Genomic DNA, 72,089 nt, shown 5'->3' with positions numbered 1-72,089 from the left:
ATACCAAAATATAGGCTCCGGATAAAAGAGCGCTCCAAAATAGCAGAACAAAGTCCTAAGCGGGCGGATCAGCAAACCTGTCGTCTGTACCTGCGCGGCATGAAAACGCAGCCCCCGAAGAAACGGGGTCAGTACGGAATATGTACTGAGTTTGTAAAGCATGAAGTACAGTAGACGAAATCATAACCGGAACAGAAAATACAGAAAATGAGTGCAAACTCCAGGATATCAAAATGTATACCTACAAAACGTAAATAATGCATGCAGAAACATATGCCAAATCCGGCCCCAATACGGGAGTCGGTGAACAGAACGTGGCGCCACCCCGTCACTGGCGCCACAACACATCATACTTCAGAGTAGGGAATAGCTCTGTAACATATCATAACATATCAGATGGCCACATCATATCATATCATATCATATCATATCAGAACATAGGTGTACATGGCACATCATACTCCGGACCCATGTACATGTCATACCTGCCCCCTCACATCGAGGCACGGCGAACAATGCAGTGGAATACGCTTGATAACAAATCCTGGCCCGGGCTCAGTGAAGGAAGCATTGAGGCATCCACGAGTGGAGTAGTGAGAAACTTATGCATCATAAAATATTTACAAAGACTCGACAGAATAATCCGAATGACAGGTCATTTAAGAAAGAAATCAGACGATAGTCATAGCACGTACCTTTCGGATGTCGCGGGGGATTATATCGAATTAAAACTTTTGGGATTGTTTGAACATATCAAAATATAACATTTACAGAATCTCGATAGCATAACTCAGATGGAAAATCCTATAAAAGAGATTGAACGGTAATCATAGCGTATGCCTTTCGGATGTCACGATGGTTTATATCAAAATAAGCTTTCTGAGATCGTTTTCATGTTTCAAAATGCATTATGGAACTCAATGAAATAATTCAAACAAACGTCATATGGTAGTTAGGAGAGTAGCCAAGAGTTTCGTTTGAATTCTACTTCAGAACAAGTCAAACGGAACAAATCAGAAAAATCCGGGAGTAGTGGGCCCACCTCGGGTCAAACGAGGTGGCGGACACAAAGTATGTGTAATAAACTTTATGGAGTCTCTTATGAGGGTTTTAAGGTAATCGGATTTTATTTACACAAGTTCTAGGTATTTAAACAACTTTCCTAACCATTTGCAACATAATTAGTTCAATTCCACCGAATGGAAAAGGTGCAAATTTAGACACGGATTCCGAAGAGTAGAGTAGTCCCCGAGGTCCAACTTCAAACCTAATACATCTAGGACATGCCAAGAGAAGGAAAGGGTGAGCTTTACATACCTTTCTTGCCTTTTACGCTCGCCAAACCTCAACTCCCGTTTCGTCTGAAACCTATAAATGGTCACATTTACCAAATGTTACTATAAGGCTTTTGGCACCCAATCCTGAATTAGTACTTATCTACCGAAATTTCGGCAGCACCTCCCCTATAAATACGACACCCAGAGAATTCAACTCGGCCAAAATAATTCAGCAACAACCACAATCACTACAAATCACAATATGTCACAACTAGTCTTCTTTCCAACATAATGCAATAGCTTTCATTCCGACTTCACATTTTCAAATCAATACCAACATGCTCATATTCATTACTAATCAGGATCATTACAATATGATTCAGAAGCATTTCATATCATTTCTACAATATATTCACAAGATATACAAAATATACAAACTTTCCACCAAAGGCATAATTCATCCAAAACTTCTAATCTTTAACATACTAATTCATAACATGTTTCCATCTTCTAATTTCATCAACAATCGTCACAATTGCACCTTAACAACCTCATTTCCTCAATTACATAATTTATAATAGAATCACATACTTTCCGACAACAACTCAACAACAAATGTTTCATGCTACTTGAACTAGAACTCTTCCATTTGCATCACAAGGTCACAACAACACAACTAACATACCAAATAAAATCAACTCATCTCCCCTTCACCATATAGCACCCCACGGCCTCAACACACACACACACACACACACACACGGCTTGCACACCACACACAACACTTCTATAATTTTCATTAAATTCTAATCATCATAACAATATAAGTTTTCCATAAAAAGAATGCAATTCTTACCTTCCTCCAATTTCTTCACTTGGCTAAAACTTCCAACTTGCAAGAATATGAATTTTTCTTGTTCCAATGAGCACTCCAACTTTCTAAGGACCATTAAATTGGTAGAAAATGATTTTTGAAGGGATTTGTATTTCCTTGGTCTTGAGCTTGGCCGAAAATGGCCTAGACCTTTCTCCTTTTTTTTTTCAAGTCTTGAAATGTCTAGACTTGGTCTTCTTTTAATATTGTTCATTAACCTTTTATGTGGGCTTAAGCCCACACCAATTTGGATGGCCAACTTTTCCTAAACTCAAGTCCACCCATTTTTTTTTCTACAATTCATGAACAAAATTATTTTTCCAATTTCCAAATTTGCCCTTCATCTTCCCCCATATTTTTGCGTCCATGATTCTTACAAACATCTTGTGTACTAATCAAGGTTGAATTGTATGCTTGCACTTAACCTCCCGCAATTTGTCTTGAATTATCTGAATGCACAAAAATGCGGGATATAACAGTAACTCCACTCAAAACTTGTTCAACCACTATCTAAGGTAATGTTTCTACTCCCTAATCATTTATAGTTGTGAATTGATGAATTCTTGGGAGAATAGTAAATGGGTTTGATAAAGAGAATTATATGAACTATGCTAGGGTTGTTGGATTGTTGACTCGGGATTGTTGTATTCATACGGGTGATGAAGAATGATGTTAAATACATCTATTTGAGATTGTAGAATCAGCTAGAAGTAATAGAATAGGTATTTGGTGAAGAAAACACCATTAATGAAGGTTGTGGAGCTTCATGCCCACCAAGTGTTTGATAAAATGCTTAGATGATCAAAGCATGGATATTGTTGCTAATATAGAATCCCTATGACCTGTATTGTTATAGATTAAAGTTGAAGGGATTGAAGGACATTGTATTACGCTCAAAGGCTAGAATTAAGGTTTGTGAGGCTAACTATCTACGTTAGGGAACATTCATGATTCTCCCTACGCCTCATTCTTCATACTTGTTAGTAATTTGATTCAGAATATAGTTTAGCCCTGGTTTCATGATATGATATAGAACTGTTATCTTCTAGTGTTGCAGTTACAGAAGTCATTAATGGTTGTCACTTTGAACATCATGAACTCAACACGTAATCTTCAGATACTTATGCATTATTATCACATGAGTCTTAGTCACTGTATAACCAGTTATTTGCATGAGTCCCATAAACAGAAACAGTTATCATGCTATCAGCTATAGCCAGTCTCAGTCTTATAAATTGTTAATGTTGAACACCTGTATCTGTATTTTTGGGCCCTAGGCCACAGTTTATGCATACATATTGCTTGGGCCTGAGGCCACAGTTTTTGTGCACATTATTTGGGCCCTAGGCCATAGTTATATTTACAGTCTTACAGGTGATTCTTCATCCAGAACAGGGAGTACTTCAGCTTCTTGCTTTCCTATTTAGTACAGTTTCAGTTTCAGTTCCAGTATTTTATTACTTCAGTTGTTGTACATACCAGTACAATTCAAATGTACTGATGTCCCTTTTTATTGCTTGGGGTCCTGCATCTCGCGATGCAGGTAACAACATACAGGTTGACGATCCAGCTACTTAGGAGTGTTCATATCAGCTACTGTGGTGAGCCCCAGTTTCCTTTGGGGCGATATCAGTCATGCAGTTTTCATAGCTTTCTAGACAATTATCTTCTTGTATTCATTAGAGGCTTCATAGACACAGTTCAGACAGTCAGATATTTGTTATGTTGGCCTTGTAGACAGTTATACTCAGTCGTTCAGTTGTTTGGTTTAGCCATGTTGGCTACTGTCAGATATGTTCAGATTGTCTAAGTATTTCCGCATTATGATATTTCAGTCAGACGTTTAGTTAATCAGCATGTGTTAGTGTTATTTTATAAATTAGTTATGTTTTGGTATCACATGTTGAGTCAGCCAGCCAGTTTGTTCGCTCGGTCACATGCAGTCAGGAACCGGTTGCCGTGTTACGTCCAGGCCTAGGTTCGGGGCGTGACAAAGCTTTGTATCAGAGCCAGGTTCAAGTGTCTTATAGATTCTATGAAGCCGTGTCCAGTGGGTCTCTTTTATATGTGTGAGGGCCTCACACATATAAATAGTTGACCACCAAGGCATTCAGGATTTGTTTCACTTCTTTCATACTCTAGATCGTGCAAGATAGAGTAATGCTTTTAGGAATTCTTCTAACTCGTGCGAATTACGTATTTCAGACATGGCTCCAAAAAGGAAGTACAACAAGAAAAATACGGACACTAGCCAGAGGGCTACCGTTGACGCAACAACAGAAGGGGGCACTCAGGCCCAGGAAGCCGCCACAGCTAATGCCGCTGCTACGCCTCCCAATACTTCGGATGCGGATGTTAGAGGAGCTATTCAGCTGCTCACTCAACTTTTGGCAAATCAGGCCCAGCGACAGGAAACGGCCCCTAGCTCAAGTGCTAGTAGTGGGTCAAAGAGTTCTAGGACTCAGGAGTTTATGCGGATGAGGCCGCCAGTGTTCACAGGGTCAAAGAAGGAGGAAGACCCCCAAAAATTTCATTGAATGACTCCAGAAAATATTTCGTGTGATGCATGCTACGGATACAGAGGCAGCAGAACTCGGAGCTTTCTAGCTGCAAGATGTGGCCCATATTTGGTATGAGACATGGGAACGGTCCCGAGGGGAGGACGCACCTTCCGCTACTTGGGATGAATTTGCAGACGCATTCCTTGAGCACTTCATGCCAATTGAGGTCAGGGAAGCCAAGGCTACAGAGTTTGAAAACCTAAGGCAGAAGGACATGACTGTTCAGGATTATTACCTCAAGTTTGTGTCATTGTCCATGTTATATCCCGCATTTTGTGCATTCGGATAATTTAAGATAATTGCGGCAAGTTAAGGACAAGGCTATATTTTGATCTTGTTTAATATATAAGTTGTTCATGAAAATATTGATGTGGAAATATTGAGGAAGGCTAAGGGAAAATTTGGAAATTAGGAAAATAGTTTTTCATGAATTACAAAAAAATTGGTCATGAAATAAAATGGGCTTGAAACAAAAAGAAAAAAAAAGGATGGGCTTAAGTAAATGGCCAAAGTGGCCGGCCAAGTGGTATGGGCCAAGCCCACAAGGGAGCCCAACATTAATTCATAAAAGATGACAATTAGAGCTCACTTTCATTCTTCATTCTAAGACCCTTCAAGAAACTTGGAGAGGAAAGAACATAAAGGGCCATTCGGCCATGCCCCAACCAAACAAGAACCTTGAAAAATTTGATCAAAAATTATTTTCTTCAAGCATTCCTACTAATTTGAAGGTCCTCTTTAACATGGTATAATTGTTGGAGCAAGAAGACTTCTCTTTGTTGCAAGTTCATAATCATAATTAAGTGAGAAGTTAAGGGAAAAAGGTAAGAATTAATCTTTTTTTATATGTTATGGATGGTTGTGTATGTTGTAGTATGTAAAAATGGGTGAAATTCATGAAAATATGGATGCATGTTGTGGCCGTGCATATGTGTGTGTGTGTAGGAATGATGAACCAATTTTGACTTAGTATCTTGGTTGTTGTTGTCATGAATTCTATGATGAAAATTAAAGTTTAATGATTCTAGTGAAGTTGTAATGGTTGGAAAGTTGTTTTAGAAATTAATGTGATTTGAACATAGTCTTCTTGTATTTATGGAAAATAATGTTGTTAGTGTGTGAATTGTTGGTGTAATTCATGAATTTTGAAGAAGGAAATGTGTTGTTATTGTCTTGCTAAATTTGGAAGGTTTCGGGTAGTATGTTGGTTTGGCCGTTTGGAATGTAGAGCGAATTGTTGAAGTGTTCTTGAACGTTGTTTGAATGGTTTCGAATTAATACTTGAATGTGTGAGCAATTGCGAATTGAACATAAGTGAAACGCTGTCGAAGTTGTAGAAAGAAATTGCTAACGTCGGAATGCGTTTTGAATTGATTGTTGATGTTGTTAGAATGACTGTTGGTATTGTTGTTGGTAAATTGGCCGAGTTGAATTCTCGGATTTGTTGTTGTATGTTTGGCCGAGTTGAATTCTCGGGGTTGTTGTATTTACAGAGGAGATGCTGCCGAAATTTCTGTAGATTAAGTATTGGTTTAGAATTGGACTCTTAAGTGTTTATGGCTAATGCTTGGTATGTACGAATATTGTTGTAGATTTCGCAAAGCCAAAGACTTAAGTCCGGATTAGCGTAGGAAGCGGGCAAGGTATGTAAGGCTTACCCTTTATTTCTTTTGGCATGATCTTTGTGAAACGAACAGACGATATGTATATGATTCCAAGAAACTCCTATTCTTAGAGCCACTAGGATGGCTAATATTCTTGACTTCCATAAGCTGTTTCATATGGTTTTGATGCGTATCTATGATGTCCGGAGTTCTGTTTGATATGTTTCCGAATGGTATTCGAAAGATAATTGATATGACTAAAGTTTTGATTTTCAAATGATAGTACGTTTAATTAGTCCATTAAGTCATTGATATATTTGATACGTACATATGGTTCCAAAAGCTCTATTTGATTTGATCCGTAACGGTATCCGAAAGGTACTTGATGTGATTGTTGCGTTGATTTTCCAAAAATGGCTTCTAAAACGTTCGTAGAAGGTTCTGTGCTTCAAACGCTCATAACTTTCTTATACTAAATCGGATTGACCCGAAACTTGTTTTTAAGCCTTTAGATGTCGGTAAGTGTACGTATCTATCGATTTATCTATCGAGTTTCGCACTACTCTGTTCGAGCAAGCCTCAGTATGTCCTTCACTACGCCCCGGGCCAGGTTCTGTTATCGTGCGTCTTCCTCTGCATTGTTCACCGCGTCCCTCTCCCTTGCGGGACGGGTTCTGTTACATGTACATATGTATATGATGATGTGATGATATGGGGGTGGCGGCCAGGATGGCATATGATGATTCTGTTCACCGCGTCCCGCAATAGAGGGCCGGGATCTGTTATATGCACATATGATATATGATTTTGACATGCATTGATGATTCTGTTCACCGTGTCCCTTATTAGAGGGCCGGGATCTGTTATATATGTATATGATATATGATGTCAGCATACATGATGACTCCGTCCACCGCGTCCCTCACTAGAGGGTCGAGATCTGCTATATGTATATGTATATGATGACCTATGATGTCGGTACGCATGATCTGTGTCCGGAAAGTAAGTAATTTGGTACTCTGGAGGATTTATTCATTTTCTGTACATCTTCTGACATATGACATCGGTATGCATGATTTATGTTTGGAAAATAGGCACCTTGGTATTCTGGCTAATGTACATACTTTTTGTACCGTTGTTCCGGCTATGTTTCTGTTTTCTGTATTTCATGCCTTACATACTCAGTACATATTCCGTACTGACCCCCTTTCTTCGGGGGCTGTGTTTCATGCCCGCAGGTACATATGTTCGTTACGGTGATCAGTCAGCCTAGGATATCCGTTCTGCTATTTTGAAGTGCTCCCTTGACCCGGAGCCATACTTTTGGTACAGTTCCATCTGTTGTATATATTTATGTATGTGTGACTATTCAGGGGTACGGCGGGGCCCTGTCCCGTCATATGATTCTGTTGTCTTTGTTAGAGGCCTGTAGACATGTATGTGGGTCGTGGGTCGTATTTGTTCAGTACTATCTATATGGTTTATGTTCGGCGTCCCCCTTTACACTACAATAACCTGATCGGTTTATGTGTTATGTCATAAGTGACGACTTAAACGATATATTCTCTGGTATGCACGAAGTCCTTAATATGTTAAACACACGTAGACCTTGACTAATAGGTATGTACGAGTTTCCATCTCGGGCACTAGTCACGGCCTACGGGGCTGGGTCGTGACAGTCCAGACATGCTCCTCACATGGTTCCTGATATAAGAGCCGTGGTTAGGAGATTTGTACTTGGGCTTAAACCCGAGTTGCACAGGGATGCCAACACAGCTGCTCAAAACGACAAGATGACTATTTCCAAGATACCGGCATTCGTGCAAGGTAACGAGACAAGAATGAAGGAAGAAGAAGCCCTGCAGAAGCAAAAAGATAGAGAGTTCAGCAAGAGGACTAAGTCTGCTGGTAATTTCAGTCATGGAGGATCTCAAGGTGATGGCAACCGTCAGTTTTTTAAGAATAGGTCATCAAGACCTGCTCTCTCAACAGCTAGTGCTCCATTTCAGAGGTCCAAGTTTAACCAGAAAGACCGGAACTTCGGAACGGCAGGCTCACATTCACAGGCCATTGTGACCAACCGTGGTTTTCAACACCCTACTTGCAACACTTGTGGTAAGTGACATTCAGGAGTATGCCGTTTGGGTATGGATGGTTGTTTTGGGTGTGGTCAGCCGGGTCATGTTCTGCGGGATTGTCCGTCCGCAAGATAGAATACCGGAGGTAACAGTAATGTAGCTCAGTCCACAAATTCAGAATCGTCTGTATGCACTGTCAGGTCGCCAGGATATAGAGGCTCGTGGAGATGTTGTCATAGGTATGCTAACAGTCTTCACCTTCGATGTATTCGCTCTTATGGACCCAGGATCCACTCTATCTTATGTAACCCGGTATATTGCTAAGAAATTCGGGATAGAACCTGAAAAGTTGCAAGAACCTTTCGAAGTATCCATACCGGTTGGGGAATCAGTTATAGCTTTGCGTATCTATTGAGGTTGTCTAGTGTTAATCTACCATCGCAGCACCATAGCAGACTTAATAGAATTGGAGATGGTAGATTTTGACGTAATTATGGGTATGGATTGGTTAGAGTCCTGTTATGCCTCTATGGGTTGTAGAACCAAAACTGTGACATTTGATTTTCCCGATGAACTTATAGAATGGAAAGGAAATTCAGTAGCACCTAGGGGTAGATTTATTTCCTACCTTAGAGCCAGAAAGATGATATCCAAGGGGTATATTTATCACTTAGTTCGAGTCAGGGATGTAGATGCCCAAACTCCAGCTCTTCAGTCTGTACCAGTTGTCAGTGAATTTCTAGAAGTCTTTCCAGATGACCTACCTGGAGTCCCTCCCGATAGGGAAATTGACTTTGGAATTGACCTACTTCCCGGCACTAAGCCGATATCTATTCCGCCGTATAGGATGCCCCAGCAGAATTAAAAGAGTTAAAAGTTCAGTTGAAGGATCTTCTTGATAAGGGATTTATAAGGCCAAGTGTCTCACCTTGGGTCGCACCGGTCTTGTTTTTCCGAAAGGAGGGTGGATCCTTGCGTATGTGTATAGACTACCGCCAGTTGAACAAGGTCACCATTAAAAATAAGTATCCTCTTCCCAGAATAGACGACCTATTTGATCAACTTCAGGGTGCTCAGTGTTATTCCAAGATTGACCTCAGATCAGGATACCATCAGTTAAAAGTTAAGGAAGTTGACATTTCGAAGACCGCTTTCAAAACCCGTTATGGTCATTTCGAATTTCTTGTCATGTCGTTTGGGTTGACGAATGCACCAGCAGCTTTCATGGATCTTATGAACAGATTATTCAAGCCCTATCTTGATTTATTCGTCATTGTGTTTATTGATGACATATTGGTGTATTCCCGTAGTGAGACAGATCATGCAGAGCATCTTAGAATAGTGTTGCAGACTCTCAAGGATCGTGAGCTTTATGCAAAATTATCAAAGTGCGAGTTTTGGCTCAAGTCAGTGGCCTTCCTAGGCCATGTAATTTCAGGTGAAGGTGTTAAGGTGGACCTTCAGAAAATTGACGCTGTGAAGAACTGGCCCAGACCCACCTCAGCATCAGACATCAGAAGTTTCATGGGCCTGGCAGGTTATTATAGGCATTTTGTTGAGGGCTTTTCCTCTATCTCAGCTCCGCTGACTAAGCTGACTCAGAAGAAAGTCAAATTCCAATGGTCAGATGCTTGTGAGAGAAGCTTTGAAGAGTTGAAGAAGAGATTGACTTCTGCTCCAGTTTTGACGCTGCCAGAGGGAACTGAAGGGTTCGTGGTTTATTGTAATGCTTCGGGAGTTGGTCTCGGATGTGTCTTAATACAGCATGGTAAGTTTATAGCTTATGCATCTCGTCAGCTCAAGGTTCACGAAAAGAATTATCCGACCCATGACCTAGAGTTGGCAACTGTAGTTTTTGCACTTAAGATATGGCGTCATTATTTGTATGGAGTGCATGTTGATATTTTCACAGATCATAAAATCCTGCAGTACATATTCAAGCAAAGGGAGTTAAATCTTAGGCAAAGGAGATGGCTCGAATTGCTTAAGGATTATGATGTGGATATTCTTTATCATCCGAGGAAAGCGAATGTTATAGCTGATGCTCTTAGTCGGCGTTCCATGGGAATTATAGCCCACGTGGACGTAGATAAGAGAGTTATGACAAAGGAAGTTCACCATTTGGCCAATCTTGGAGTTCGACTTATGGACTCCGAGGATGGTGGTGTGGTTGTTCAGAATAGGTGTCTTTCCTCTTTAGTCGTGGAAGTCAAGGAGAAACAGTTTAATGATCCCTACTTGTTGCAGCTAAAAGAGGGGATTCACAAGCATAAGACGATGGCTTTCGAACAAGGGGGAGATGATGGTACCTTGAGGTATCGAGGCAGATTATGTGTTCCAGATGTAGATGGACTCAGAGAGCGAATCATGTCAGAACTCACAATTCCAGGTATTCCATTCACCCAGGTTCCACTAAGATGTATCATGATCTTAAGGAGATTTACTGGTGGAACGATATGAAGAGGAATGTGGCAGATGTTGTAGCTAAGTGTTCGAATTGTCAGCAGGTGAAAGCCGAACACCAGAGGCCTGGTGGCTTGGCTCAGAATATTGATATTCCTGTCTTGAAATGGGTAATGATCAATATGTATTTTGTATCAGGTCTACCTCGTTCAGCTAGGAGACATGACTCTATTTGGGTGATCGTTGACCGATTTACTAAGTCGGCGCACTTTTTGCCAGTCAAGACCACATATTCAGCAGAAGATTATGCCAAGATGTATGTTAATGACATTGTCAGATTGCATGGGACACCTGTGTCCATTATTTCAGATCGCGGTGCTCAGTTCAAAGTGAACTTCTGGAAATCCTTTCAGAAAGGATTGGGTACCAAGGTGAACCTCAGCACAACTTTTCATCCACAAACAGATGGCCAGGCAGAGCGCACTATTCAGACCCTTGAGGACATGTTGAGAGCATGTGTCCTAAATTTCAAGGGTAATTGGGATGACCATTTACCTCTCATCAAGTTTTCCTATAATAACAGTTATCATACTAGCATTGGAATGGCACCGTTTGAAGTTCTGTATGGGCGAAGGTGCAGATCACCAATTGGTTGGTTCGAAGTAGGTGAAGCAGAGTTGTTAGGACCAGACTTGGTTTATCAAGCTATGGAGAAAGTCAAGTTAATACATGAGCGTTTGAAAACTGCTCAGAGTCGCTAGAAGTCTTACACAGATGTGAGGCGAAGGGACTTAGAATTTTCCGTTGATGATTGGGAGTTCCTTAAAGTCTCACCCATGAAGGGTTTTATGAGATTTGGCAAGAAAGGGAAGCTCAGTCCCAGATATATTGGACCTTACAGAATTCTACGAAAGGTTGGTCTAGTAGCTTATGAACTTGAGTTGCCACAAGATTTGGCTGCTGTACACCCAGTGTTTCATGTATCCATGTTGAGGAAGTGTGTAGGAGACCCATCGTTGGTTGTTCCTACTAATACTATAACTGTTAAGGATGGCCTCACCTATGAGGAGATCCCCGTAGCCATTCTTGATCGTCAAGTTCGCAAGTTGAGAACTAAGGAAGTAGCCTCAGTGAAAGTCCTGTGGAGGAGTCAGAAAGTTGAGGAAGCTACATGGGAAGCCGAGGAGGATATGAAATCCATGTACCCGCACATGTTTCAGCCCGCAGAAGAGATTTATGATGAAGCACCAAGATTTTGAGGTATGTAAGCTTTCTTTTCATGCTTTTGGTCGTGTGTGGCCAATTTATAATGCTACTGTGATGTAGCCCTGTGAGGCAATGATATTATGGGTTGTTGTGACAGGTTGGTAGTGCCTTATTACAGGGGAAACTCTGGCGAAATTTTTGTAGAATCCCGAATGTTTATCATTCGAGGACGAATGATCCCAAGGAGGAGATATTGTAACACCTCGTAGCTTCGGGCGAATGTTTGACTCATAAGATGATAATATAATGGAACCAATATGAGGGTTATAGGAAGTGTTTTGAAAACCAATTAAGTCATAAGAAATGTCTTTGGGCAAAGAAAAGTTGGAAGCCACTCTACGGGGCATGTTTGCAAGTGAGTTTATAGAAGGTCTTACTTCCAACGACCATAACCCCTCTATTAATTTGGAATTTGGGAAAACTTCCTTGATGAAAGTTGTATCCCTTTGAAATAGCTTTCCAACAATATATTATGGGTCTTGAACGGAGCTAGGTAAAAAACGTTATGGCCATTCTACGACAAACTGTTCAGCAGAATATTACATTCTGTCGCACTTTGCGGCGCAACATGCGGCCCGCAAACACGACATGCGGCGACGCAGCTCCGCCGCAAAGTGTGCCAGTGACATTTTTGGTGGTTCTGCATGGGTTGCGACACAACATGCGTTTAGCAAAGCATGCTTTGCGTCCAGCAAAGTGTGCCGCATGTTGTGTCGGTCCAGCATTTTCTGGACCACTATATATATATCAAATTCGACCCTAACTCATTATTTTCACCATTTTAGACAAAGAAAACCTCTAGAATACTCTCTAACCTTCATCCACACAAAAATATAAGGGAAATCCATGATCAATAACACCAAATCCATGAACTCAAGTGTACGAAACCTAGCCAAAGTTCAGCTAATTCAAGAAAACCCAAGGGAAGTGAAGTAGGGTTTTGGTGCTAGAGGAGTAACTCCACTCAAAACTTGTTCAACCACTATCTAAGGTAATGTTTCTACTCCCTAATCATTTATAGTTGTGAATTGATGAATTCTTGGGAGAATAATAAATGGGTTTGATAAAGAGAATTATATGAACTATGCTAGGGTTGTTGGATTGTTGACTTGGGATTGTTGTATTCATATGGGTGATGAAGAATGATGTTAATTACATCTAATTGAGATTGTAGAATCAGCTAGAAGTAATAGAATGGGGATTTGGTGAAGAAAACACCATTAATGAAGGTTGTGGAGCTTCATGCCCACCAAGTGTTTGATAAAATGCTTAGCTGATCAAAGCATGGATATTGTTGCTAATATAGAATCCCTATGACCTGTATTGTTATAGATTAAAGTTGAAGGGATTGAAGGACATTGTATTACGCTCAAAGGCTGGAATTAAGGTATGTGAGGCTAACTATCTACGTTAGGGAGCATTTATGATTCTCCCTATGCCTCGTTATTCATACTTATTAGTAATTTGATTCAAAATATAGTTTAGCCCTAGTTTCATGATATGATATAGAACTGTTATCTTCTAGGGTTGCAGTTACAGAATTCGTTCATGGTTGTCACTTTGAACATCATGAACTCAACACGTAATCTTCATAGACTTATGCATTATTATCACATGAGTCTTAGTGAGTGTATAACCAGTTATTTGCATGAGTCCCATAATCAGAAACAGTTATCATGCTATCAGCTATAGCCAATCTTAGTCTTATAAATTGTTAATGTTGAACACCTGTATCTGTATTTTTGGGCCCTAGGCCACAGTTTATGCATATGTATTGCTTGGGCCTGAGGCCACAGGTTTTGTGCACATTATTTGGGCCCTAGGCCATAGTTATATTTACAGTCTTACAGGTGATTCTTCATCCAGAATAGGGAGTACTTCAGCTTCTTGCTTTCCTATTTAGTACAGTTTCAGTTTCAGTTCCAGTATTTTATTGCTTCAGTTGCTTTACGTACCAGTACAATTCAAATGTACTGATGTCTCTTTTTATTGCTTGGGGGCCTGCATCTCGCGATGCAGGTAACGACATACAGGTTGACGATCCAGCTACTTAGGAGTGTTCGTATCAGCTACTGTGGTGAGCCCCATTTTCCTTCGGGGCGATATCAGTCATGTAGTTTTCACAGCTTTCTAGACAATTACCTTTTTGTATTCATTAGAGGCTTCATAGACACAGTTCAGACAGTCAAACATTTGTTATGTTGACCTTGTAGACAGTTATACTCAGTCGTTCAGTTGTTTGGTTTAGCCATGTTGGCTACTGTCAGATATGTTCAGATTGTCTAAGTATTTCCGCATTATGATATTTCAGTCAGACGTTTAGTTAATCAGCATGTGTTAGTTTTATTTTATAAATTAGTTATGTTTTGGTATCACATGTTGATTCAGCCAGCCAGTTGGTTCGCTCGGTCACATGCAGTCAGGCATTGGGTGCCTTGTTATGTCCAGGCCCAGGTTCGGGGCGTGACATAACAGTTCCATGTTCCATTCCCCATTCTGCACAAACTGTCTAACCTCTATTTCTTCTTCTCTAGCAGCATCAGGAATGATATAATATAGTGCCCCCAGCCTTGTCCAATTCTCTTACCAGAAACTTGAAGTTCCATTTCTCAGATACCAAAATATTTGTGGCTCAACTGCATCTCTTATATTTACCATTTTCTTCCATGTGTGAGATCCTCCTCTCTCCAATGCCATAATAGGATGCCATTTCTTGAAGTATTTATTCAGCATGTAGCTACCCCATAAGCTTCTTCCACATCTGAAATTCCACCACAACTTAGCAAATAAAGCATTAGATATATCAGTTAGTGATCTAAGACCAATTCCTCCTTCATCTTTTGGTAGACATAATTGGTCGCATGCCACCCAATTTTTGCTTTTCACCCCTACTGTATTGCTCCAAAAGAATTTGGCAAAAATCTTGTGCAGTTGCTTTATCACCCCAGAAGGAGGATTCATAGCTGATAGTAAATATACTGGCATGGTTTGCAACACATGATTGACCAGCACATATCTACCTCCAAAAGATAACAGTCTGTTTTTCCAAGACAGAATCCTTTTCATTATTTTTTTGATCAAATCCTCATAATATATCAATCTCCTTCTTCCATAAAACACTGGACAACCTAAATATATGAAAGGAAAGGATCTATGTCTCATCTTAGTATGTCTTTTAATCCTGCTATTAACTCTGGCTGAGACATTGTGATGAACATAGTAACAACTTTTATCAGTATTGACCAGCTGTCCTGAAGCCTTCTCATAATTCCTCAATCTCCTCATCATTTTCTTTAAAGAATATCCATCCCCAGAACAGAATAATATTGTTATATCCCGCATTTTGTACATTCGGATAATTCAAGATAATCGCGGGAAGTTCAGGACGAGGTTATATTTTGATTTTTGTTTAGCACACAAGTTGCTTAAGAAAGATTTTGATGTGGAAATGTTAAGAATGGCTAGGGGTAAAAAGGGAAATTCGCAAGATGACTCATAGAAATACAGAGGAAGGCTAAGGGCAAATTTGGAATTTCGAAAAATAAATTTTCATGAATGACAAAAAAAAAAACAAAAAGTGGGCTTAAGTTATGGGCGAAAGTGGCCGGCCAAAGATGAAGTGGGCCAAGGCCCACATGGAATTAAAATAAATAACACAAGAGAGGACCAATTCATCTCATTATTCATCTTATCCTTACAACTCTCAAGAAACTAGAAGAAGAAAGAGAGGAGCAAGGCCATTCGGCCATGTATGGTTGAGCAAGAACCTTGAGAAAAAATTGTTCAAAAATTATTTTCCTACTAATTGGAAGGTCCCCAGCAAAGTGAAGTAATTATTGGAGCAAGAAAAACATCTATTCTTGCAAAAGGCAACTTTAGCCAAGAGAGAAGTTGAAGGAAAAAGATCTTGCGAAGCGAAAGACTTAAGTTCGGATTAGCGTAAAAAGCGGGCAAGGTATGTAAGGCTTACCTTTCTTTCTTTTGGCATGACCTCTATGAAATGAGCAAATGACGTATATGTATGAGTTCAAAGAATTTCTTATTCTTAGAGCCACTAGGATGGCTAATATTCTTGACTTCCATAAGCTGTTTCATATGATTTTGATGTGTATCCATAATGTCCGAAGTTTTTTTGATATGTTTCCGAATTGGCATTCGAAAGATAAGTGATATGGCTTATGTCTTGATTTCCCAAATGATAGTACGTTTGATTATTCCGCTAAGTCCTTGATACACTTTGATATGTACACATGATTCTAAAAGCTACATTTGATTTGATCCATATGATATCCGAAAGATACTTGATGTGATTGTTGCTTCGATTCTCCAAAAATGGCTTCTGAAATGTTCGTAGAAGCTTCTGTACTTCAAACGCTCATAACTTTCTCATACTAAGTCGGATTGACCCGAAACTTGTTTCTGAGCCCTCCGATGTCGGTAAGTATATTCATTTGTCGAGTCTTGATTTATATTCATATAGTTTCTTACTACTCTGCTCGTGCACGCCTTAATATGTCTAATCACCGAGTCCCGGGCCGGGTATGTTATCGTGCGCACTCCTCTGCATTATTCACCGAGTCCCTTAATGGGCCGGGTACGGTATATGTTTATGATGATATGATGATGATGATGATGTGTTATGGTGGCCAGGAGGGCATATGATGATTTGATTCACCGAGTCCCTTAATGGGCCGGGTACGGTATGATTCATTCACCGAGTCCCTCACTAGAGGGCCAGGTACGATATGTATATATGTATATGCATGATGACATACTGATATGATGATATGACTTCACTTACCGAGTCCCTCACTAGAGGGCCGGGTAGGGTATATATGTGATATATGATGTTGATATGCATGACTCTATTCACTGAGTCCCTTACTATAGGGCCGGTTACGGTTTATATATACATGTATTCATGATGACATAATGACATGATTTCAGTCACCGAGTCCCATGATGGGCCTGGTACGGTATGTGATATGAAAATGTTGATTCTATTCCGTACTACACAGGTACAGTGGTTTCTTGACTATGATACTTGACTCTCGGAATCTCTATTTCAGTTATGATCCTTCCAGTTATATTTCATGCCTTACATACTCAGTACATATTCCGTACTGACCCCCTTTCTTCGGGGGCTGCGTTTCATGCCCGCAGGTACAGACGTTCGTGTGAGTGACCCGACAGCTTAGGCTATCCGTTCTGCTGCCTTGGAGTGCTCCCTTGTTCTGGAGCCCATATTTTGGTACATTCTCTTCCGTAATGTATATGTAAGTGTATATTCAGGGGTACGGCGGGGCCCTGTCCCGTCATATGTTTCTATTGTGTTTGTTAGAGGCCTGTAGATATATATGTGGGTCATGGGTCGTTATTGTTCGGTTATGTCTGTGATTTGCGTCTAAGCGGTCCTATTTGCTATGACAGCCTTAACGGCTTGCATGTATATGTATACTTATGCACATGCTTTGGACGATCTGTTCTACGACAGCCTTGGTGGCTCCTGTATGACGTGTTTGATATATGTGACTGCTTAAGATAACATCTGCCCTTAATATTCGTAATGATTAATATGCTGGATAGGAATAAGTTATGAATATGTCGATTTGGTAAGTAGGAGCGTATGGGTGTCCAGCACGGGCACTAGTCATGGCCCACGGGGTTGGGTCGTGACAAAAGTGGTATCAGAGCGGTTTGTCCTCGGAATGTCTACAGGCCGTGTCTAGTAGAGTCTTGCTTATCGGTGTGTTGTGCACCACATCTATAAACAGGAGGCTACAGGACATTCAGGATGTTACTTTTTCTTCGCTCTTAGATCGTGCGATAGAGCTATATTTATTAGGATGGTCCCCTTCCAACGAATTGTTGTGTCTACAGCGAGGCTCCAAAAAGAGTGATAGCGTCAGTATCTTGGGAAATTATTTCTGATCCTCTTCCTGCAGGTGATTATGGATTGACAAAAGATGAAGAGGACAACTTCTGATAGTGGGGGTGCTATGAAGGCCCCTAGGAATTGTTGCTGGGTCCTCCGATGGGCAGTTATGATACAGATCCCTCGGAGGATCCCGCGACGATTCCTCCAGAGTTTCTTACCCCTAGGGAGGAGAATAGTTACGATACAGATCCATCCGAGCATTTCTCTGGTACACCGGAGGAGGAGATTTTTGGGGCCATGCCAGTTGCTCCTGTGGTGGATCACTATGTTAGACAGGCCTCCCCGGTGAGTGTTACGGACTACTCCAGTCCCTTATCCTGACCGTCAGTAAACCAGGAATTGCCTGGTTATCTATACTCCTCCGATTCAGATACGAACAATGATGGAAGTCAGACCAGCGGATGGCAAACAGACGGTGATGAGGGGCACACCTCACGCGGCAGCTCCCCAGATCAGCCCCGAGACCGATCGGCTACCGGTATATGAGTTTTCTTTGTGTTATGTCCCGTATTTTCGTATAACGGGAAATCAAGAAATAAAGAAGACTTGTGTGTTGAGGAAATATTTTGATTTTGGTGAATATGAATATGTTGGTTATGGAGTTATTAATGTTAAGACGTCGGGGAAGGCCGAGGGTAAATTTGGAACTTCGGAAATTAGTTTCGGGAATTACAAAACGGGACATTTTATGAATTGGGCTAAGAAAATGGAATACAAAAATTGAGGCCCAAAGGAAGTGAATTGGCAGGCCCAAGGGAGCAAGTCCAAGTCCTTTTATTAAGGTCATGTGCTATGCACATGACCTAGGAGTGGATATATATGATATATGTTAGCTTTATCAAGATCAACCAAAAAAAAAAATCTCAAGAATACCATTGAAGGTGCTCTCGGCCGAAAAAGAAAGAGAAAGAAAAAAAAAATTCGTGGCTTGTTTCTAATCCAATCACCTAGTCTCTTTTGGAATGATTGATGAGTTCGAGGTGCTCTTCGTGGTGGTACAATTAGTTTGACGAAAGGGCGACGTTTGCGGCGAATCGGAATCTTAAGAACAAGGTAAGATTTTTATGTTTTAATGATATGAAATGGATGTATATGTGTTGGTGATTGAATTAGTGTGAAGATTGTGGGATGAGGTTGTGTTTGTGCATGGTGTGTGTGTGTAAAAGGGGAGTGTTTGGCCGTGAGTTCCATGGGGTGCAAGCCATAAGAATTTTATCTTGTTTAGTTTGAATAATGTGTTGTGGTGATCTTTATGTTGTGAAGGATTGATTAAAGAATTGAGTTGGTGTTAGAAAATAATTTCGGACGTTATCGGAAAGCGTATACATTTGGTATATTTGTGTATATCATAGTATATTTATGACACTAAAGACCTTAAATAAGATTTATGGTTGATGATAACGAATTTGGAATGAAACGACGCAAGTTAGAACGTTCGTCGTAACTTTAGGTGTTTTGAATGAAAATTGGAAAGTAGTGAACTTTGGGGATGTTTGTATGTGATTTGGAGCTTGTATGTAGTGTGTTTGAATAATTGGGAATGAGTGAATGAATGGACTAATGTGGAAATAGATTTGGAATTTTGAAGTTGAATCAAGAATTTGCCAACTTATGTATTAAAGTGAAATTTTGAAGTTAATGTAATATGATTGTGGTTTGTATGGTTTAATGATGTTTGGGCTGTTGTTGTTGTTGTGTTTTGAGCCGAGCTAAGTCTCGGGGGTGTTAGATTTATAGGGGAAGTGCTGCCGAAATTTCGGTAGCTAAATATAACCCAAAGACTAAAATGTTAATTCTCATGAATAGTAACTGGTAAAAGTGACCATTTGCAGTTTCTGGACGAAACGGGGATTGCGATTTGAGGAGCGTAAGGCGCCAACCAGGTATGTAAAGCCTACCTATCATTCTTTTGGCATGTCCTAGACATACTAGGTTAAGATCGGCCCCTCGGGAATAGCCCTGCTCTTGGAAATCGAGGTTCAAGTTCGTGCACTATTCATTGAGCGCAAATTGAACCCTTTTTGTCGCATTTGGTTAAAGGAATGTTCGTACCTCCAAAACTTGTGCCGTTGTGTCCGAAACTCCTCGAAACTTTCGTAGATGGCCCTATGGAGCCAAAAGTCTGTGATTTGTGTCCGCCGCCTCAATTTGACCCGAGGTGGGCCCGCGAGCCCCGAGGCTCCCCTTATTCGGTTTGTTTGGTCCGTTTGTGTCCGTTATAATCTGCGACTGTCCGTTTATGACCCAAGGATGTGTTTGAAACTTCCTATGCCATTAATGTACGTTTTCCACTCCGAATGATGTGAGATTTTCGGTAAATGACTTATGAACGCATTTCTTGAGAATTTGGCAGTTTGGAACTTCGTAACTTTTACACATAAACTTTGATCAATCTGATTCCTGCTCCGAGCCTTCTGGCGTCAGTATATACCTATACGTAAACTATATGTTGAGTCCGACAAATTATTTTTGATATGCATATGGTTCCTGCACTACTCTGTTCGTGCTGTCTGCTATGACTCCGTTCGTCGGTACCCGGGCCGACTTTGTGATCGTGCGTGCTATAATATATTCGGGAGTTATGATGTGCTACGGTTTCCGAGGCCTCGCCATAGGGCCGGTTACCGTTTATGGAGTTATGATGTGATATGGCATTTGATATGTTCTGATGATATGATGTGTGTGTGATATGATGTGTCTGGAGACTGTACGGAGATTTGAAAACTTCTGGAGTTATGATGTGTTGTGGCACCAGCGTCGGGGGGTGACCACGTTCCTAAACCCTATACATGATTTGATTTGCATTTGTACGTTCGCCTCCCGCACAGGTTTGCTTTGTTGCGATGTCGGTGTGTTTGTTCTTTCTGACTCCAGCTGTGTTTGTGATTTATGTACCTTCTGCTTTACATACTCAGTACTTCTCCCGTACTGACCCCCGTTTCTTCGGGGGCTGTGTTTCATGCCCGCAGGTACAAAAGCTCGTTTGGGTGCTCCTCCAGTTTAGGCTACTCATTCTGCTGTGTTGGAGAGCTCCCCTTTGATCCGGAGCCTACTTTTGGTACATATCTTTTGTTGTGTCTGTATTCTGTATATTTGGATGAGTGGGTACGGCGGGGCCCTGTCCCGTCCTATGTTCTTAGGTTCTGTTTTGTCTAGAGGCCTGTAGTCAAATTTGTGGGTCGTGGGTCCGGTGTGTTTGCATGTGAGTCTGTTTTACGATCTTAAGCGGCCCGTACGCTACTATGGCCAAGTCGGCCTCTGAGTTTGTATGTATGTGTATGCATTTGGGGGCGATGTGCATTCCGCCACCCTTCTGATGTGTGTGTGTGAAATTTGGCGATGTACATTCCGCTTCCTTTCTGATTTGTGATTTGTCTGATCTGTACGGGCGACTGCTTAGGATAAGTGTTCGGTAGATGTATGATTACGATGTTGAGTTCGAATAACGTACGTTGAGTTTGGACGAGTCTGATTACGATGGTCTGGGTGTGAGTTCGTTTGGGGTGTCCCAGAAGGACACCAGTCGCGGCCCACGGGGCTGGGTCGTGACAAAAGTGGTATCAGAGCGGTTTGTCCTCGGAATGTCTACAGGCCGTGTCTAGTAGAGTCGTGTTTATCGATGTGTTGTGCACCACATCTATAAACAGGGAGCTACAGGACATCTAGGATGTTGTGTTGCCTTTTCTTTGGAATCTTAGATCGTGCGATAGAGCTGTGTTATTAGGGTCATTCTGATCTGACCCGTTGTTGTGTTTGCAGTGATGCCTCCGAAGAAGGCAACGGCGGCCCAAAAGGGCAAGGCGAAGGTGGGAGAGACCAGTCAGGCACAACGGGCTACTCGGGCTCGTGTTTATGATTTGCCTGAGGTTACACCTCATTCTGAGGGGTCTGCTACACCCCCATTAGTACAGCCTGGAGCGGGACCTTCAGCAGCTCCAGAGGTCCGTGTACCCGCTCCTGAGATTCCTCAGCCAAGGGCGGAGGATAGGACCCTGCGGGAGGCTGTACAGTTGTTGACCACGATTGTAGCCGGACAGGCTCACAGGCGCGGGCGGAGGGACGATGATGATGAGGACAGGCGGGACAGCCTGAGAGTTCGGGAGTTCTTGTTATGCGGCCCTCCAGAGTTTTTCGGGTCTAAGCCTGACGAGGACCCCCATGACTTCATTCGGGGGATGCGGCGTGCATTAGATTTGGTCAGGGCGTCCGAGACCGAGTCGGTTGAGCTAGCTTCGCATAGACTTCGGGATGTTGCCGCGCATTGGTATGAGACTTGGGAGCTATCCCGGGGTGGGGGTGCTCCTCCAGCTATGTGGGATCAGTTTGTGACTGCTTTCACCCGCCACTTTCTGCCCCCAGAGTTACGACGGGAGCGAGCTGATCGGTTTTTGCATCTGCAGCAGAGGGGTCGGAGCGTCCGTGAATATAATTTGGAGTTTGATTCCCTGGCCCGGTATGCCCCTGCCGTGGTGGCAGATATGACAGATCGGATGCATAGATATGTTATGGGGTTGGATCGTTACTTGATTGACGGGTGTATGGCGGTGTCATTGCAGACAGATATGGACATTGCCCGTCTACAGGCCTACGCCCAGGGGATGGAGAACCGGCACCGAGCAGATCGGCCCAGCCGAGAGTATGATGGGAGACGGCCTAAGAGGGCCAGATCAGCGGGGTATTCTGGAGATTCCCGGGGCGGGCAGCCTCAGTATCAGTCCAGCGGGTACTTTCCTCCGTCAGGCCGGGACGCACAGTCTGTTGGTAAGAGGTTTGATGGAGCAGGACCGTCCAGGGCAGACCAGAGTTCCAGAGCCCCAGGTCCTCAGTCGAGCAGGGGTCCCAGTCAGTCTAGGCCACCCATACCCCAGTGTTCATATTGCGGAAGATCGCACCCAGGTGAGTGCTTCAGGGCCACGGGGGCCTGTTTTGCTTGCGGCCGCCAGGGCCATATCATGCGGGATTGTCCGTGGGCAGGCGGTTCCGGCAGCACAGCACCGCCGATGAGATCCGTTGCTGGTTCGTCATCTACCCCTTCGGCCACGCGCTCTACGGGGCGAGGTATGCCAGCACCAGCGGGCCGCGGTAGAGGCCGTGGTGGGGCTTCAGATTCTAGCGATCCCTCGAACCGCATCTACGCTTTGACTGGTCGTCGGGACCCAGAGGCACCCCCAGACACAGACCCAGGTATATTACTAACCTTTTTGTTTAATGAATATGTGCAATGGTAGGTTTGTACCTCAGTATTATGCGATATACTTTTTGTGTGTGTCAGTAAAGGTAAGGTAAGAATCCGAAGTAATGAAAATATCCGAGGCAGTTATCTGTACATGTGGGAGGAAAATATATGGGATTTGGAAGACTAGAACGATAGACCTCACAGCCAGAAAAGCAAACGACCTCTTTGGGTTAGAGTGGGACCCGCTACGAAAAATTTCCGAAAAAAATTGCTAAGACCCCGGTTGGCCTAAAATTACGTGGCAAAGGTCGTGCGAGGCAGTTGGCGAAATTATATCAGCCCTAACGCGTCAAAATGTGTAAAAGTTTCAGGGTTAAGCGTGCTCAAGCCAGAGCAATTCTGGGATGGGTGACCCCCTGGGAAGTAACGCAAAATTTTGCACAAGTGTAAGTATGATTAACGTAAATGGGAATTTGGGGTAACCAAAGGTGAATAGAATGTGTGGAGAATAATTAGTGCCCTTTCGAGAGTCGCGCGGAACGAGGCGGACTAAATGGGCGAAAAGAAAAGGATACAACACCTCTTGGGAAATTGAACGAATTTGAATAACAGCCAGAGATGTTCGCCGGTAAGGTATGAGTAAACGTGTGTAGGTGTATATGTATGTGTATGTGTGTGTATGATTCTCATTTGGTGCCTAGGAAGGCTAAGAGCTGAGCCCGGCGACTAATGTTGTGATAAATAAAAGATAAGCAGTGTGAGTAATTGGAAATTTGAAGGAATCGATACGTAAGACGCAAGGTAAATTGTGTGACGGCTTGGTGAGTGAGTTTGCAAATCAAGGGGAATTCTCATGAATTATTGGAGCCTTAATATGAATGATTTGATTCTAAATTGACATCCTATCTGTGGTGCTTCTGCACTTCCGATTCCGATGAGGCTCTACCTAGTACACCTCTGTACTTCTGCGTTCGACTAGGTTCCCGTCCGATGAACCTTTTGTGCGTTTGATTCTGAATCCGTTTCTGTCTGGCACACCTCTGTATGTCTGACTCTGGATATAAATCCGTCTGATATGCTTCTGTGCGTTTGATTTTGACCGCGTGTGTGTTTGATACCCTTCGGTTTGTCTGATCACGATTCGGTATGAAACAATTTTGTATATTCGCTTCTGATTTCGGATCTGTTCGATATGATCCCATACGTCTGATTTCGATTGTGAATCTGTTTGGTATACCTTCGTGTGTTTGATTCTGCTTACGAATTCGTCTGATACGCCTTTGTATGTCTGACCCTGATCTCAGATTTGTTTGACCCACTTTTGTACCTCTGACTTCGACTACGAATCCATCCGCCATAGTTGAGTATGTCTGCCTCCGATTATGAATCCGTTCGGTTTTAGTTCTGAATCTGTTTGGCATGAAGTGTCTGATATGAAGTAAAGAGAGATTACGACGATGTGGTAAGGAAACTCAGGAGTGTGAAAAGAAGATGATATTGACGATGATGTCTGGAAAGCGTCCGTCCCTTACGAGAATATAGTGCAGAGTTCGGTGATTACGTAGAGTATGAGAAAATGTATTATGAAGGTATTTGGGTCAGTGATGTGAAAAATCTACCCTAGTATTGGTAAAGAAGACATGTCGGAGAAATCAATAAAGGACAACTATCAAGAGAACCCTCCCGGAGTAGTACGACACCCTTGAGGTCGATTCAACATTCGAGGACGAATGTTCTAAAGGGGGGGAGAATGTTATGTCCCGTATTTTCGTATAACGGGAAATCAAGAAATAAAGAAGACTTGTGTGTTGAGGAAATATTTTGATTTTGGTGAATATGAATATGTTGGTTATGGAGTTAATAATGTTAAGACGTCGGGGAAGGCCGAGGGTAAATTTGGAACTTCGGAAATTAGTTTCGGGAATTACAAAACGGGACATTTTATGAATTGGGCTAAGAAAATGGAATACAAAAATTGAGGCCCAAAGGAAGTGAATTGGCCGGCCCAAGGGAGCAAGTCCAAGTCCATTTATTAAGGTCATGTGCTATGCACATGACCTAGGAGTGGATATATATGATATATGTTAGCTTTATCAAGATCAAACAAAAAAAAAATCTCAAGAACACCATTGAAGGTGCTCTCGGCCGAAAAAGAAAGAGAAAGAAAAAAATATTCGTGGCTTGTTTCTAATCCAATCACCTAGTCTCTTTTGGAATGATTGATGAGTTCGAAGTGCTCTTCGTGGTGGTACAATTAGTTTGACGAAAGGGCGACGTTTGCGGCGAATCGGAATCTTAAGAACAAGGTAAGATTTTTATGTTTTAATGATATGAAATGGATGTATATGTGTTGGTGATTGAATTAGTGTGAAGATTGTGGGATGAGGTTGTGTTTGTGCATGGTGTGTGTGTGTAAAAGGGGAGTGTTTGGCCGTGAGTTCCATGGGGTGCAAGCCATAAGAATTTTATCTTGTTTAGTTTGAATAATGTGTTGTGGTGATCTTTATGTTGTGAAGGATTGATTAAAGAATTGAGTTGGTGTTAGAAAATAATTTCGGACGTTATCGGAAAGCGTATACATTTGGTATATTTGTGTATATCATAGTATATTTATGACACTAAAGACCTTAAATAAGATTTATGGTTGATGATAACGAATTTGGAATGAAACGACGCAAGTTAGAACGTTCGTCGTAACTTTTGGTGTTTTGAATGAAAATTGGAAAGTAGTGAACTTTGGGGATGTTTGTATGTGATTTGGAGCTTGTATGTAGTGTGTTTGAATAATTGGGAATGAGTGAATGAATGGACTAATGTGGAAATAGATTTGGAATTTTGAAGTTGAATCAAGAATTTGCCAACTTATGTATTAAAGTGAAATTTTGAAGTTAATGTAATATGATTGTGGTTTGTATGGTTTAATGATGTTTGGGTTGTTGTTGTTGTTGTGTTTTGAGCCGAGCTAAGTCTCGGGGGTGTTAGATTTGTAGGGGAAGTGCTGCCAAAATTTCGGTAGCCAAATATAACCCAAAGACTAAAATGTTAATTCTCATGAATAGTAACTGGTAAAAGTGGCCATTTGCAGTTTCTGGACGAAACGGGGATTGCGATTTGAGGAGCGTAAGGCGCCAACCAGGTATGTAAAGCCTACCTATCATTCTTTTGGCATGTCCTAGACATACTAGGTTAAGATCGGCCCCTCGGGAATAGCCCTGCTCTTGGAAATCGACGTTCAAGTTCGTGCACTATTCATTCAGCGCAATTGAACCCTTTTTGTCGCATTTGGTTAAAAGAATGTTCGTACCTCCAAAACTTGTGCCGTTGTGTCCGAAACTCCTCGAAACTTTCGTAGATGGCCCTATGGAGCCAAAAGTCTGTGATTTGTGTCCGCCGCCTCAATTTGACCCGAGGTGGGCCCGCGAGCCCCGAGGCTCCCCTTATTCGGTTTGTTTGGTCCGTTTGTGTCCGTTATAATCTGCGACTGTCCGTTTATGACCCAAGGATGTGTTTGAAACTTCCTATGCCATTAATGTACGTTTTCCACTCCGAATGATGTGAGATTTTCGGTAAATGACTTATGAACGCTTTTCTTGAGAATTTGGCAGTTTGGAACTTCGTAACTTTTACACATAAAATTTGATCAATCTGATTCCTGCTCCGAGCCTTCTGGCATCAGTATATACCTATACGTAAACTATATGTTGAGTCCGACAAATTATTTTTGATATGCATATGGTTCCTGCACTACTCTGTTCGTGCTGTCTGCTATGACTCCGTTCGTCGGTACCCGGGCCGACTTTGTGATCGTGCGTGCTATAATATATTCGGGAGTTATGATGTGTTACGGTTTCCGAGGCCTCGCCAAAGGGCCGGTTACCGTTTATGGAGTTATGATGTGATATGGCATTTGATATGTTCTGATGATATGATGTGTGTGTGATATGATGTGTCTGGAGACTGTACGGAGATTTGAAAACTTCTGGAGTTATGATGTGTTGTGGCACCAGCGTCGGGGGGTGACCACGTTCCTAAACCCTATACATGATTTGATTTGCATTTGTACGTTCGCCTCCCGCACAGGTTTGCTTTGTTGCGATGTCGGTGTGTTTGTTCTTTCTGACTCCAGCTGTGTTTGTGATTTCTGTACCTTCTGCTTTACATACTCAGTACTTCTCCCGTACTGACCCCCGTTTCTTCGGGGGCTGTGTTTCATGCCCGCAGGTACAGAAGCTCGTTTGGGTGCTCCTCCAGTTTAGGCTACTCATTCTGTTGTGTTGGAGAGCTCCCCTTTGATCCGGAGCCTACTTTTGGTACATATCTTTTGTTGTGTCTGTATTCTGTATATTTGGATGAGTGGGTACGGCGGGGCCCTGTCCCATCCTATGTTCTTAGGTTCTGTTTTGTCTAGAGGCCTGTAGTCAAATTTGTGGGTCGTGGGTCCGGTGTGTTTGCATGTGAGTCTGTTTTACGATCTTAAGCGGCCCGTACGCTACTATGGCCAAGTCGGCCTCTGAGTTTGTATGTATGTGTATGCATTTGGGGGCGATGTGCATTCCGCCACCCTTCTGATGTGTGTGTGTGAAATTTGGCGATGTACATTCCGCTTCCTTTCTGATTTGTGATTTGTCTGATCTGTACGGGCGACTGCTTAGGATAAGTGTTCGGTAGATGTCTGATTACGATGTTGAGTTCGAATAACGTACGTTGAGTTTGGACGAGTCTGATTACGATGGTCTGGGTGTGAGTTCGTTTGGGGTGTCCCAGAAGGACACCAGTCGCGGCCCACGGGGCTGGGTCGTGACACTTTGGAATTTTCTATGTATGTGTAACTTCTGTAGAGTACTATTTAATGACGACAAACGGAAATTTAAAAGGACCGATGACCCAATGGTTATAAGTAACGGCGACTGAGATGTCTCCGCCACCAGTATGAATCTAGAAACCCCGGATGAAAGGTAATCCTATGTACCGATGGAAGTGAATATTGAGGATTTAAAAGGGCAACACGGTAATTATATAGTCAGAAAAGTAAAAGGATCCTCTCTAGGTCGGGGTGGGACCCGCTACGAGAACGTTTTGGAAGTTGTTAAGACCCCGACTTGCCTTAAATTATGTGATAAAGGTCGTGCGGGGTAGTGGTTGCAATTATACCGACATTAACGCATCTAAATGCATTAAAGTTTCGAGGTTAGGCGTGCTAGGGCCAGAGCAAATTTGGGATGGGTGACCCCCTGGGAAGTGTACTAAAATTTTCACAAATATAGATATAAGAGACAAATGGGAATTTGGGGTAACCTAAAGGAAATTAGAGTATGTGGAGTGGTTAGAAACCTTAAAGAGGTCGCGTGGGCTAAGGCAGACTAGATTGATGAAAAGGAAGAAAGAACAACGCAACTCTGGAATCAGAGTAAGTTTGAATAAGCATTGGGAAATGTTTTATAAGCAAAATGGAAATGAATGTATATGTATGTATATGACATCTCATTTACGACTATATCGATCGATAGGTGGACCCTAACGACCAGTGTTGCAATGTATGGAAGACATTAACTGGACGGAATTCAAGAGACAAAGTGAAAGGTATGGTACAGATGTTATGAGGTAAACTGATACTGATTTCACTATAGGTTAAGACTGGAAGACTCTAATACAACGATATTGGGAAAGAAAAGAGAGTAAGTAAATGGAAGACAAGGAGATCAAAATGTCGGAAAAAGTGAACAAGTAAGAAATATAATTAAGCAAGCCTCTAAAAGAACTGACAGGCAAAGCATGAAATTATTGGCGTAGAAATTTGAAGGACAGATCTGTAAAGGAATTAGAATGTAATAGTATAGGACAAAAAGAGGGACAAACCTGAAAAAGGTTAACGGTGGAAATAGGACAAGCATATGGGAGTACGGAGGATACCTTAATAAGTTGGTGATAGCAAATAGATTACTTTCCAAGGAAAGGACAAGGATAGTGAGTTGGTTCAATTGGTAAGAAAACCTATGGCATGGAATGAGGATTCATATGGAGACTGAGGAATTCGATTATCGAGAAAACAGAATGAAAGATAAGGAACGGGTGTGAAGGAAAGGATAACTTGGCCGAATCTTCCATTGAGGAAGGATATAATTACTAAAGGATAAATGTATAGCTGTATCAATATGGTTGCTTTGAACATAGAGAAGCCTTCCTGGAGGGTGACTTAAGAATGGAACCGATTTGCGTGTATAAAAGAATACCTTGCGAGCTTCAGAACCGATGCTACAAACAATAAGAGAAGAAAGCTACTCCCCAAGAAAGAGATTAAGGATACTGATGGCTTAATTGAAGGAAAAAAAGAGTGGTTAGAAAAAGTGAATGGAAACGGATACGCACCAGGAGATTAATGACACTGTTAGACATAAAGGATAGAGGTATGTCAGAATGGAAAAAGTAAGCGTCAGAAATGGATGCCCTTATGACTATTCTGATTAAATATGAGAACGTAGTTAGCAAGGAGATAGGCAGGACAGACTCCACAATGAAGGAACTACAATTGTAGAAGATCGCGGAAAGCGATGGTTACTTAAAGGGCATAAGCGTATATAGAACCTCTTAATAAAGGGGGGGGGGGGGGGGGGGGGGAGAACATACTAGACCTAAATTGAATTATGACAATTCAAGCCCCAGAAAAGGAGACTTGTTAACTCGGGGCCAGAGTTTGGGGGTATGTAGGCATATCATAAAGGCTACGAAAGGACATAGAAATAAATTGACGACGAGTGTACTATGAGGTAGATATAGGGAGAAGATATGGAGGACACATAGAAAGAATGCTTTATGCTAACACGAGCCTCGATATTCCTTGATCATGGTTTTAATTCCCCGTACAGAGCGGAACTTGCGTAGTACCTATATATGTAAAGATGTTGCCAGTTAAGAAATTTACTGAACCCGAATCATAAGTTTTCATGAGTATAGTTGGACTGCGAAGGATAAGAGGTGGCAAAGTAATATCACATATATACGTATTCGATATTGATGAACTAGTCTTGGAAAGGAACATAACCCTTAATCTCATTAGCGACTAAGTCATGATTAGATAAACAATTAGAATGTAATACCAAAGAGATCAACACAAAGAATATGCCATGTATGAGCAAGGTAATTGCCCATTAGCAAGGTAACAAAGAGCGAGAGGGAAAGAATACTTAAGGGCCGAAAATCGACGTCGACACTTAGAGTTCCAGGTTAGCGAATGGTTATTCCTGAAGACGTCACCTATGGAAGGTATAATAAGACTGGGCAGGAAGGGAAGGCTCAATCCAAGATACAGTAGACCTTATCAAATTGTCTGCAGTGTTGGCAAAGTCACCCACGAATCAGAGTTACCACCGATTTAAAGCGGTACATCCAGTTTTCCACGTGCCTATGCCTCGCAAATGTGTTGGTGACCCTTCCCAAGTGTTTCATAAAAATGATATCTAGGTGACAGAGAAGCTACCGTATAAGGAATAGTCTGTGTCTATAACGGATGGTCAGGTGATAAGGTTATATGCCAAAGATGTGGTTCCGGTTAAAGTATTGCGGCCAAACAATAATAAAGAGGGGACGATCTGGGAAGTCGGTGGAAGAAATGAAGAGGAAGTATTCCTAATTATCTCCTATGCCCACAAGCAATCTAAACTTTTAAGACGGGAAGGTTAAATGGTCATCCGTGACAATTATAGAGGAGACCCCCCGAAGTATTATAATACGCCATGAGGCCGGTTCAACATTCGAGGACGAATGTTCTAAAGGAGGGGAGGATGTTATATCCCGCATTTTGTACATTCGGATAATTCAAGATAATCGCGAGAAGTTAAGGACGAGGTTATATTTTGATTTTTGTTTAGCACACAAGTTGCTTAAGAAAAATTTTGATGTGGAAATGTTAAGAAAGGCTAGGGGTAAAAAGGGAAATTCGCAAGATGACTCTTAGAAATACGGAGGAAGGCTAAGGGCAAATTTGGAATTTGGAAAAATAAATTTTCATGGATTAAAAAAAAAATGGGGGCTTAAGTTATGGGCCAAAGTGGCCGGCCAAAGATGAAGTGGGCCAAGGCCCACATGGAATTAAAATAAATAACACAAGAGAGGACCAATTCATCACATTATTCATCTTATCCTTAGAACTCTCAAGAAACTAGAAGAAGAAAGAGAGGAGCAAGGCCATTCGGCCATGTATGGTTGAGCAAGAACCTTGAGAAAAAATTGTTCAAAAATTATTTTCCTACTAATTGGAAGGTCCCTAGCAAAGTGAAGTAATTATTGGAGCAAGAAAAACATCTATTCTTGCAAAAGGCAACTTTAGCCAAGAGAGAAGTTGAAGGAAAAAGATCTTGCGAAGCGAAAGACTTAGGTTCGGATTAGCGTAAAAAGCGGGCAAGGTATGTAAGGCTTACCTTTCTTTCTTTTGGCATGACCTGTATGAAACGAGCAAATGACGTATATGTATGAGTTCAAAGAATTTCTTATTCTTAGACCCACTAGGGTGGCTAATAATCTTGACTTCCATAAGCTGTTTCATATGATTTTGATGTGTATCCATAATGTCCGAATTTTGTTTGATATGTTTCCGAATTGGCATTCGAAAGATAACTGATATGGCTTATGTCTTGATTTCCCAAATGATAGTACGTTTGATTATTCCGCTAAGTCCTTGTTACACTTTGATATGTACACATGATTTTAAAAGCAACATTTGATTTGATCCATATGATATCCGAAAGATACTTGATGTGATTGTTGCTTCGATTCTCCAAAAATGGATTCTGAAATGTTCGTAGAAGCTTCTGTACTTCAAACGCTCATAACTTTCTCACACTAAGTCGGATTGACCCGAAACTTGTTTCTGAGCCCTCCGATGTCGGTAAGTATATTCATTTGTCGAGTCTTGATTTATACGCATATAGTTTCTCACTACTCTGCTCGTGCACGCCTTAATATGTCTAATCACCGAGTCCTGGGCCGGGTATGTTATCGTGCGCACTCCTCTGCATTATTCACCGAGTCTCTTAATGGGCCGGGTACGGTATATGTTTATGATGATATGATGATGATGATGATGTGTTATGGTGGCCAGGAGGGCATATGATGATTTGATTCACCGAGTCCCTTAATGGGCCGCGTACGGTATGATTCATTCACCGAGTCCCTCACTAGAGGGTCGGGTATGGTATGTATATATGTATATGCATGATGACATGATGGCATACTGATATGATAATATGACTTCACTTACCGAGTCCCTCACTAGAGGGCCGGGTACGGTATATATGTGATATATGATGTTGATATGCATGACTCTATTCACCGAGTCCCTTACTAGAGGGCCGGGTACGGTATATGTATACATGTATTCATAATGACATAATGACATGATTTCAGTCACCGAGTCCCATGATGGGCCGGGTACGGTATGTGATATGTAAATGTTTGATTCTATTCCGTACTACACAGGTACAGTGTTTTCTTGACTATGATACTTGACTCTCGGAATCTCTATTTCAGTTATGATCCTTCCAGTTATATTTCATGCCTTACATACTCAGTACATATTCCGTACTGACCCCTTTTCTTCGGGGGCTTCGTTTCATGCCCGCAGGTACAGACGTTCGTGTGAGTGACCCGACAGCTTAGGCTATCCGCTCTGCTGCCTTGGAGTGCTCCCTTGTTCTGGAGCCCATATTTTGGTACATTCTCTTCTGTAATGTATATGTATGTGTATATTCAGGGGTACGGCGGGGCCCTGTCCCGTCATATGTTTCTATTGTGTTTGTTAGAGGCCTGTAGACATATATGTGGGTCATGGGTCATTATTGTTCGGTTATGTCTGTGATTTGCGTCTAAGCGGTCCTATTTGCTATGCCAGCCTTAACGGCTTGCATGTATATATATATACTTATGCACATGCTTTGGACGATCTGTTCTACGTCAGCCTTGGTGGCTCCTGTATGACGTGTTTGATATATGTGACCGCTTAAGATAACATCTGCCCTTAATATCCGTAATGATTAATGTATGCTGGATAGGAATAATTTATGGATATGTCGATTTGGTAAGTTGGAGCGTATGGGTGTCCAGCACGGGCACTAGTCACGGCCCACGAGGTTGGGTCGTGACAAATATTGTGTCATCAGCATATGATAGGTGATTGATTTGAGGACTCCATTTTGGCATTCGATAGCCTATGAAACTTGGCTTCTCATGTAACTTATTCAGACTCCTTGTTAAGACCTCTGCTGCTATAATGAACAATTTAGGAGAAAGTGGATCACCTTGATTTACCCCCCTACTTGATCTTAAAAAACCATGACTTTGACCATTGATTAATACTGAATACCAGTTGTTTGAAAGCAATCTCCATACTAAATCAATGAGAACCTCTCCAAACCCAAACTATCTCAACACTTTAGTCAAAAAAATCCAGGAGAGTCTATCATATGCCTTTGCCATGTCTAATTTGATCACCATATTAGTATTTTTAGCTCTCAAGTTAATATCTCTGATGATCTCCTGTGCCAGTAATATGTTTTCTGCAATGCTCCTTCCTTTCACAAATCCTGTCTGATTGTGAGAAATAATATTAGGAAGAACCTTTGCCAATCTATTCTGTAGTATTTTTGACAGTATCTTATTGGAGAAAGAGCTGAGACTGATAGGCCTCATATCACTAAAAGTAGTAATCACCTCCTTCTTTGGTAACAAAACCAAATTAGTATGTGTGATGAATTATGGTATCTCATATCCACAAAAGAAGGCTCTAACCATTTGAATCACATCCAACTTGATAACCTCCCAACACTTCTGATAAAACTGTCCTGTGAATTCATCAGGCCCACTAGCACTGTCCCTATTGAGTGAAAACACAACCTCCTTTACTTTACTTTCAGATGGCAACTCTTCCATATTCTATTGTTGTTCTTCAGTTATCAATTTAGGAATATTTTTCAACAATGCATAATCCCCTCCTGAATTTTCTTCACTAAACCGTTACTCAAAGAACCTGATTGCCTCAGAACCAATAGCTACTTCATTTTCCAACCATGTACCAGAAGGATCTTGTATTCTTTTCAGAGTTAGTTTATTTCTCCTGCCCTTCACATATGAATGGAAGAATTTTGTATTTGTCTCCATTATTGAACCATTTCATACCAGCTTTCTGCTTCTAATACTCTTCCTCCAAGTGTAAAAATCTGGTTAGTTCAGCCTGTGCTTGATGTAACAACATTCTATTCTCCCTTGAAGCATTATTTTCAAACTGCAACTCCTTCACCTTTATAGTATCTTCAATAGTGGCAATCTGCTGAAATATATTCCCATATGTGCTCCTACTCCATTGAACCAGTGCTCTTTTAAGTTTCTTCAACTTGTGATGAAATACATAGAATGGATTTCCACAGAAATCAGCAGTCCAATTCTCCCTTACCACCTCCATAAATGTATGATGCTTTGTCCAGAAGTTAAGAAACTTAAAAGATTTGACAATAGGATGTGCATTGCTGTTACACTCAAGATGTAGTGGTGCATGATCAGAACCATGTCTAATCATATGATTCGCTTCTGTGGATGGCATGATATCTAACACTTGCTGATTCACCAGTATTTTATCTAACCTTTTGAATATGCAATCTTCTTCAGTCCTCCCATTCCACCATGTGAATTTACTTCCAGTGAATCCTACATCAATCAAACCATAACTTTGTATACAGGTAGAAAAATCCAAAGTCTCATTGGATGAGACTGTAAGTCCACCTTGCTTCTCCTCATCAGACACTATGACATTAAAATCCCCTCCTATTATCCAAGAAAGGTCTTGTTGATTTACCAAGTCTACCATATCTTCCCACAACTCCTCCCTCTCCTGTCTATCACATTTAGCATAGACTACTGACACCAGCATTGATTGATTCAAGGATGAGTGAGTTAGTTGCAAAGTAACATGTTGTTCTGATTCAGATATAACTACACCAAGCCATTCATCTGTCCAAAAAATCCAGATTTTTCCTGAACAATTCACCTTGCAATTTTGAAAGCCTAACTTCCTTCTATACTCTTCAATAGCAATAGGATCTTGAAAAGGTTACATTAGGCCTGTGATAGAATAATGAAATCTCCTCTTTAGTTCAATTAACCTCTCAAAAGATTTCTGAGTGTTAACTGACCTAATATTCCAAAATAAAGCTTTGTCTATCATTGAGAATTATTAGTTTTGTTCTTACTCCTCCTTGTTGAAACTCCTGCCACTAGAATACTGGTACTTCTGACAGGTTTTTGTTTATTTGTTGCCTGTTTCAATTTCTGCACACTTCTAGGGGATAAATCTGCCTCTTTTGCTATATCCTCAATGTTCTGAGCTAAATCTTTCTCATCTTGGCTATTGAGATCAGCTTGGGCCTGTATCTCCTCTTGCTTTCCATGTTGTGAAATCTCTACTTGTTCCACAGGCAAGATGCCAGAAATATTACTCTCTGGTGGCCTTGTACCTTCTTTTCCTTGATTATCCTCCACTTCCTCCTCTGATATTGGAGTCCCATCATGATCATCATCCTCCTGCAACACATCACCTAACCTGTTTTCTTCCTCCAGATTTTTGTTGATTAAGATGTCACTAGTTTCTTCTGAATCATGTTCCTTTTCCTGACTAAATGTACCTGAGGTCACCTTAGACACCTGCTGAGATAACATCTCCCCTTTATCATTGAGTTGTTTACCAAAATTCTTCTCAATCCATTCCTTTGCTGATATCCTGTCCACCTTTTTTAATTCATCTATCTGTTTTTCCTTTGATTCTTCCATCTGTTTTTCCTTGACCCTCTCATTATTGTCTACAATTTGCTGCACTGTAACAATTTGATTTAGAGCATCAGACATCTTTTCTACAACACCTGAGGATTTCTGCACATCAGTCACATCTACTATATCCTCATCTGTATTCTGCAATGCTGCATATTGATTATTTTGCAGAGTTTGATTCTCCTTTGGTTTCCAAGCATTTTCATCATATTTACCTCTATGAAAGTGCCTGTTATTCCTTTGTTTTCCTTTCTTCTCCTTGAATCCATCATCATCATTGCCCTCTACAGGCTGTACCTTGTCTGCTATTTCCTTCTCTTTCATTATGTTACCATTTGTCCCTTTGTACTCCTTAATATCAGACCTGCTATTTTTTGCATTCTTTTGCTCCTTATTCTTCCTTTGATCTGCCTTATTGTTTTCCTCCTGTTCTTTGTCTGAGCTTTTTTCTTCATCCTTGGGATACAATTCTGGATGAATGACATAGCAATCTTGCTCATTATGTCCTTGAAGTTTGCAGTTTTTGCAGTACTTAGGAACATAATCATAATTGATCTTTATCCATTTATCCACAATCTCCCCAATACTCTTCTTCTTCATTCTTATATATATTCTCTTTGGGAATTCTCCAAGCAAGTCTACTTCTACCTTCACTCTCGCACAACTTGGCCTGGTTTAAATAGTTGTGGCCATATCAACTTGTAGGGGCTTTCCAACAGCAGAGGCAAGTGAAAAACCTGTTTCTTTCACAAAATAGTTAGGAGGTAGTGATGGGAATGATATCCATGCAATTGCAATCTTCATTTACTCCTCTAGATCAAACCATGGATCCCATTTGAAAGTACGCATGGGATAGGACCAGTTCTTATGCATAATGTAATATGCAGGTTTGGACAATAAGGTCACGTAATCTTCTAAAGAAGAAGCACGCATTAGTACATATCTATTGCTCAACAAGCCGATAATAGACTCTCCTTTCAAACCACATTGCTTTGGAATTAATGTTCTCAAATCTTTCACGTCAGGCCAGCCATATGAGAGTTTCCCCACGACAGCATATTGTAGTTTTTCCTTAATAATCATCTGCTCAATCTCCTCTTCATCCCATACTACCATGGGATCTCGATGCAAATATGTAATAGTCTTCATGGGTAAAGTAGGGTTGTACGTAGTAGTAGAATTATTAGGGTTAAGGGCTGTTGCATAAGTTTGGTTCGGTAAGAGGTGAGTAGGTTGTGTAGGTACTGTTGTGTTAGTCTGGACAGCCATAATAGGCGGCTGTCCAGTGGCCGGAGAGGCCATTGTCGCCGTGAAAAGGTTAGAAGTTATTAGGGTTTTGGCTAGGTTTAGGGTTTCGGCTTAGAGAGGGAATTTTTACAATTCTATGAAAGTTTACGTTTGATTATCGTTTCTATCTATTAAATTTCTATATTTTTGGGTTGCTTATTTATTCTTGCGCTTAATTGTTTAATTACTTGATCACTAATTAGACACTCTCTGTGGTGCGTGAATTGGACTTGAAAAAGGGAATTCACGTACGTAATAAGAATAAATAGAGTTTGTTCGATTGAATCGTTTCACTACTGAGGATAGAGATATACCATTTAGCCCTACTTAGTTGAATACGGAGAATTAAATGCGTTCTTGTTACCTCTGACGACCATAGAGATATAGGCGTTATAGTAGTATCGACAGGCTTGTGAGTAGTTTGAGTAAATATCATAAAGTTACAATTAACCCATCAACTAGTAACCCATAGATAGAACGATTTGAAGACTCAACTGGATTGTTAGTGGTCATAACCCTAGACCTATCTATTCTCTAATAAAAATCTGCTCGTTCTTGGTTGAATTTCATTATATATTATATTATTTTTAGTTAGTTAATAATTCTATCTTGAGATTTTATTTCTTGTTTAGATAATTAGCATTAGTTTAATTTATTAAATAGTTAATCACCTTTTAGGTCTTCTTCTCCAAGATGAAGATATGATGTTGCCAAGAACACCCAAATTCAAAACCCTTTCAAATCTTCTTGTTTTTCTACCAACTTTTAGATCTAGGATCCCATTCACCTAGAGAACAAGACTCAACACCCAATTAGGTTCAAGTTAACCCTAAATTTGAAGACCCATTTGAAGTTCTTCAAGTTCTTCAAACCTTTGAAATCCAAAAATGGTAGATCCTTCAAATTAGCACCAAATTAACTCAAATTTCGGATCTAAGTTCCCTATGATGTAGAGAACAAAGTCCAATAGTTAATTTCACCAATTGAACCCTTAATCAATAAATCCACTTTTTGAATTTCAAGCTTTTGAAGGTCCTTCAATGGTGAAAATCACAAACCCTTTCCAAATCTCTTCAAATATCGTTTCCAAGGGTTTTTCACACTAACAAACCCATATCTAATATCAAAATCAACAAACAACAACAAAATTTTGGTCGAATCAATTAAAGCTCACGGTTTCTTCAAAAGCCTTCAAGTTCAACAATGGTGAACTACTCCAAACTTCACCAAACGAACTCAACTCTTGGATTTAGGGGTTTTGGATATCAACAAACTCAAATATAACTTCAAATTCGAGAAACAAGAAATTTTTTTTTGTGGTTTTTAGAATATGGATTTTTTTTTGGATATATATATATATATATATATATATATATATACATATACATATACATACATACATATATATGTTTTTTTTGAATTTTCTTTGAACCAAGGATTGAAGAATGTAAGAACACTCTTCTAAACTAGCTCTTGATACCAAATGATACGAATCGAATTGGGGAAGAACCAATTCAATCCAAAAATGCGGAATTTAAAGATACAAAGAAAAGGGTATGAGAAAAGAGGATAAAAGCAAGACCCAATTAGGTTGAATTTATGGGCAACCTTGGATAAATGAAATCCAACACCTCCCAATCTAATTCAATCCTAAAAGAACCTATACTATTTGAAATCAAGGCAAGAGCGATTCAAATGAATCCACAAATGAACAACTGTTCATGAAATCAATGTAATTAAAGGTTCAAAGACCAACAATGGAATCCACGATTATACTCACTAACCTTAAAGCTACTAAGCTAGACAATCTATCTCCAAAGGAGTTTCTCAATTCATCATTCAACATAATCTAAGTAAATGAAATGTCTAAGTATAGTATTTATAATCCTAGACTAAAGAAAACTAAGTTATTACAAAAATACCATTAATGAGGCAAAGGCCTTGTTTGGCTAGTCTTCTTAATGTAGTCTGAAATTCAAGGATTGACCTTCAATGGCCAAACAAGTCCTTCCTTGCATAGATGGCCCTCTAATCATCCTTGAATGCAGGGCCTTCTTATAAGCATAACCCTTCTTGGGCAAGGTAGCCACTTGCACAAATAGCCCTTTGCGCAAATAGCCATTTTTCGGCCTTGAATAACCCAAGCTTGTAATTGTAGCCACTTTAAGAGGCAAGCCTTGGGCCTTGGACTATTGACTTCTTATCCCATGCTATCTCCCATAGCTTGAAGGCCCTCCAATGACTCCATTTAAATGTTCCCAAAGCTTCATCCTCCATGAATCTGCTTCCAATACAAATCCTTGGAGAACATTGAGTAGTTGAGTCAATTGTGCCATTTAGGATCATATCAAATTCCATTAAGGGATTTGTACTTCTCGACCACTAATTTGCAGAAAAATAAGAAAAAGAACGAGTAAATACCGTGTTTGGTGAAGAAATTGACGGAGCATTAAATGTTTTCCCGTTCTGATTATGCAAGGATTGCAAAAAGTGTTTGTACACATGTATTTCTCCACAAATGGCATGGGTGACGTGAAGATAGAAAGGTGGGCTGAGGCGGCATTTTAGGGTTTCTGTAGAGAAACCCTTCATTGTGAATGAAGGGGTTGTTTGGCATATACCTGTGGTACATGTTTGGTGTGAAAAGGAAGACTTAGGCCGGTCTCATCCATTTAGGCTGGACTCAGTCTGATATTAAAGAAGAACACGAAGGGAGCCCAAATCATTAATTATATATATACATGCTGTACCTGTATATATACGTATATTTGCGTATATATGTGTATTTATGGCAAGGCAAATACGTAACTTGTACCACATGGCTAAAATTGAAAAACGTCCATTGATTAAACATTTCAATTAAGACCCAATTAAAACTAATTAGCAAATTAATCAATTTTAAAACCACGGTCAATTGCATAAAAGAACTTAAATTGCAAATATAGCCTTAATTGAGCTAGACCATGAAATTGGTTAATTTCAATTATGACCATAATTAGCCTAATTAAACAATTAAAGACAAGTTTTGCAATAATGACCTCCATTTTTTAAGCCATCAATTTGGCTATTTCAATTATGGCCTGATTAGCCAACATTTGATTATTTCAATTGTGGCCCCAATTAACCATTTAGTAAGCTACTTATGAAATTAACCACAATTAGACACTTGATTAATTATGATTAACTCAAGAAATTGCATAAATGCAAATTGAATATGCAAAATTAAGAATTGAGGGGTAAAATGATTAATTCATTTAATTAATCAGACTTCTACAATTAAACGGAGTAAAATGCTTGCTAATTGATTTTTTGATAATTTTGACAATTAAATAAATAATTGTTTTAAATTATCTGCTTGATTGAATTTAGAAAATGTTCCATACTAACTATAAAAATGTTTAAATTAATTTCTTAATGATCTGTAATATTATTGAAGTTGTTTTGCCCAATGAAATGGCAAAATATTATCTAAATAATTTTATAAAATTATTTTGACTTTTGAAAAAATACACATTTCACTCCATTTGATATCCAAAGACTTTGGATAATTAAAATAAAATATGGTAGGTCAAAAATTAGCTATCAACAACCATTTCAGAAAAAAGGGTTGGAAAAAAGACAAGAAATGAAGAAATTACACATAAATTATGAGCAGAAATTATCCCAGTATACATCAAGTATACAGTTATAAACAATAAGTAAACCCCCCTTGTATACTCAGAGTATATAGGGTGTATATACCACTGTTTCTCAGGAAATATCAATGCATACATGCTTTGTTCATTCACTTGATCGAGGAGAAAGGCAAGCAATTATGAAATCTACCACATATATGCACAACCTCCATTCTTTCATAAGAATATAAGCAAATAGAAGGGGAAAGTAAGTGGACAGCTCCAGCACATTCAAAGAAAGGAAAAGCAGGGAAATAAACATGGTAAACATGATTCAATTTGGCAAGATATATAGTCACATGTATTTGTAAACAAAAATTTTTAAAATAAATAAATAAACATGGTAAACATGATTCAATTTGGCAAGATATATATTCACATGTATTTGTAAAAAAATAAAAATAAAAAAGAGAACAAGCCTTAGAGAAGCCATAGAGATTGTCTTGTTCAGTCCATTTCTTAATTAAAGTCCAACAAATCCAAATACACATTCAAGGTGTTCCCATATCTCATGAATTAACAAAGAGGAACCCCCAGTAGTCTAGAATAAGTAGTATTAGGCTGATTTATACTCGAAGCCTTTCCTAATCCCTCTTTAACCCTAAGATATCACTCAATATTCATTTATGAGATAAGTGACACATCCTTGGCGCACCAGTAGAATACAAGACCAGGCACCATATAACCTACTTAAGACTTTGTCATTGCATCATATACACAGAAGTAAAGGATATCAAAGTTTATCCTTTTAAAAAGAAAAAAATTGACCAGAGAGGGTTGGGAAAGGGATCATGCTTCATAGGTTGTGAAGATGTAACACTCCGTATATTCGGGCTAGGTGTGGATGTGTTAACGTGACATTTTAACCATATGCAGTCCCATGAAGATATAACACTCCGTATATTCGGGTTAGGTGTGGATGTGTTAACGTGACATTTTAACCATATGCAGTCCCATCGGTATGAGTTTGGGTGGAAATAGTTGTTTTGGAATCAAGAAGAATAGTGAGGTGCTTAAGATTCGATAGAATGTGCTATGTTTACGGTAGGTCTGCCTTTACGCCCGATTTTGTGAAAATGTGTTGACAATTAGAGAATGCTTAAAACATAAAAGTTGTAGCCCTTTTGATACAATTCTACCTAGGAAACTCTAGAAAAACCAAAGAACAAGAAAATCAAAATAAAGGGTGGAAGAAGAGTAGAAATGGAAGAGGATAGATGGATAGATACTTGACCCAAGAGCAAGAAATCTATGGAAAAGAAAGGGTATATCAAACCCTAATTCTTCCAATGGGATTTACGAACCCTAGAACCTAAGCAATTCGAATCAACAAACGACTCAAATGAATCCACAAATGAGCAACATTGAATTCGATGGAAATAAGCAATTCACTTCACAACTAGGAAGCAACACTTGGTTAACCCACCAAACAATCTATATTAATCTAAGACTATCAACTACAATCTCTCATAAGAGTTTTCTTCATTCAACATAATCCAAAGATGAAAATAACATAAGTCTAGTATTCATACTAAGAGACTTAAGAGCTAGGCTAGTTATTACAAGAATGCCATTAATGAGGCAAGGGCCTTGTTTGGCTAGTTAGATGTTAGCTTGAAATCCGAAAAAGGCTCCTCTTGTACATATAGCCATCATCCAATGCTCAAGCTTGCAATTGTGACCCTTTTGCATCCATGGCCCTTCTTTGCACGTCTAGCCACATTTGCATTTCTGTCCATTTGAGACTCTAGCCACTTTGAGTGTTGGCCTTCTTTCTCGTAGCTTCTTCTTTCATTCCTCTCCAAGCTACTTTCCATACTTAATAAGCCTTCTTTTGGGGATTTTGTGCCTCTCCATAGGTCTCCAATGCTCCTTTGGTCATCCCCCAAGCTTGCGTGGATTGGATTCCCATGCCTTGGTCTTCAATGTGAGCCTTCAAGCGAGGTGTGCCTAGTAGGGTCATATCATCCTCCTCTTTTTGAAAAGGATTCGTCCTCGAATCCAAACCTTGAAAAAGCCAAAGGAAGATGGAAGACAACATACTCCTTAAAGATTGAGGGTTAGCACACACAATAATAACCATGTAATCATGCCAAGGATGAATAAATTGGTGGTACAACCACACATCAATAGTAGTCATGCATAGAGAGTGCATATATGGGATTTCAACAAGGTGAATTTCCCAAAATTCAAGAAATAACTCACTCCCCAAGAAACTTTTACCTTCATTTTGACTAATTGTAAGATGTAAAGTAAGGTCATTCCAACCTAGAGCCAAACCCACTACACTAGTCTCCTCAAACAATGGTTTCACTACCAAGACATAACAAGAGGACACTATACCGGGGTCATAAACAAAGATATGCCTCAGGTCATGGTCTACACATCCCACTTGAAAACCCATCATAAATTTAAGAAACAACATACAAAGGGTTTTATAAGCAAAGAGGTCATAAGGAAAGGTATCACACAAGAGATAGTTAGCAATTTGTAGCCAAGTTTTACCCTTCTTTGCAAAATAATCCCTTTTAGCAATCAAGTCAAAATCCCTCAAGAGGAGGTTTTTCTCACCAAGAAATGGATCATCATACCATAGTGGAATTTTGGTGACTTTGTGATTTCAAAGAATGGATTCATTTTCAATATCACAAAACACAAGGTCATGCATTTCACAATCATCTACTATATCATTATCAAGCAAATTACTATCCTTGAAGAGAGTATGCCCAATCACAAGATCACATCCAAAATAAGCAAGTTCACTCTCAAAAGGATCAATATGAACACAAGTGCTACCAGTAGATGGGCACAATTTACTCTTGCAAGAAGAGTCAATATAGTCATCAAAAGGATCAACTAGTGTGTAAGCACTTTTCACCAAGACATCATCTATTAACAAAGGGTCACTAATTCCCACACAAGGCAAAAATTTACCTCTACTAAATTGTTCATCAAGCACAAAGTGATCCACATTTGCTAAAGTAGAAGGGTTAGCTTTGTTACCTCTTTGTTGAAGCACATCACCTTTGCCAATTTGGTAAAGTTCCTTGTATTGGCCTCCCTCTTTGGAAGAGGGTAGCACCACTTCATCCTCCAAAGGAACTTGGAAACTCTGGTCCATGTCCTCTTTGTGGTGATCATCCACATAAGTACCTACAAAAGAAACAAGATAAATAGAAGAAATAGAAAGGTTGGAGGGTTAGCTTGACTTGGCACCAAGTCCTTCTATTCACCACACCTTTCCTCTCCTTCTAACATTCCTCTAGCGACCATACACTTCTTACTCTTCTCTTGGGTCGAACCTTGTCCTCCTTGAGCAACAAAGGCCTCCTTTTCACTCACATCCATTTCCTCATTTTTCATCTCACGTAACTTCTTCATGACTCTATAGTCTTCATGGACTTCATGGGGAGTCAATGGAGCAAGTACATGCTTTTTACCCTTGACCACAAAAGAATACTTGTTGGTCCGCCCACTATGTTGAGCATCCACATGAAATTGCCAAGCTCTTCCAAGCAAAATATGGCACGCTTGCATTGGCACCACATCACATAAGATTTCATCCTCATATCTCCCAATGCTCAATTTGATAATCGCTTGCTTGGTCACCCGCATTTCTCCACTTTCATTGAACCATTGAAGCTTGTAGGGGCTAGGGTGTTTTCTTGTGGGGAATTTCATACTTTCAACCAAGAATTGGCTAACTGCATTAGTGTAACTCCCACTATTAATGAACAAGGAAAAAACCTTATCCAAAATCTTACACCTAGCATGAAACAAGTTATCCAGTTGGTCACTCTCTTCCCTAGCTAGAGCTCCTATGCCTCTTGTCACGACCCGACTCGGGGCCGCGACGAGCTCTCGGTGCTAGCCCACCCGGGCACCCTCTTAGCTTACTCTTATGCTTACATCTAGGTGAGCCACATAATTATACATGCATTTCCATTCATTCGTCAACTAGTCACATTTGGACAACAACACATTTATATCATCATAGGCATCTATGACACATCAATGTACATGGGCCAACGTGGCCGACAAAATGATATACAAAACATAGGCCGACAAGGCCAAACACAGCTACCCACACACACACATGTCTACGAGCCTCTAAGAGTATAACATATCACATTAGCGGGATAGGACCCCACTATGCCCATAATTATATACACAAAAGAATGAGTACCCAAAAGATATGGCTCCGAAAGAAATGGAGCTCTCTATGTAATCTCCGAATAGGCAGCTATGGATCAAGTCTGTCTCTCTGTGCACCTGCGGGTATGACGCAACATCCACAAACAAAAGGACGTCAGTACGAAGAATGTACTGAGTATGTAAAGCATGAGCAACATCAATAAATAAGCATCATGAACAACATATGAAATAGCATAGGAGGGGGGAGACAATAATATCATCGTCATAGCGCTTACCTGCCTTTCGTAGGACTTTCCATTTTTCATACGTATTTGTACACCTACGTCATCATCTGTATTCCATAATAGTACTAGTACCCTACTTGTGCTCATATTCGTATACATGTCCTCATTCGTATTCTTATACATAGTCTTATCACATTCATATTCATATTATATACATAGTAATTTCATATACATGGCATTTACATAGCATACCCGACCTCATAGGATCGGTGTTTCATACATACTTGGCCAACCAAGGCTCAAGGTTACTCATACCTGGCCCTACCAAGAATTCAGGGTTATCCGCACCATCTGCAGAGGTGTGCGCGCGTTTCGTAATCGTATACATACTTTATACATATTCATATACATATATCCAACCCGGCGTTATAAGCTCGGGGTGTCATTATAGCCCTTCATAGGCACATGTAAGTATAATAGCCCGTAGGCACCTTTAGCATCATTATTATTATCATTGTCATCACTATCATCATCATTTTCGCTACATCTATATCTTATGCTTACTCGCCATATGGGGTGCGTAGTACAATCGTAGCACATATCGAGGATCGTGAGCTTATGAGCTCGGAGTGTCAATCGTTTGAATATAACATACTCATATAGAGGATTTAAGAGTTTGGCCAACGAACCATGCCTTATGAAAGAAGGGTTAGCCTTACATACCTTTTCGTCGGACTATTCTACACTTGCACGCTTCCTTCCAATGCTAGCGTCTATACCTTCATTAATATCATAACGATGGCCATTAGTCATTCACATTATCCACATTATCTAGATTCCTTAATTTGCCTCTAATTCACCCATATTCATGGTCATAACATCCAACTTCGCCCATTCATCTAAAGTGTCTAGTTCATGATCTTAGTACCATTTATAATGCATTCATATCACAACACGACAAAATTCATGATTCAATTCAAATTATTCCTCAAAATGTCACTATTCATCATTTATGACGTACTTGACCATATTTTCTACAATCCATGTATTTCAACTCTTCAATACCTTAAACATCATGTAAAAATCGTGAATCTTACCTTAGAAGTTGTAGGAACAGCTTTGATTAGTAATACTCCACTTTGAGCAAAACCCTAGTTTTTCTCCATTTGGATTTCTTGACCTAGATGATATTTGATGATGTTCTTACTCTTGATTCACCTTCTTTTATGTTGTTGATCCTTAATATCCTTGAAAACTGGTATAATAAATGTAGAGAGAGGTTTTAGAGAGAAGTGGTGTAATGTTGTAATGAAATAAAATAAGTGTTGGTTCCCTTATTTAATGAATTGCAAAAATCTGTGCTGGGTGAACAGTGGTCATCCATGGAGGTTTACGGTCCGTATTCCACTTTACGGACCGTCCCTCGTGGTCGTCTTTAACCATCTCCAGAACCAGAAACTTTGGCTGCATGCATGGTAATTTACGACCATGGTTTACGGGCCGTAAATCACTTTACGGTCCGTCCTCCTGGTCGTATTTTACCATTTCTCAACTGGGCAGAAAGTCAAAGTCTTGCATGGTAATTTACGACTGCCAGTTTACGGTCCGTATACCAATTTACGGTCCATATTTTGCACTTTACGACCACTGGACAGATTTCAAATCTGCAACTTTTCATATCTCTTAGACTTCTCATTTTAATCACCCACGTACATGCACATGCATTGCTCACCTTATATCTCATCTTAACTTAGCCAACTTTCTCATCTCACATCGGATACCTTCGAAATCTCGCCTAAGGTCATCAAACGTCGTTTCTTGCTTATGGACCTCATGCACTCATACTTATCACTAGTTTGTTCGCTTACGTACCAACGAAAATTTTTTCCGAGGTGTAACATTCTCCCCCCCTTAAGAACATTCGTCCCCGAATGTTAAAGTGCTCGGGAGTTCTACAAAAATTTCGCCAGAGTTCCCCTTATAATATGGCGCTACCATCCTGCCACAACAACCCATAATATTGATGCCACATAGGGCCACAACATACCAACATAAAGATTTTGGCCACACATGACCCAAAAGCATAAAAGGAAATATACATACCTTATGATCTTAACGTCTCATCTTGGGCTTCTTCCAAGGGCTGAAATAAATGTGGGTATTTGGATCGCATACTTTCTTCTGCTTCCCGTGTCATCTCCTCTCGTTTACTGCTTCTCCATAGAACCTTAACCGAGGCCACCTCCTTGTTTCTAATCCTACGTACTTGCCTGTCTAATATGGCAATGGGTACCTCTTCATAAATCAATTTCTCTGTCACTTGCACGTCATTTACTGGGACGATCCTAGTGGGATCTCCAACACATTTTCGAAGCATCGAGACATGAAATACTGGATGGACTGACTCCAATTCCGGAGGTAGATCTAACTCATAGGACACTTTGCCTATTTTACGCACAATCTCATATGGTCCAATGTACCGGGGACTGAGCTTCCCCTTTTTTTCCAAATCTCATAACGCCTTTCATTGGCAACACTTTCAAGAATACCCAATCCTTCACTTTGAACTCCAAGTCTCTTCGACGATTATCCGCATAAGATTTATGACAATTTTGGGCTGCTAACAACCGATCTTGTATAAGCTTGACCTTCTCTATAGCTTGCTGGACCAAGTCTGGCCCTATCAATTTAGTTTCTCCGGTTTCAAACCACCCAATTGGGGATCTACACTTTCGCCCATATAAAGCTTCATATGGTGCCATTTGAATGCTGGAATGATACCTATTATTGTAAGCAAATTCAATGAGTGGCAAATGATCATCCCAATTCCCTCCAAAATCTATCATACATGCTCGTAACATATCCTCAAGAGTCTGAATAGTATGTTCAGCTTGTCCATCGGTCTGGGATGAAATGCCGTGCTAAGGCTAACTCGGGTCCCTAAATCCTCTTGGAAAGACCTCTAAAACTTAGCTGTAAACTGAGTCCCTCTGTCGGAGATAATAGATACCGGGACGCCATGGAGTTTTACTATCTCTTTAAGATAAAGCTTCGCATAATCTTCTGCCTCATAGGTCGTCCTGACCGGTAAGAAATGAGCTGACTTGGTGAGTCTATCCACAATCACCCATATGAAATCATACTTACGTCGAGAACGGGGTAAGCCTGAAATGAAGTCCATGTTAATCACTTCCCACTTCCAAGTTGGGATTTCCATAGCTTGCAACAATCCACCCGGCTTTTGGTGTTCAATCTTCACTTGTTGGCAATTAGGACACTGAGCTACGAATTCTGCTATATCTTTCTTCATCCCATTCCACCAATATATAGACTTAAGATCATGATACATCTTCGTCGCTCCGGGGTGAACAGAATAACGGGAACTATGAGCTTCTCTCAAAATCTGGTGGCGTAAACTTGCCACATCGGGAACACATAATCTTCCTCTACATCGGAGAGCTCCGTCTCCTGAAATGTCAAATGATGACTCCTTTTTCTGAGGGAGTGTATTTCTGTACTGCATTAGCATGGGATCCTCATATTGTCGCTTTTTCACTTCTGCCACTAGCGACGAGACTGCGGTATTCTGGATAGTAGCTCGGCTGCTACCTGAGTCCACTACTCGGACTCCTAGGCTAGCTAACTGTTGAAGCTCACAGGCCATCTCTTTCTTCTCTGGTCGTACATCACTTAGACTTCCCATCGACCTACGGCTAAGAGCATCAGCCACCACATTTGCCTTTCCGGGGTGGTACAGGATCTCAACATCATAGTCTTTTAGCAACTCTAGCCATCGTCGTTGCCGCAAATTCAACTCTTTCTGCTTGAAGATGTATTGAAGACTCTTATGATCTGTGTAAATATCCACGTGGACACCATATAAGTAATGTCTTCATATCTTTAATGCATGGACCACCGCGGCCAATTCTAAGTTATGGGTAGGATAATTCTGCTCATGTTTCCGCAATTGCCTTGAAGCATACGCAATCACCTTGCCATGTTGCATCAACACACAGCCTAGCCCAACACCTGAAGCGTCGCAATACACAATGTATCCTTCCAATCCCTCTAGAAGTGTCAGAACTGGGGAAGAAGTCAGTCGACCCTTTAACTCTTGGAAACTACGTTCGCAAGCATCTGTCCATTGAAACTTGGCTGATTTCTGTGTCAACTTTGTGAGTGGTGCAGAAATAGAGGAAAAACCTTCAACGAATCTCCTGTAATAACCTGCTAAGCCCAGAAAGCTACGAACCTCTGTAGGAGTTGTGGGTCTTGGCCAAGTTTTCACGGCCTCAATCTTTTGACTATCCACTCGAATACCATCGGCTGCCATAATATGCCCTAAAAATCCCACTGAGTTCAACCAGAACTCACATTTGGAAAACTTCGCAAACAATTCTCGAGTTCGAAGAACTCCAAGGACAATACGCAAATGATCCGCATGTTCTGCTTCAGATCTAGAATACACCAAAATATCATCAATGAATACGATTACAAATAAGTCCAGAAAGGACCGGAACACATTATTCATCAAATCCATAAATACCGCTGGCGCATTAGTTAGCCCAAATGACATAACCCGGAATTCAAAATGACCATATCTCGTTCTGAAGGCTGTCTTAGGGATATCTTTCTCCCTAACCCTCACTTGATGATACCCGGACCTCAAATCAATCTTTGAAAACCATTTGGCGCCTTGCAATTGATCAAACAAGTCATCAATCCTTGGGAGAGGATACTTATTCTTAATCGTTACTTTATTCAATTTCCTATAATCAATGCACATTCTCAGGGAGACATCTTTCTTTCGGACGAACAATACGGGTGCTCCCCACGGGGATGAACTAGGCCTAATGAAGCCTTTATCAAGCAAGTCCTTCCATTGCTCCTTCAACTCTTTCAATTCTGCGGGTGCCATTCTATATGGAGGAATAGATATAGGTGTGGTGCCTGGCAACACATCAATGGTAAAATCAATCTCCCGTTCGGGAGGAAGGCCTGGAAGCTCTTCCGGGAACACATCCGGAAATTCGTTCACTACGGGAACTGACTGAAGGGTCGGCGATTCAGCTTCTACATCTTGAACTCACACTAGATGCTAAATACATCCTTTCGTGATCATCTTCCTTGCCTTTAGATAAGAAATAAATATACCTTTTTTTGATGCCGCATTCCCTTTCCATTCTAAGACTGGTTCTCCCGGAAACTGGAAACGAACCATCTTCATTCGGCAATCAACATTGGCATAACAAGAAGCCAACCAATCCATGCCCATAATAACATCAAAATCTACCATTTCTAGCTCATATAAATCAATCATGGTACGACGGTCACAAATCGTGACTACACAATCCCTATATACTCGGCTAGCTATTACCGATTCACCCACGGGTGTGGACACCTAAAAAGGTTTGATCGACTCTGACTCTGCTATAAATTGACCCGCAATATAAGGAGTAACATATGATAACGTGGAGCCCGGATCAATCAAAGCATATACATCATGAGATAATACTGATAATATACCTGTGACCACGTCAGGAGAAGACTCTAGATCTTGGCGTCCAGCCAAGGCATAAATACGGTGCTGAGGACCGCTAGTACTAGGAGCTCTGCCTCTACCTCTACCATGGCCGACTGGCGCATGTGAACCTGGCCCCGTAGGGCGCACAGATGCCGAAGATCCGATTACCGACCCTGATGGTTGGGTCCTACCTCTACCATGTACTGAGGGGAAATCATGAAAAATATGGCCTGGTCGACCACATGAATAGCAACCATCTGAACCCAATCGGCATTGACCCCAATGCGACTTCCCACACTGGGAACATCATGGTATAGGTGGCCTTGACTGGCCTGAATCACCTCTAAACTGGGACCCCGAATAACTCTGACTCGGCCCGGGATGAGTAGATCTATCAAGGCTCTGGCCTGAAAACCGTGGAGGTGCACTGGTCATAGAATAGCGTGAATGTCTAAGGAACTGTTGCTTGTGTCCGCCTCTGGACTCACTTATTGGGCCCGAAGATCTGGCCCTCTTGGTATGTCCCCTATCTTGTTCACGTTCACTTCTCCGCTGCTGTAGGCATTCTTCTAAGTTCTGAGCATGTGCCTGAATGCATGTAATATCCATACCGTCCTGAAGGGACGCAGTCAAGCATTTGTCCATCAGATGGGGCCCTAGGCCCTTTACAAATCGGTGTACCCTGTCGCCCATATCTGCTACCATGGCCGAAGCATACCTGGCCAAGGAGTTAAAATGGAGGCTATACTCTAGGGCACTCATACAGCCTTGCCTCAAATTTAAGAATTTATCGGCCCTAGCTCGCCGAACTTCTGAGGGCATATAATGACGGAGAAAAGCATCTACAAACTCTTGCCATACCGGGGGAGGTGCATTGGCTCCCTGTGAAGCCATCCATACTGTATACCACTGGATCGAGACATCTCTCAATCTATATGACGCTAGCTCTACCGACTCGGTGTCTGAAGCATGTATCAATCAGAGCGTCCTTAGCATACCATCGATGAAATCTTGAGGATCCTCCTCCGGCTTTGACCCAAAGAATTCCAGAGAGTTCAAAGTAATGAAATCACGGGCTCTTGCACTAACAGAACTATCACCATACCCTGAACTGTGCCTCTGAGCCTGGGCCGCAACCAATTGAGTCAATAAAGTAATGGCCTCTTTTACATCTTGGCCCGAAGCATTTGGTGGAGGAGCTAGAGGTGCTGGAGCTGGGGCTGAGGCTCCCTCACGCTCCTCAGAGACGGGCACTGTCTGGGAGGACTGAGATTGAGCCGCACCCTGGGACTCACTTCCCTCTACTACCGGTGGCGGTGCTTTCTTAGCCCGCTTCTCTGCCACCGTCTTGCCCTTTTGGGCTGCCGTAGTCTTTTCCTTTTTAGGCATCTCTGAAATACACAACACACAATTTAGGATCAAGAAAATCAAACATCATAGCTCTATCGCACGATCCTTATGAAGAAAGAAGGTCATTTATTCTTAAAATGTCCGCAGCTTCTTGTTTATAAGTGTGGCGTACAACACACCCATAACCAAGACTCTACTAGACACGACTCGTAGACACACCCTAGGACTGAACTGCTCTGATACCACTTTTGTCACGACCCGACTCGGGGCCGCGACGAGCACCCGGTGCTAGCCCACCCGGGCACCCTCTTAGCTTACTCTTATGCTTACATCTAGGTGAGCCACATAATTATACATGCATTTCCATTCATTCGTCAACTAGTCCCATTTGGACAACAACACATTTATATCATCATAGGCATCTATGCCACATCAATGTACATGGGCCAACGTGGCCGACAAAATGATATACAAAACATAGGCCGACAAGGCCAAACACAGCTACCCACACACACACATGTCTACGAGCCTCTAAGAGTATAACATATCACATTAGCGGGACAGGACCCCGTTATGCCCATAATTATATACCCAAAATAATGAGTACCCAAAAGATATGGCTCCGAAGGAAATGGAGCTCTCTATGTAATCTCCGAATAGGCAGCTATGGATCAAGTCTGTCTCCCTGTGCACCTGCGGGCATGACGCAGCGTCCACAAACAAAAGGACGTCAGTACAAAGAATGTACTGAGTATGTAAAGCATGAGCAACATCAATAAATAAGCATCATGAACAACATACGAAATAACATAGGAGGGGGGAGACAATAATATCATCGTCATAGCGCTTACCTGCCTTTCGTAGGACTTTCCATTTTTCATACGTATTTGAACACCTACGTCATCATCCGTATTCCATAATAGTACTTGTACCCTACTTGTGCTCATATTCGTATACATGTCCTCATTCGTATTCTTATACACAGTCTTATCACATTCATATTCATATTATATATATAGTCATTTCATATACATGGCATTTACATAGCATACCCGACCTCATAGGATCGGTGTTTCATACATACTTGGCCAACCAAGGCTCAAGGTTACTCATACCTGGCCCTACCAAGGCATCAGGGTTATCCGTAACATCTGCAGAGGTGTGCGCGCGTTTCGTAATCGTGTACATACTTTATACATATTCATATACATATATCCTACCCGGCGTTATAAGCTCGGGGTGTCATTATAGCCCTTCATAGGCACGTGTAAGTATAATAGCCCGTAGGCACCTTTAGCATCATTATTATTATCATTGTCATCACTATCATCATCATTTTCGCTACATCTATATCTTATGCTTACTCGCCATATGGGGTGCGTAGTACAATCATAGCACATATCGAGGATCGTGAGCTTATGAGCTCGGAGTGTCAATCGTTTGAATACAACATACTCATATAGAGGATTTAAGAGTTTGGCCAAGGAACCATGCCTTATGAATGAAGGGTTAGCCTTACATACATTTTCATCGGACTATTCTACACTTGCACGCTTCCTTCCAATGCTAGCGTCTATACCTTCATTAATATCATAACGATGGCCATTAGTCATTCACATTATCCACATTATCTAGATTCCTTAATTTGCCTCTAATTCACCCATATTCATGGTCATAACATCCAACTTCGCCCATTCGTCTAAAGTTTCTAGTTCATGATCTTAGTACCATTTATAATGCATTCATATCACAACACGACAACATTCATGATTCAATTCAAATTATTCCTCAAAATGTCACTATTCATCATTCATGACCTACTTGACCATATTTTCTACAATCCATGTATTTCAACTCTTCAATACCTTAAACATCATGTAAAAATCATGAATCTTACCTTAGAAGTTGTAGGAACAAGCTTTGATTAATAATACTCCACTTTCAGCAAAACCCTAGTTTTTCTCCATTTGGATTTCTTGACCTAGATGATATTTGATGATGTTCTTACTCTTGATTCACCTTGTTTTATGTTGTTGATCCTTAAATATCCTAGAAAACTTGTACAATAAATGTAGAGAGAGGTTTTAGAGAGAAGTGGTGTAATGTTGTAATGAAATAAAATATGTGTTGGTTCCCTTATTTAATGAATTGCAAAAATCTGTGCTGGGTGAACAGTGGTCGTCCATGGAGGTTTACGGTCCGTATTCCACTTTAAGGACCGTCCCTCATGGCCGTCTTTAATTATCTCCAGAACCAGAAAATTTGGCTGCATGCATGGTAATTTATGACCATGGTTTACGGGTCGTAAATCACTTTACGGTCCGTCCTCCTGGTCGTATTTTACCATTTCTCAACTGGGCAGAAAGTCGAAATCTTGCATGGTAATTTACGACTGCCAGTTTATGGTCCGTATTTTGCACTTTACGACCACTGGGCAGATTTCAAATCTGCAACTTTTCATATCTCTTAGACTTCTCATTTTAATCACCCACGTCCATGCACATGCATTCCTCACCTTATATGTCATCTTAACTTAGCCAACTTTCTCATCTCATATCGGATACCTTCGAAATCTCGCCTAAGGTCATCAAACGTCGTTTCTTGCTCATGGACCTCATGCACTCATACTTATCACTAGTTCGTTCGCTTACGTACCAACGGAAAATTTTTCCGAGGTGTAACAGCTCTCCTAGGAACAATAGCATAATTCAAAGCCTCCTCATATCTCAATTCAACTTCATCCTCGGAATCACCCTCACACTCACTACTTTCTCCTTCCTTATCATGACCAACCCTGCCTTCATTTTCATCATCGGTTCGATATCCATCCCTCACTATAGTGATATTCCTCCGGTTGGGACACTCACTTGCAATATGTCCTCTACCTTGGCATCTGAAACATTGAATGGTAGATGGACGAGCGAAGTTAGGTTTAGCATTGTTACCTCCTTGGGCTTGGTCGTCTCCTCTAGCCTTGTAATCAAACTTAGCTTGAGGAGTCGGGGTAGTGATCATAGGCTTCTCCCAAGTGGACGGCTTCCACTTCTCTTTCCCTTGGTTCTAAGTTGAAGATGATTTGCTTTTGTCTTTGTAAGGCCTCTCTTCTTTTAGATCCGCTTCAACCTTGGACGCATCATGGAATGCCTCTTCTAGACTATTATAAGTCTTGAGCCGCATGGGTTTAGCAATGCCACGATTCGATTAGGCTACGAATCTTATAATGGTGCACTATTCTTGTTCTTCTAACTTGGCTTTCATCCGCAAGTCCTCAAACTCATCAAAATACTCTTCCACGCTTTTCGACCCTTGTTTCAACAAATACACCCTTTTGAGTGCATCTTGACGATATGTGGGTGGAAGCCACCTTGTTTCCATGAGCTCGATCAAGTCATTCCAAGTTGAAAGATCATAGATGTTTTGTTGAGCCCTTTGTAACTTCTTAGATTCCCACCAAGTAGAAGCGTACCCCTCAAATTGAGTGAGGGCATACTTTGTCTTTAAGGCCTCAGACACATTGTTTGTGAGGAAGATGCGCTCACTTTGCAATTTCCATTCAAGGAACTCTTTCGTATTGCTACCTCCTTGGAAAGTAGGAAGGTTCACCTTGATGGTGTTCAAATTCCACTCATTATCTTGCCATCTTCCCTAGTCTTCATAACCTTGGGCCCTTCCTAAGTCCACATGACCTTGGAACCTAACCTCATGGCTCGGAAATCTTTCAAATACTCCTCTTCCTCCCCTTCCCCGGTTATTCATCCCTCCACGCCTTCCTCCTTATCGGTTCTCATCCCATCACCGCTCCTCATCTACATCCTCCTATTGGTTTGGATATAGGTTTTGGTAGTGATTTGGGTATTGGTTTGGGAATTGGTGTTGGTATTGGTTTTGGTTAAGAAAGGGATCTTGTATTTGGGTTTGGGGTGGAGCTTGGGGTGCTTGTTGTAATACTACTTGAGGGATTGCCTCATTCGGGTTGTTTTGGTAAACTTGGGGATAGGTTTGTCGATTGGTGTTTTGGAATGTGGATGTTTGGGGTGGAAGGTTGGTCGTTAGGGGTGGTGGAACTCTTTAGGTGGAGGTGGTTGTGGCGTTGGGGTCGCACAAGGTATCTGCTTGTCCGGAGGTAATGGTTGGTATGGTTTCTTGTGTTCTATTCCCATCACATTCATTCCTAGAATGGGGAGTGCCCATTCTACTCGAACCATCCACTTGAACTTTCTCAATACTCACCATCCTCTCATCCATAGCATCTAATTTGGATTCCATCGCCGCCATTCTTTGGAGAATCAATTCTACTCCCTCCATGTTAGGGGGGTCTTGCGTATTGTGAGCGGACATTTAAACCTGGAAAACTAGCAAACAAGATTAGTAATAAAAGCCTCACTTCACTCGTACTGAACTCTCAAACCTTACCACACTCCCGTGCGCCTTCAAAGTTGTTGATGAATCGCTTAACCAATCGAATTCACACGGTTGCTTATACTTTGTGGTAGAATGGATTCTTACTAAGATGAAGGAAGGATGACCCAAAGCAAACGAACAAGAGCCAATAATGTTTCAACGAAATAAAACGAAGAAAAGCTTGAAAGAAATTAGCACAAAAGAAATGCGGACACAAGAACTAGTAAACACAAGTAGGAACAATTACCAAATGGTTACTAGTTGAGAGACACAACAAACAAAAATTGAATGCTAAAACGGAAAATAAATAAAATTTCGGGCCCGAGTAGGTGATAACTTGAAAACGCGACCGTGAAGCCCCAATTGATCTAAGGTATCAATTTGAAACAACAAATATTTTTTTGATTTCTACAGTTTTTTTTGTTCCCTACCAAAGGATTAGGGACACAATCAAACAAGCACTTCTAAGAATTTTTTTAAATTGAAATGAGTTAGAAGTGATGAAATCGTAATTGAATCAAGAAACGATCACCTTAGAATTGTTGGGGAGGAATCAAATCGTTTTCGGACACTTAGATGAACTGTCTGATAGTTGTGCGTTGGTTGTGCGTCGCACAACCAGCGTACAAAACACCCCTCTCTGAATCTAACACTTAGAAAAAATTTCAAAATTTTCAGAGTCGTGCGATGGTCATGCGTCGCACAAGGATCGCACAAAATACCCCTCTCTGAATCTGTGCAACACATGCTCTGCAGAAAATCAAAATTTTCCAAATTTTTTTTTGCCATGTGCGATGGCCGTGCACCGCACGTGCAGCGCACTCCCGTGCTGTGCTTTGGCCGTGCGACGCGTGGTCAGAACAAGCACTCCTGGGCTTCATTTTCTCAAACTTTGGGCCGAATTTCTTGGATCTGGTGACGTATTGGGCCCCACACGGCCTAGGATTTGCCCTTTTTGGCCCAACAAACAACTTTCTACTTGCCCTAGGAAGAAATTTTAGATCAAACCTTCTTCTTTGGTCTTCTTCTCTAATATGAAGATATGAATGTTCTTATGAACACCAAGAACACCCAAATGCAATCTAGGACCAAATCAACTCCTTTTTTTCTCCCATTTTCAGATCCAAGCTCCCTTTGATATGGAGAACAAAGCCCACTAATCAATTAGCTCCAATTTCAACTCAATCACCAAACCCACTTTTTGATTTTTCAAAGCTTCAAAGCTCAACAATGGTGATTCACTCCAAACCTAACCAAATGAACTCAACTCTTGGATTTAGGGGTTTTGGATATCAACAAAATCAAATATAACTTCAAATCTGAGAAACAAGAACAAAATTTTTGGGGTTTTAGAATATGATTTTTTTTGGGATTTTTTTTTATATATATTTTTTTGAATTTTCTTTGAACCAAGGATTGAAGAATGTCAGAGCACTCTTCTAAACTAGCTCTGATACCAAATGATACGATTCTACCTAGGAAACTCTAGAAAAAACAAAGAACAAGAAAATCAAAATAAAGGGCGGAAGAAGAGTAGAAATGGAAGAGGATAGAGGGATAGATACTTGACCCAAGAGCAAGAAATCTATGGACAAGAAAGGGTATATCAAACCCTAACCCTTCCAATCGAATTTACAAACCCTAGAAACTAAGCAATTCGAATCAACAAACGACTCAAATGAATCCACAAATGAGCAACATTGAATTCGATGGAAATAAGCAATTCACTTCACAACTAGGAAGCAACACTTGGTTAACCAACCAAACAATCTATATTAATCTAAGACTATCAACTACAATCTCTCATAAGAGTTTTCTTTATTCAACATAATCTAAAGATGAAAATAACCTAAGTCTAGTATTTATACTAAGAGACTTAAGAGCTAGGCTAGTTATTACAAGAATGCCATTAATGAGGCAAGGGCCTAGTTTAGCTAGTTGGATGTTGGCTTGAAATCCGAAAAAGGCTCCTCTTGCACATATAGCCATCATCCAATCCTCAAGCTTCCAATTGTGACCCTTTTGCATCCATGGCCCTTCTTTGCACGTCTAGTCATATTTGCATTTCTGTCCCTTTGCGACTCTAGAACTTTGAGTGTTGGCCTTCTTTCTTGTAGCTTCTTCTTTCATTCCCCTCCAAGCTACTTTTCATACTTCATAGGCCTTCTTATGGGGATTTTGTGCCTCTCCATGGGTCTCCAATGCACCTTTGGTCATCCTCCTAGCTTGAATGGATTGGAGTCCCATGCCTTGGTCTTCAATGTGAGCCTTCAAGCGAGGTGTGCCTATTAGAGTCATATCACCTTTGAAATACCTTTCCAATAGTATATGGTGGATCCCAAAAATATCTCTGTACAAAGAGTTATACCCATTTTACTGAAGGCAATCCATCGATACCCTTCTATCGCAAGGGTGGAGCGAGCAGAAGACTTCCCCAACCAAATTTTGCTCGTGTCTGGCACCCTTCCAACCCAAGGGTAGCGCAGCAGTCTTATTTCTCCAGGTTATGTATTTTACTATATATTTAAGGTTGAGGTTTACTTTCGTAACTTCCCCAAACACAAAAAACGAGCTAGAAGGAGATAGAACTCGTCCGCAGCCTCAAGAACGCTTCATGATAAGTATTAATGATGATTCTAAGTTGATTTCAATTCCCAATACCTTATTAACATGATAAACCCTTCAAATCCATAGATAATCAATTGAGACTTGGTTTTGGGTGAAAGAATTCTAGAATCAGAATTTAAGGGAAACGAACATCAAAAGGACCTTCATCCTCTAATCGATTATATTTTTGTATTGATGATTATAGACTCAACATTCATGAGATATGAGTTGATGGGTTTGATAGAAAATCATGAACGGTTATAGGTTTGGGTTGTTGATTATTGATTGAGGGTGTTGTTTATCTTATGGGTGATGAAGAATGATATTGATTATCACAATATGAGATTGTAGAATCATCTTGGAGCAAGAGAATGGGTTGTTGGGTGTAGAAACACCATTGATGAGAGTTGTGGAGCGTCATGCCCACTATGATGAAATGCCTATATGGCCAAAACTTGAGTATTGTTGCTAATGTTATTTCCATTAACATACATTGATATAGATTAAAGTTGAAAAATTATCCACAACATTGGCCTTCCCGGGATGATAAAGAATAGAGATGTCATAGTCCTTCAGGAGCTCCATCCATCGGAGCTGCCTGGAATTAAGATCTCTCTGGGTAAACACATGCTAAAGGCTACGGTAATCGGTGAAAACCTCACAATGGACACCGTACAAATAATGCCTCCAAATCTTCAAAGCAAAGACTACGGCCAACAGCTCCAAATCATGAGTAGGGTAATTCTTCTCATGTATCTTCAACTGACGGGAAGCATAAGCTATCAACCTACCCTCCTGCATCAACACAACACCTAAACCCATACAGGATGCATCACAATAGACCGCGAAATCCTTACCCTCCACGGGTAATGCTAAGGTCGGGCTAAAGTCAAAAGAATCTTGAGCTTTTGAAAGCTCTCCTCACAATCATCAGACCACTGGAAGGGAGCATCCTTCTGAATCAATTTGGTCAAGGACGAAGCAATTGCAGCAAAAACCTTCACAAAGCAGCGGTAGTAGTTGGCCAAACCCACAAAACTACAAACCTCGGTAACTGTAGTGGGCCTCGCCCAACCCCTCACAGCCTCAATCTTCTGTAGATCAACCATAATCCAATCCTTAGACACAACATGGCCTAAGAATGCCACAGACTTCAACAAAAACTCACACTTCGAAAACTTAGCAAACAAGCTATGCTTCTTCAACAGCCCAACAGTACGAAGATGGCTCTCATGCTCCTCTCTACTCTTGGAATACATGAAGAAATCATCAATAAACACAATCACTAAGGAATCAAAGAATGGCCTAAATATGCCATTAATCAAAGTTATAAATGCAGCCGGGGCATTGGTAAGCCCAAATGACATCACCAGAAACTCATAGTGACCATATCTCGTCCGATAGGTTGTCTTACAAATATCGTCAGCCCTGATCCTCAACTGGTGGTAGCCTGAACGCAAGTCAATCTTCGAAAATACTGAAGCACCCTGAAGCTAGTCAAATAAATTATCAATACGCCGCATAGGACATCTGTTCTGAATAGTAGCCTTGTTCAGCTAGTGATACTCAATGCACATCCTCACGGATCCATTTTTCTTCTTCACAAACAACACAAGAGCACCCCAAGGGGAGACACTCGATCTAATGAACCCTTTGCTCAATAAATATTGTAACTGCTCTTTAAGCTTTATCAACTCGGTAGGTACCATCCAATATGGCAGAATAGATATAGGGTGAGTGTCCGAATCAAAGTCAATACAGAAATCATTGTCGCGATCGGGTCGCATACCCGGCAGATCAGACGGGAATACCTCCGTGAACTCATTCATAATAGGAATGGACTCAAGGGGTGCAGATGCAACAATAGTGTCACGCACATGAGCCAGATAAGCTAAACACCCCTTGTAGACTAACTTCTTCGCCTGCAGAAAGAAAATAATCTTCTTCAGAGCGGGGCTAGGAATACCCCTCCACTCACGTTTAGGGATGCCTGGCATGGTTAAGGTGACTGTCTTAGCATAACAGTCCAAGATCGCTTGGTAAGGAAAAAGCCAGGTCATACCCAAGATAATATCAAAGTCCACCATATCAAGAATCATCAAATCTAGCCAGGTGTCATACCCCATAAAAGTAACCAAACATGACTGATAAACTCGATCTCTGACAGCAGAATCTCCAATCGGAATAGACACATGAATAGGTACAGCTATTATTTCACAAGGAATATCCCAAACAACGGCATGATATGCAGACACATACGAATAAGTGGATCCAGGATCAAATAGCACAGATGTTGCTCCATGACGGACATAAATAGTACCTGAAATAACAACATCTGAGACCTCTGCCGCAAGCCTACCCAAAAATGAGTAATAATGGGCCCCACCACGTCCAGTCTGAGATCCCCCGCTCGCACTCTGGGACCCATCTCTAACTGCCTGGGATCCATCCCTAGAACTCCGAGAACCACTGCGGCCTGACTGACCACCGCCCCTCTGAGAAGCACCACCTCGACCACCAGACAATGTCGAAGTCCTCTATTTTTGATAATACTGCCTGGCTCGGGGACATCTCCTAGCAATATGCCCAATCTCTCCACAAGAAAAATAGCCCTGAGAGCAGAGACTGATAAACTGAAGCTGAGGACCCGGCTAAAACAACCCTGTCTGCCGGTCGAGAAAATGAGCTCTCTGCCTGGGTGTCTCACTGGAGGAAGCCTACAAAGCTGAGCGCACAAGGCAGCTGAAATAAGGCTAATACGAACTAAAAGACTGACCGGCACCTCTCTAACAAGAACCACCATAACTCTCATCTGACGCTGCCTCTTCTCACTACTACTTCCAAATGTACGGTCCTTAGTGGCCTCAACCAAAGAAGCTTGCTTGCTTAACGATGGACTAGAAGGAGGCCCCCATAGCCTCCATCTGAAGGCAATAAATCTGAAGAGAACCGACTAGCCCACCAACAAAATGCCTAATCCTGTCAGGCTAAGTAGGGATCAAGGGAGTGGAATAACGAGCCAGATACAGATAGCGGGTCACATACGCCTCCTTCAAAGCCGGGGGCGCATACTTCTCAAGGAAGGCCCGGTATAACTGAGTCCATATCAGGGGAGGAGAACCCTCGGGTCTGCAAGCAACAAAATACCTCCACCAAGTCTTCGCGTCGCCGCAAAACTGGTAGGACACATAGTCAACTCCATGGGTCTCTACGATCCCCATCCTATGTAGCAACTCATGCATATCTAAGATGAAATCATAAGCGTCCTCTGCAGAAGTACCCAAAAACCTCAGCGGCTCCAATTTTCTAAACCTCCCAACAAGATCCTGATTAGTCAAGGTCATAACAACGCCCTCCACAGGTCTAAGATCATCCCCCAGGGCTGGCACTACATCAATACGGGGAGTCATATCTTGAATGGGGTGTGCTACTCGAGCAGATCTCTGCTCAGGGGTCTGCGCCCCAACTCTATTGTGTGAACCTCCGCTACGAGTAGTAACACCAGCGGCAGCCTACTGGACATCTATATGGAGTAGAATACTAGCCATAGTATCCTGCATAGTCTGATCAAAAGTAATCTCGGGCTGTGTCCGCATTGGGGCCACACAATCCTCAGCGGCCTGGTCTCGATCCTGCTGATCCTCAGGCTCTGTAGATGGAGATCTCTCACGCTGCTGTCCTACCGCAAGAACCCTGCCCCTGGGTGGGGCAACCTCACGGTCTTTAGTTCTGTCGTGCCCTCTGGCTGTTGCTAGCCCTCTGGTGCCAGCTATGGTGGACACCAGCACCAGAATTCCCCAAAAATAATCTTAATCTCAAATTAAAATTTCGATTAATACCTGAGGCCATCTTCCTCACAAATCACAGACACACATAAAAACATGCTACGAACACAATCGTGGCCTCAAAATTCCCACCGAAGGTCTCATTGACCGAGTCAACCCCCGATACCTCAATTATTAACTTCCCAACCCAAGTGCCAGAATGCATCCGAGTGCATTGGGAACCGAACCAGATATACATACAAGTTCTAAAAGACCATCTGGACCTCTCAAAATTGATGGATTTCCGAAAAAGGTCCGTTTACCCAAAAGTCAACTTTGAGTCAACTCTTTTTCGCTTCAAGCCCAAATTTCACAAAAGTCACCCACGTCAAATCTAAACACCTCGGGAAATGTGTCAACGGTCCCCTCGGATATAAAGTGAGCTAACCAAGCTCGGGTCGTTATAGTGTGGCTAAAGATCTTTAAGTATAAGGTCTGTTCTTCATCTTATTCCTTATGTTGAGTTGATTTGGAGGTTTAGTAAGTCTTAAAGTGGAGAGAATCAGTGTAGAGAAGTTATAAGGTATTAAGTTGAAGTATTGGTTATGGATTAAAGTTAAACGGAAGTTTTGGATTGATTTGAATGTAATTTTTTTCATATGGTATTGGTTATGTTGTTATTGATGCTTGGGAGTTTATATGAAGTTTGGAGGAAGAGATGATATAGGGAAAAAAGCTTCCTAAATTTTGTTAGCTCACTTAATAGTTCAGTTTGACCTTGTAAGCGTTTCAACGACTTAACCTTAGTGTGAATCATCTTGAATGTTGATTTGCAAGCTCGGAAGAATAGACGTTGAGTGTTTAAGTAGAAAACAAGGTATGTAAGGTTGTCTCTTTCTTTCTTATGGCATGATCCTACTGATACAAATTTATACAAATGATGTCCATAATGGCCCTATTCATAGAAATACTAGAAGCTTATATGCTTGATGTCTTTATGATATTATTGATTTTGTCTCACGATTATTGATCTTGTCTGATGATTATTGGTTTTACTTATGATTGTTAATCTCATTTTATGGTTATCGTTCTTTCAAGGTGAGATACGTCGATGATGATAGCTCCATAATGGTAATCGGCGGTATACCGACCTTACGTCACTCAGATAGAGTCATAACGCTTCCTTGACCTCTCGTGCATGCTTTATATATATATATATATATATATATAGCTATTATCTGACACCGAGTAGCGCTATAGTCGGCCGGGTACGACACCTATTATGCACACCATTGCAGTTGGATATGGATAACCCCGAGCCTACTATGGCCAGGTACGGATGACACCAAGCCTATTATGGCCGGGTACGGTATTATGATATATGTATACACATGAAAACTTAAAAAAAAAAAGGAAAGCATGCATGGTATCCGCCTTAAGAGGCATTCAAATGTAAAGGTTATTCTCTTATCTCATGTTACATTCATATCCTTGTAATGTTATTTTCCATGCCTTGCATACTCAGTACATTAATCGTACTGACATCCTTTTGTTTGTGGACCGTTCATGCCCGCAGGTAGACGGGGCGACGAATCAGACCCATAAGTTGCTTTCTGAACGATTGTACAGGAGCACTCCCCTTGTTCCGCAGTTGCAGTTCAGCTTTGTATGATTCTTTTGTGTACATATGGGCATGGCGGGGTCCTGTCCCGTCCTCATCATGTTATGCACTCCAGTAGAGGCTCGTAGACTGATATGCACAGTTAGATATTCTGTGAAACTTTAATTGTGCATAAGGCACATTGGCTTCCATAGAATGTTGGCAGATCTTGTTGGAGCAAAGTAACAGGTGAGTTGCTTCTCTCTTTTATCGTTAGTTCTTTTTTTTGTTAATTATTATTTATTAAATAGTAGTAAGTATTTAGTTTGTTAAAAAAGGTATTTTTGTAATTTAACTTTTAAGTTAAAGGGCTTCATGCTTTATATATATATATAGCGCCACCACTAATCAGTTGGGTATGTTATGATGATGGTCACGCTCATAGAAGCTAGTACGATATGATATTACGCCCACAGAGTTTCAAGTTGATTCTTCTTTTTGCCTCTTTACATTGATGTATCATATACGCTTTTCTTGCCTTACATTCTTGGTACGTTCATTCGTACTGACGTCCCTTTGCGAGGGACGCTGCATTTCATGCCTGCAGATCCAGGTAGACAGATATAAGGACCTCCTGGTAGGTTCTTCAGCTCAGTGATTGATTGGCGTGCTCTATTTCTCTGGAGTTGCTATTCGGTGTCCGTATGCTATTATGTGTGTATATATATACACTTTAGGTATGGCGGGGCCTATTAGCGACCTTATGTCAGTTATGATACTCTTAGAGGCTTGTAGACATGTGTCCTGTGCATAATATTCTTGTGTGGCCTGCCGGCCTATGTTCTGACTTGCAATTATCCATGGCGGCCTCGTCGGCTCTATATATGTATGTATGCATATCTTATGAGTTATTGGCTGTTGATGAGCCCTTCTTATCATTCAGTTATCCTTTGACGGCCTTGTCAGCCTATGATATTATTTAGGATGGATTGACAGGTAAAGTATGTTGGTGCTCGGTAAGCAAGGTCGGGCACTAGTCTCGCTTCTCCAGTTCGGGGCGTGACAGGGATGTTGTCTTTACTTTTTATTAGTCAGGTCGTGTTAGACAGTTTGGTATGCCGGGGCCTTATCGCAGTAGCAGTTCAGTATTTCAGATTCGTGTCAGAGGTTTCATAGACTAGTCAATATATCATATTGGGTGTTTAGTTATGTTCAGCCTTGTGTGCTCTATTATCCTTTTTAGACTATTTCTGCACTTAAGTTTTAAAACTGGTATTTTCAGTATTATTATTATGTTACATGTTTTATTCAGACTATTCATGTTTTAACCCATATTCGCATCAGTACTTATCCTATGTTGATTCAACAAGTCATGTGGTTCACTGGGTGACACGTAGTCAGGCACCGAGTGTCGAGTTACATCTAGGTCTAGGTTCGGGGCGTGATAAAGCTTGTTATCAGAGCACAAGGTTCATGTGTTCTTAGGAGTGTATGAAACCGTGTCAAGTAGAGTCCAACTAATGAGTGTGAAGCACGCCACATTTATAATTGGGAGGCTACAAGGTATTTAGGATATGTTACCTTTCTTTCTACTCTAGATTGTGCCATGAAACTTAGAGCAATTAGTAACCTTCTCTTCCTATCGAATTCCCGACGTATCGAATGCGCAAGTGACAAGCAGGAAATTCAAGTTCCAGGTGAGGATGATTAACCATTGGGGTATAATTGTTGAGTGCATGTTGGTAACGGGTGAGAATTGAGATGATATTGAAAGTTGTACAAAATGCATAGTTACTACAGACTAGAGCATAAACCTTATAAGAAAGTACAACAGCAGTTATGTTACACCTCAAAAATTCCATGTCATTGAATAGTAAATAGACCAACGGAGTGTGAGAAGTATATGATGTTCCTATAGGTAAGAAAGGCTACTTAACGAATCTAATTGAGATTTCAAGAACACTCGAGGTAAGAGAAGGAAGTTCATTGAAGAATGTTAAAGTACAAGCCGTGTTTTAAAAAGGGGTTTGCTAAGTACCGAGTTAATGTTGACTTAATGATGCCTTAAAAGAAGAGTTATAACACCCCTTAGATTGTTGATAAAGTGTTAAACAAGTGTTAAGAAGGTTCCATAAGGATTGGAGGAAAAACGAGTCGACGAGGACAAACTTCGAAAAACTGTGGATTGTACGGTTCACTATACGGACCATATAAAAGATACTAGCCGTATATATGACCGTATAACCTGTCCAGAGAAGAGTCTCCACTGGAACCATTATACAGTCGCACATACGGACCGTATAAATTGTACGGACCGTATGTGTGTCCGTATAACTTGGTCGGGACAGATTTTCAAGTTGATATAAGGGGCCCCAAGTTCATTTATTTCATTTCATCTTACTCTCCAAACCTCAAAAATTCCCCGTGGCATACAGTGAATACGCTAGCGAAGAGTACGATGTATACGGCGATTTGATAAGTAAGAGATAACATTTGATGATCTTAATTGAAATTCGAAGACATTAGACGTAAAGAAAGGAGTTTGACGAAGAAAGTAGAGGATATGTTATGTATAGAGTAGGAATTATGGACGACGAGTCAATGAGGGCATAATGATGTCTTAGAGACAAGTAACAATGTCCCTTAGATTGGTATTGAAGTTTTAAACAAGTGTTAAGAAGGTTCCATAAGGATCGGAGATCAAACGAGTCGACGAAAACAAGTTCCGGATAACTGGACATTATACAGCCAGACATACTGGCTGTATAAAATCCACGGATCGTATGTCTAGACCGTAGATTCAGCCCAGAATAGCATAGCTCACTGGACCAAACATACGGTCCAACATACGGTCAGTGAAAAATATACGGACCGTATGTTGGTCCGTATAAGTTGATCCGGCCAGCTTTTAATTCAATATAAGGGACCCTTTTTCATTTCATTTCAATTCATTGCCACTCTCCACAAGTCAAGAACCCTCTATAATATTCTCCATCACTCATCTACAATAAAATCAAAGGAAAATCAAGATCAACTACTTCAAATCCATGAAAATAAGTTTATGAAACCTAGCCAAAGTTCATCTACCTCAAGAAAACCCAAGGGAAGTGAAATAGGGTTTTGTTGCTAGAAGAGTATTTCCCTTCAAGGCTTGTTCAGCCATCATCTAAGGTACGTTTCAAGACCATACCATGTTGTTTAAGGTATTGGAAGGCTAAGACACTTGAATTGTAGAAAGACATAGAAAATGGGTCATAAATGAGTGAATAGTATCATGGTTGAATGGTAGTTGGATGGAATCATGAATGTTGGTGTGTTGTGATTACGAATATGTTATAAATGACGTTTAGACCATGAAATAAGTATTATATGTGACAAAACGTGATGATGAACCATAACCACAATTGTGGAGAAATTGAAGCGAAATGGTGAATTGTGATAAATGTATACAAATGACGATTGTTGTTTGCCATATTTTGAATGTTGTTGTGAGCGTTTGGGAGTTGATATAGAATGTGGCGAAAGTAGTATAAACAAAGGAAATGCTTCCCAATTTTCCCTAGAAATAGCGACATGTTCTTATAGTCGATTAACTAACGTTAATGCGAATTCTCCTTGAAGGTAGAAACGTGACATTGAAGGAGAACAAATGAAAGATTGTCACGACCCAGCTAGGGGTCGCGACGGGTACCCGGGGCTAACCACTGAGCACCGCTCGTTCTATTTCTTATCATGCTCATTTATCTCTTTTATCACATTTATACTCAAATTGTAGGAAAATCATATTTCATATGGAAACCTAAATACTTTTATATACAAATGCCTCTCGGCCATCAAAATAATATATATACATAATAACCTCTCCTGAGACCATCTAACGCACACTGCGTATCTACGAGCCTCTACTGGAGTGCTAGACATAGAGATGGGACAACACCCCGTCATGCCCAAAATACATATACACGAATATACACAAAAGAATCATCAAAAGCACCTCCGAACAATGGAGTGCTCTCAATCAGCTACTAGCTTCTACGAATCAGGATCAAGCTCACCTCCCGGTCTACCTGTGGGCATGAACACAGAGTCCAAAGAAAACGGACGTCAGTACGAACATTGTACTGAGTATGAGAGGCATAAACAATGAAATAAGACAATGATATAAAATAAATATCAATACGGAACATCTGTATCTGACTGTGAAGTACAAAGGAAATAATGCATGCTGGCTTACTCATAATCATCATCATGTCATGTAGGCATAAATGTATAAGCTGCCCGTCCATATAGGTACGGTATGATAATCATAACATTAGCCTGCGTCCAGGCCTCCCGCGTCCGGGGTATTATCTCATGCCGCCCACTAGTGGTGTCTGCCCATGCCATCTGGCCATGGTGTATACGCTGCCCGCCTTAGCGGTGACTGCCCGGCCATATAGGTGCGGTCTTATATCACAATATGCTCATCATAATATACTCATCATAATATGTTTATCATAGTACATTCATAAGCCTCAAGGACAACTATTCTTTATCGGGGTGACGTAAGGTCGTGATCCCCCGATTTCATTACGGAGCATTCATTGACATTCTGCCTCACCTTGAAGGAATTAGCATACAGGGTGAGTGTACGCAATAAATAAAATCATTAACATCATAAGATCATCATATCATACATTTTAGAATCTTCATACTTTAACTCATCATCATCATTATAGGACTCATAGCATATCTCTTATCTGGTGTAGCTATTCATGGACATAGACTTTTAGCTTTCCGGAATGTAGGAATTCCTGAAGAGGAAAGAAAGTCGTGCTATAGGATTCATGCCATTAGAAAGAAAGGACTAGCCTCACATACCTTTCTCGTTTAATTAGTCTATCGTTCGCGTGTTCTCCTTCTATGTCACGTTTCTACCTTCAAGAGAGAATTTCGCATTAACGTTAGTTAGTTGGCTATAAGAGCGAGCTACTATCTCTAGGGAAAAATTGAGCAGCATTTCCTTTGTTTATACTACTTTCCCCACATTCTATATCAACTCTCAAAAGTTCATAACAACATTCTCAATATGATAGACAACACTCATCATTCGTTTACAATATCCGTATTTCACAGTTTGTCTTCAATTTCTCCATAATCATGGTAATGGTTCATTGTTGCATTTTTATCACATAGGATACTTATTCCATGTTCTAAATGTCATTCATAACATTTTTGTAATCACAAATTATCAATGATCATGGCTCAATTCAAACCTTTACTGAACATTGCTACTATTCACACTTTCATGACCCATTTCTTACATCCTTCTATAATCCAAGTGTTTCAACTCTTCCATACCCTAAATAACATGCAAACGCCATAAAACTTACCTTAGATGTTGTAGGAACAAGCCTTGAGTGGTATTACTCTTCTTCCACCAAAACCCTAATTTACTTCTCTTGAAATTTCTTAACTTGGATGAACTTTGATGAATTTCATACACTTGATTCACTTGGATTCTTGATGTTGATCTTTGATCTCCTTTGTTTTGTTGTAGATAAAGAGTGGAGAATATTCTAGAGGTTTCTAGAGAGAAGTATTGTGGGAATGAAATGAATTAATGAGCTTAGGTCTCCTTTTTAATGACTTAAAATCTGATCCGAAATGAACAGTAGTTGAAGTGCACAGTGGTCGTAAACCCAGTTTACGGTTCGTATTCCAGTTTACGGTCCGTATTCTGTGGACGTATTAAAGTATAACAGAACCAGAAAGTTAGGCTGAGGACATGGTGGTTTACGACTCAGTTTACGGGTCGTATTTCAGTTTACGGTCCGTATTTCAAGTAGTTTTTAACCATTCAAGTCTTTGGCAGAAAGTTGATGTTTTGTAAGTTGAAATAAGACATGGTAGTTTACGGGCCGTATACCACTTTACGGTCCGTATTTCATCGACGAAACCAAAGTGCAAATCTGCAAGTTTTCACATTTTCAGAACCTATAAATAGTCGTTGGGCTCATAACCTATCTCTTATTCCCATTGCCTTTGAAATCTTGCTTAGGGTCGTCAAACGTCGTTCCCTTCTTATTAAAACATCGTATACTCGTCTTCTTCGTTAGTCTATTCATTGTACGTTCACGGGGAAATTTCTGAGGTGTAACATCTTCCCCCCTTTTGGAACATTCATCCTCGAATGTTAAGTCATTGGGGATTCTAGAAAAAATTTGCCAGAGTTTCCCCTGTAATATGGCACTACCATCCTGTCACAACAACCCATAATATCATTGCCTCACAGGGCCACAACACAATAGTGCATAAATTGGCCACACCCAACCCATAAGCATAAAAAGGAAGCATACGTACCTCATAGTGTTAGTGTCTCACATTAAATCTCTCCTAAGGGTTGGAATAAATGCGGGTACTTAGACTTCATACTCTCTTCTGCTTCCAAAGTCATTTCTTCTCGGTTGTTGTTTCGCCACAAGACTTTGACTAAAGCTACTCCTTTATTTCGAAGTCTCCGCACTTGCTTGTCTAGAATAGCAATAGGCACTTCTTTATAGGTTAGCTTTTCTGTTACTTGCACATCATCTATCGGGACAATCTTTGTGGGATCTCCAACACACTTGCGGAGCATCGAAACATGAAAAACTGGATGGACTGATTCAAGCTCCGAAGGCAAGTCCAATTCATAGGCGACATGACCCACCTTGCGGATAATTTTATAGGGTCCAATATATCTAGGACTTAACTTCTCTCTCTTGCCAAATCTCATCACCCCTTTCATTGGCGACACTTTCAAAAATACCCAATCATCAACCTGGAATTCCAAGTCTCGTCGGCGATTGTCCGCATAAGACTTTTGGCGACCTTGGGCTGTCAGCAATCAATCTCGCATCACCCTAACTTTTTCCACCGCTTGCTGAATCAATTCGAGGCCTACTAGCTGTACTTCTCCTATTTCAAACCATACGATTGGGGATCTACATTTCCTCCCATATAAAGCTTCATATGGAGCCATTTGAATACTAGAATGATAGCTATTGTTGTATGTGAATTCGATTAGCGGCAAATGATCGTCCCAACTACCACCGAAATCCAGCACACATGCTCGTAGCATATCTTCCAAGGTCTGAATAGTACGCTCGGCTTGTCCATCGGTCTGCGGATAAAATGTCGTGCTAAGCTTCACTTGAGTGCCTAAACCTTCTTGGAAGGACTTCTCGAACTTGGCTGTAAACTGTGCTCCTCTGTATGTGATAATAGATAATGGTAGACCATGGAGTCGCATAATTTCTTTGAGATACAACCTCGCATAGTCTTCTGCTGAGTACGTGGTTCTAACTGGAAGAAAATGGGCTGCTTTCGTCAACCTATCCACGATCACCCATATAGAATCATACTTGCCACGGGAATGAGGTAACCCCACAGTAAAATCCATGTTTTTCACCTCCCATTTCTAAGTAGGGATTTCCATTGCTTGCAATAAGCCTCCTGGCTTTTGATGTTCAATTTTTACCTGTTGGCAACTTGGAGACTG

This window comes from Lycium barbarum, chromosome 4 (genome assembly GCF_019175385.1).
Source record: "Lycium barbarum isolate Lr01 chromosome 4, ASM1917538v2, whole genome shotgun sequence".
NCBI lineage: Eukaryota > Viridiplantae > Streptophyta > Magnoliopsida > Solanales > Solanaceae > Lycium > Lycium barbarum.
The sequence above is the reverse complement of the archived record's forward strand: the minus strand, read 5'-3'. Positions refer to the sequence as shown.